Source organism: Ambystoma mexicanum, unplaced genomic scaffold (assembly GCF_040938575.1).
Source record: "Ambystoma mexicanum isolate Mex_15411 unplaced genomic scaffold, UKY_AmexF1_1 Mex_scaf48, whole genome shotgun sequence".
Taxonomy (NCBI): Eukaryota; Metazoa; Chordata; class Amphibia; order Caudata; family Ambystomatidae; genus Ambystoma; species Ambystoma mexicanum.
In genome coordinates this window covers 1,781,916-1,852,779 of record NW_027182464.1, presented here as the reverse complement: position 1 = coordinate 1,852,779, position 70,864 = coordinate 1,781,916, and the positions used below count along the sequence as shown (strand labels likewise).

The window sequence follows — 70,864 nt, the reverse complement described above, 5'->3', positions numbered from 1 at the left end:
TGCGTGTCATCCTTTAGAGCAGGGGCCGATTTAAATTTCCCATTATCATTCCAATATTAGTACATGTGTTGCAGAAGCAAGCGCAAAGGGAGAGTCAATCAAACCATTGATTAGGACCTCTGGTCAAAGGTTTGCCATACCAAATGTCCTTATTTCAGAGGGCAGAAAGTCCAAACACCATTTAGATATCGGGTGGTATGAAATGAAGAGGCAAACAACAACGAATAAGCATTCTTTGCTGCTCTATTGATCTGGCCCTAAAGGGTTTTAGTTTAATGCCAATTATATTTAAAGATATAAAGATTAATGGTCCAGGGTGCTTGCAAAATGAAAACCCCCTCCCCATCACAATGGCTGGGTCATACAAGCCTGAGAGCATCACAATAGACCCAATAGACATGAGAAAAACTCGGTACCTCTGAGTGTATGTGGGCCCATGGCTGTATCAAGGACAAGGCAAAAACAGGAGGTGGCTTAAGGAGTCAGCACCAGAGGCTGTCCGATTGAGCCCTGTAAGCAACAGATGTTGGACCATCCTATAAAGGATTCTGAGGCTGATTTCAATTTTAACTTTGCTGCTGATTTAAGGATTGCTCAACCTTCGACCCACGTCTAGTTTGCTTGGATAAGCCCTGGAAATCTTTTACAGCTTGTACTGGTGGGAGATGATGTGACTTTATCAACTGCAACGGGATATGAGGCATGTGTGCCACAAAAAGCAGGTCTAGGATTTTTTTATAAGAAAGCCGCTTTAAGAAGGGAACTTTGGGCAACCCCACTGAGAGCAAAAGTATTACACAAAAGGTAAGGGGGTCAGTGGGTCAACTGATACAATAAACTAACTCACAGTCAAATGTGCTAAGTCCAAATACTACCTGTTTCTACATTTTCCAGGCTTTTTGTCTCATTTCTTAACAGATCCATTCCTATGTACCTCTGTGCTTTCAACAGAGTTTTCATTGTAAGAGAGGGACATACAGTATACCTTAAACATTCCTGGGCAGGGAAGACTCTATGTAAAAGCAAGAGTAGCAGACAGCTTAAAAGAATCATCAGCAGGACCCTCTAGATCTTCCCCAAAAAACATAACATTATTTCTCTGCATGCATGTGCGTTGAACAGCGCAAGTAGTTTGGTTAATGTCAGTGGATAAATGTCACTTTCCCACAGCGCAGAACAAAATCACTTGTACAGGCCCCTTCTGCAAAAGCATTACCACTGTAGAAAGCAGTGAAGGTGAGGCAGTGTGCAGTCACCTCCGACACTTCCCTCCTCTGATCGGCCACGATCGGCCAAGGACCTCTCTATGAGAGCTGAGGGTGGAATTTTCTGGACCTCTGTAACTTGGGGAGACATGGCAAAAGGGATCCTCAATCAACAGCTCAGCCTTTGCTTTGTGGCCTGTCCGTATATATCTGTTCTCCAAATTACCTGCCGCTGCCCAGGTGTCAGCTGGTGAGATGGAATGACCTCCCAGGTAGGATCCTGGCAGATGATTTGCATAGGCAAACCCCCTCGCTCTCTTTCTTACCCCTGCTTACTCCACAGTAGCAAGTATCTGGGCAAAATATAGTGGTCGAGGTAGGGTAGCAGTAACTAGCAACTCTGAGAAAGTAAATCTGGGGAGCTTGGCGACTTGTGGGGAACAACTGCAGAGCTCATCTCCCAGAACTTTGTGGCACGGGGAGAAGGTCTGTGGGATTTCAGTAACTTGGAGACATGCAACCTGGTCGGGAGTGCTTCAGGTCTCCTTCCTTGCATGTTCCAAGCAACTCAACAAAGCATCAACAGGCTGCCATGCCAGCCACAGAGCCCCTTTCCACATGATTAAAAGCCTAAAATCTTTTCCATGCAAACACATAGCCACCGAAAACCATATTTTCTTTGTTTTCTCTCTCTCTGTCTCTCTCTCCTCCCTCCCTCCCTCCCTCCCTCCTTCCCATCCCCCATAACCCCCCCCTCCCTCTTCCTCTCCCTACCATTCATTTTAAGTTTTCCTGCACTGCAGCACATTGTGACAATGGTATTTCACAATGGGACTGTTTGAAAGTTACAGAAATAAAAAAAGAATTAACCAACTAAAAGCAGCCAAATCCGGAGTACACTGCTAAGCCACAATTAAAGATTAAGGCCTAGAAGCAAGTAAAGCTGTAGTTCAGAGCGATGTTTGCAAATAGCTCCTTAAAGCAGTTGACGCTGGAGTGCACAACAAGAGGAAAAGTGATAATACTCAGTTTGGTAGAATGGGATAAAAAACAAAAGCAGCGTGCCACTTCTAAAAGTACAAGTCAAGAAATTGAAGGAGATGGGGCTGTTCATTCAGTCAATAGGACTCACAAGTAAAAGTCTCCCGAGGCATTAGTGTTGAATTTGGCCCAAAATGTATTGTGTTGTCGTGTATTATGTATGAAAATACAATTTCAATCTTCATTAAAAAAAGATGTATTAAAAAATAAATACTTGCAGATTAAGAAAGTTTCTGTCCTGTCGTGTGCCAAAAATAGTGAATGCTTTACGAATGTGCGTGTCATCCTTTGAAGCAGGGGCCAATTCTATTTTCCCATTTTCATTCCAATATTAGTACATGTTTTGCTGAGGTACATAGGAATGGATCTGTTAAGAAATGAAACAAAAAGCCTGGAAAAATGTTGAAACAGGTAGGATTTGGACTTACAATAAACGGACTCACAGTCAGATGTGCTATCCCTTGACCCACTGACCCGCTTACCTTTTGTGTAATCCTTTTGCTCTCAGCAGTGTTGTCCAAAGTTCCCTACTTAAAGAGACTTTCTTATAAAAAAAGATCCTAGACATGTTTTTTATGGCCCACATGCCTCATATCCCGTTGCTCTTGATAAACTCACATCATCTCCCACCAATACAAGCTGTAAAAGATGTCAAGGGCATAGCCAAGGAAATTAGACGTGGGCCGAAGGTTGAGCAATCCTTAAATCAGCAGCAAAAATAACATTGAAATCAGCTTCAGAATCTCTTAAAGGATGGGCCAACACTGGTTGCTTGCAGGGCGCAATCGGGCTGACGCCTTAAGGCAAGCGCAAAGGGAGAGCCAACCAAACCATTGATTAGGACCTCTGGACTTTCTGCTCTTTAACATAAGGACATTTGATATGGCAAACGTTTGACCAAACACCATTTAGATGTCGGATGGTATGGAATTAAGCGGCAAACAGCAATACATCAGCATTCTTTGCTGCTTTATTGATCTGGTCCTAAAGGGTTTGGTTTAATGCCAATTATATTTAAAGATAAAAAGATTCATGCTCAACGGTGCTTGCAAATCGACACCCCTCTCCCCATCACGATGGCTGGGTGATGCAAGAGTGAGAGCATCACAGCAGACCCAGAGACATGAGAAACACTCTGTACCTCTGAGTGTATGTGGGCCCATGGCTGGATCAAGGACAAGGCAAGAATAGGAGATGGCTTAAGGTGTCAGCACCCAGGCTGCCCCATTGCGCACTGCCAGCAACAGATGTTGGACCATCCTTTAAGAGATTCTGAGGCTTATTTCAATGTTAACTTTGCTGCTGATTAAAGGATTGCTCAACCTTCGACCCGCGTCTAGTTTGCTTGGCTAAGCCCTGAAAATCTTTTACAGCTTGTATTGGTGGGAGATGATGTGAGTTTATCAAGAGCAACGGGATATGAGGCATGTGTGCCACAAAATGCAGGTCTATGATCTTTTATTTGAAAGCCACTTTGGAAAACCCTACTGAGAACAAAAGGATTACACAAAAGGAAAGGGGGTCAGGGGGGCAAGGGATAGCACATCTGAATGTGAGTCAGTTAATTGTAAGCCCAAATCCTACGCGTTTCGACATTTTTCCAGGCTTTTTGTTTCAGTTCTTAACAGATCCATTCCTATGTACCTCTGTGCTTTCAACAGAGTTTTCATTGTAATGGAGGGACATACAGTATGCCTTAAACATGCCTGGGCAGGGAAGACTATGTAAAAGCAAGAGTAGCAGACAGCTTAATAAATCATCAGCAGGACCCTCTAGACCTTCCCCAAAAAACATAACATGATTTCTATGCATGTATGTGCGTTGAACAGCGCAAGTAATTTGGTTAATGTCAGTGGATAAATGTCACTTTCCCACAGCGCAGACAAAATCACTTGTACAGGCCCCTTCTGCAAAAGCATTACCGCTGTAGAAAGCAGTGAAAAGGTGAGGCAGTGTGCAGTCCCCCCACCCCCGACCCTGATCGGCCACGATCGGCCAAGGACCTCTCTATAAGAGCTGAGGGTGGAATTTTTCTGGACCTCAGTAACTTAGGGAGACATGGCTAAAGGGATCCTCAATCAACGGCCCAGCTTTTGCTCTGTGGCCTGTCCGAATATGTCTGTTCTCCAAATTACCTGCCGCTGCCCAGGTGTCAGATGGTGAGATGGAATGACCTCCCAGGAAGCATACTGGCAGATGATTTGCATAGGCACACCCCCTCTCCCTCTCTCTTAGCCCTGCTTACTCCACAGTAGCAAGTATCTGGGGAAAATATAGTGGTCGAGGTGGGGTAGCAGTAACTAGCAACTCTGAGAAAGTAAATCTGGGACACTTGGCGACCTGTGGGGAACAACTGCAGAGCTCAGTGCCCAGAAGTTTGTGGCACAGGGAGGAGGTCTGTTGGATTTCAGTAACTTGGAGACATGCAACCTGGTCGGGAGTGCTTCAGGTCTCCTTCCTTGCATGTTCCAAGCAACTCAACAAAGCATCAACAGGCTGAGATACCAACCACAGAGCCCCTTTCCACTTGATTAAAAGGCTAAAATCTTTTCCATGCAAATACATAGCCCCCAAATACCATATTTTCTTTGTTTTCTCTCTCTCTCCTCCCTGTCTCCTTCCCTCGCTCCCTCCCACCCTCCCGCACTCTCTCTTCCCCCCAGCCCCTCTCCCTCTCCCTACCATTAATTTTAAGTTTTCATGCACTGCAGCACATTGTGGCAATGGTATTTCACAATGGGACTGTTTGAAAGTTACAGAAATCAAAAAAGAAATCAACCAACTAAAAGCAGCCAAACCCGGAGTACACTGCTCAGCCCCATTTAAAGATTAAGGCCCAGAAGCAAGTAAAGCTGTAGTTCAGAGCGATATTTGCAAATAGCACCTTAAAGCAGTTTACGCTGGAGTGCACAACAAGGGGGAAAGTGATAATACTGAGTTTGGTAGAATGGGATAAAAAAAAAACAAAAGAAGCGTGCCACTTGTAAAAGTACAAGTCAAGAAAGTGAAGGGGACGGGGCTGTTCATTCAGTCAAGAGGACTCACAAGTAAAAGGCTCCTGAGGCATTAGTGTTGAATTTGGCGCAAAATGCATTGTGTTGTCGTGTAATATGAATGAACATACAATTTCAATCTTCAATAAAGAAAGATCTATTAAAAAATCAACACTTGCAAATTAAGAAAGTTTCTGTCCAGTCATGTTCCAAAAATAGTGAATGCTTTACGAATGTGCGTGTCATCCTTTAGAGCAGGGGCCGATTTAAATTTCCCATTATCATTCCAATATTAGTACATGTGTTGCAGAAGCAAGCGCAAAGGGAGAGTCAATCAAACCATTGATTAGGACCTCTGGTCAAAGGTTTGCCATACCAAATGTCCTTATTTCAGAGGGCAGAAAGTCCAAACACCATTTAGATATCGGGTGGTATGAAATGAAGAGGCAAACAACAACGAATAAGCATTCTTTGCTGCTCTATTGATCTGGCCCTAAAGGGTTTTAGTTTAATGCCAATTATATTTAAAGATATAAAGATTAATGGTCCAGGGTGCTTGCAAAATGAAAACCCCCTCCCCATCACAATGGCTGGGTCATACAAGCCTGAGAGCATCACAATAGACCCAATAGACATGAGAAAAACTCGGTACCTCTGAGTGTATGTGGGCCCATGGCTGTATCAAGGACAAGGCAAAAACAGGAGGTGGCTTAAGGAGTCAGCACCAGAGGCTGTCCGATTGAGCCCTGTAAGCAACAGATGTTGGACCATCCTATAAAGGATTCTGAGGCTGATTTCAATTTTAACTTTGCTGCTGATTTAAGGATTGCTCAACCTTCGACCCACGTCTAGTTTGCTTGGATAAGCCCTGGAAATCTTTTACAGCTTGTACTGGTGGGAGATGATGTGACTTTATCAACTGCAACGGGATATGAGGCATGTGTGCCACAAAAAGCAGGTCTAGGATTTTTTTATAAGAAAGCCGCTTTAAGAAGGGAACTTTGGGCAACCCCACTGAGAGCAAAAGTATTACACAAAAGGTAAGGGGGTCAGTGGGTCAACTGATACAATAAACTAACTCACAGTCAAATGTGCTAAGTCCAAATACTACCTGTTTCTACATTTTCCAGGCTTTTTGTCTCATTTCTTAACAGATCCATTCCTATGTACCTCTGTGCTTTCAACAGAGTTTTCATTGTAAGAGAGGGACATACAGTATACCTTAAACATTCCTGGGCAGGGAAGACCCTATGTAAAAGCAAGAGTAGCAGACAGCTTAAAAGAATCATCAGCAGGACCCTCTAGATCTTCCCCAAAAAACATAACATTATTTCTCTGCATGCATGTGCGTTGAACAGCGCAAGTAGTTTGGTTAATGTCAGTGGATAAATGTCACTTTCCCACAGCGCAGAACAAAATCACTTGTACAGGCCCCTTCTGCAAAAGCATTACCACTGTAGAAAGCAGTGAAGGTGAGGCAGTGTGCAGTCACCTCCGACACTTCCCTCCTCTGATCGGCCACGATCGGCCAAGGACCTCTCTATGAGAGCTGAGGGTGGAATTTTCTGGACCTCTGTAACTTGGGGAGACATGGCAAAAGGGATCCTCAATCAACAGCTCAGCCTTTGCTTTGTGGCCTGTCCGTATATATCTGTTCTCCAAATTACCTGCCGCTGCCCAGGTGTCAGCTGGTGAGATGGAATGACCTCCCAGGTAGGATCCTGGCAGATGATTTGCATAGGCAAACCCCCTCGCTCTCTTTCTTACCCCTGCTTACTCCACAGTAGCAAGTATCTGGGCAAAATATAGTGGTCGAGGTAGGGTAGCAGTAACTAGCAACTCTGAGAAAGTAAATCTGGGGAGCTTGGCGACTTGTGGGGAACAACTGCAGAGCTCATCTCCCAGAACTTTGTGGCACGGGGAGAAGGTCTGTGGGATTTCAGTAACTTGGAGACATGCAACCTGGTCGGGAGTGCTTCAGGTCTCCTTCCTTGCATGTTCCAAGCAACTCAACAAAGCATCAACAGGCTGCCATGCCAGCCACAGAGCCCCTTTCCACATGATTAAAAGCCTAAAATCTTTTCCATGCAAACACATAGCCACCGAAAACCATATTTTCTTTGTTTTCTCTCTCTCTGTCTCTCTCTCCTCCCTCCCTCCCTCCCTCCCTCCCTCCTTCCCATCCCCCATAACCCCCCCCTCCCTCTTCCTCTCCCTACCATTCATTTTAAGTTTTCCTGCACTGCAGCACATTGTGACAATGGTATTTCACAATGGGACTGTTTGAAAGTTACAGAAATAAAAAAAGAATTAACCAACTAAAAGCAGCCAAATCCGGAGTACACTGCTAAGCCACAATTAAAGATTAAGGCCTAGAAGCAAGTAAAGCTGTAGTTCAGAGCGATGTTTGCAAATAGCTCCTTAAAGCAGTTGACGCTGGAGTGCACAACAAGAGGAAAAGTGATAATACTCAGTTTGGTAGAATGGGATAAAAAACAAAAGCAGCGTGCCACTTCTAAAAGTACAAGTCAAGAAATTGAAGGAGATGGGGCTGTTCATTCAGTCAATAGGACTCACAAGTAAAAGTCTCCCGAGGCATTAGTGTTGAATTTGGCCCAAAATGTATTGTGTTGTCGTGTATTATGTATGAAAATACAATTTCAATCTTCATTAAAAAAAGATGTATTAAAAAATAAATACTTGCAGATTAAGAAAGTTTCTGTCCTGTCGTGTGCCAAAAATAGTGAATGCTTTACGAATGTGCGTGTCATCCTTTGAAGCAGGGGCCAATTCTATTTTCCCATTTTCATTCCAATATTAGTACATGTTTTGCTGAGGTACATAGGAATGGATCTGTTAAGAAATGAAACAAAAAGCCTGGAAAAATGTTGAAACAGGTAGGATTTGGACTTACAATAAACGGACTCACAGTCAGATGTGCTATCCCTTGACCCACTGACCCGCTTACCTTTTGTGTAATCCTTTTGCTCTCAGCAGTGTTGTCCAAAGTTCCCTACTTAAAGAGACTTTCTTATAAAAAAAGATCCTAGACATGTTTTTTATGGCCCACATGCCTCATATCCCGTTGCTCTTGATAAACTCACATCATCTCCCACCAATACAAGCTGTAAAAGATGTCAAGGGCATAGCCAAGGAAATTAGACGTGGGCCGAAGGTTGAGCAATCCTTAAATCAGCAGCAAAAATAACATTGAAATCAGCTTCAGAATCTCTTAAAGGATGGGCCAACACTGGTTGCTTGCAGGGCGCAATCGGGCTGACGCCTTAAGGCAAGCGCAAAGGGAGAGCCAACCAAACCATTGATTAGGACCTCTGGACTTTCTGCTCTTTAACATAAGGACATTTGATATGGCAAACGTTTGACCAAACACCATTTAGATGTCGGATGGTATGGAATTAAGCGGCAAACAGCAATACATCAGCATTCTTTGCTGCTTTATTGATCTGGTCCTAAAGGGTTTGGTTTAATGCCAATTATATTTAAAGATAAAAAGATTCATGCTCAACGGTGCTTGCAAATCGACACCCCTCTCCCCATCACGATGGCTGGGTGATGCAAGAGTGAGAGCATCACAGCAGACCCAGAGACATGAGAAACACTCTGTACCTCTGAGTGCATGTGGGCCCATGGCTGGATCAAGGACAAGGCAAGAATAGGAGATGGCTTAAGGTGTCAGCACCCAGGCTGCCCCATTGCGCACTGCCAGCAACAGATGTTGGACCATCCTTTAAGAGATTCTGAGGCTTATTTCAATGTTAACTTTGCTGCTGATTAAAGGATTGCTCAACCTTCGACCCGCGTCTAGTTTGCTTGGCTAAGCCCTGAAAATCTTTTACAGCTTGTATTGGTGGGAGATGATGTGAGTTTATCAAGAGCAACGGGATATGAGGCATGTGTGCCACAAAATGCAGGTCTATGATCTTTTATTTGAAAGCCACTTTGGAAAACCCTACTGAGAACAAAAGGATTACACAAAAGGAAAGGGGGTCAGGGGGGCAAGGGATAGCACATCTGAATGTGAGTCAGTTAATTGTAAGTCCAAATCCTACGCGTTTCGACATTTTTCCAGGCTTTTTGTTTCAGTTCTTAACAGATCCATTCCTATGTACCTCTGTGCTTTCAACAGAGTTTTCATTGTAAAGGAGGGACATACAGTATGCCTTAAACATGCCTGGGCAGGGAAGACTATGTAAAAGCAAGAGTAGCAGACAGCTTAATAAATCATCAGCAGGACCCTCTAGACCTTCCCCAAAAAACATAACATGATTTCTATGCATGTATGTGCGTTGAACAGCGCAAGTAATTTGGTTAATGTCAGTGGATAAATGTCACTTTCCCACAGCGCAGACAAAATCACTTGTACAGGCCCCTTCTGCAAAAGCATTACCGCTGTAGAAAGCAGTGAAAAGGTGAGGCAGTGTGCAGTCCCCCCACCCCCGACCCTGATCGGCCACGATCGGCCAAGGACCTCTCTATAAGAGCTGAGGGTGGAATTTTTCTGGACCTCAGTAACTTAGGGAGACATGGCTAAAGGGATCCTCAATCAACGGCCCAGCTTTTGCTCTGTGGCCTGTCCGAATATGTCTGTTCTCCAAATTACCTGCCGCTGCCCAGGTGTCAGATGGTGAGATGGAATGACCTCCCAGGAAGCATACTGGCAGATGATTTGCATAGGCACACCCCCTCTCCCTCTCTCTTAGCCCTGCTTACTCCACAGTAGCAAGTATCTGGGGAAAATATAGTGGTCGAGGTGGGGTAGCAGTAACTAGCAACTCTGAGAAAGTAAATCTGGGACACTTGGCGACCTGTGGGGAACAACTGCAGAGCTCAGTGCCCAGAAGTTTGTGGCACAGGGAGGAGGTCTGTTGGATTTCAGTAACTTGGAGACATGCAACCTGGTCGGGAGTGCTTCAGGTCTCCTTCCTTGCATGTTCCAAGCAACTCAACAAAGCATCAACAGGCTGAGATACCAACCACAGAGCCCCTTTCCACTTGATTAAAAGGCTAAAATCTTTTCCATGCAAATACATAGCCCCCAAATACCATATTTTCTTTGTTTTCTCTCTCTCTCCTCCCTGTCTCCTTCCCTCGCTCCCTCCCACCCTCCCGCACTCTCTCTTCCCCCCAGCCCCTCTCCCTCTCCCTACCATTAATTTTAAGTTTTCATGCACTGCAGCACATTGTGGCAATGGTATTTCACAATGGGACTGTTTGAAAGTTACAGAAATCAAAAAAGAAATCAACCAACTAAAAGCAGCCAAACCCGGAGTACACTGCTCAGCCCCATTTAAAGATTAAGGCCCAGAAGCAAGTAAAGCTGTAGTTCAGAGCGATATTTGCAAATAGCACCTTAAAGCAGTTTACGCTGGAGTGCACAACAAGGGGGAAAGTGATAATACTGAGTTTGGTAGAATGGGATAAAAAAAAAACAAAAGAAGCGTGCCACTTGTAAAAGTACAAGTCAAGAAATTGAAGGGGACGGGGCTGTTCATTCAGTCAAGAGGACTCACAAGTAAAAGGCTCCTGAGGCATTAGTGTTGAATTTGGCGCAAAATGCATTGTGTTGTCGTGTAATATGAATGAACATACAATTTCAATCTTCAATAAAGAAAGATCTATTAAAAAATCAACACTTGCAAATTAAGAAAGTTTCTGTCCAGTCATGTTCCAAAAATAGTGAATGCTTTACGAATGTGCGTGTCATCCTTTAGAGCAGGGGCCGATTTAAATTTCCCATTATCATTCCAATATTAGTACATGTGTTGCAGAAGCAAGCGCAAAGGGAGAGTCAATCAAACCATTGATTAGGACCTCTGGTCAAAGGTTTGCCATACCAAATGTCCTTATTTCAGAGGGCAGAAAGTCCAAACACCATTTAGATATCGGGTGGTATGAAATGAAGAGGCAAACAACAACGAATAAGCATTCTTTGCTGCTCTATTGATCTGGCCCTAAAGGGTTTTAGTTTAATGCCAATTATATTTAAAGATATAAAGATTAATGGTCCAGGGTGCTTGCAAAATGAAAACCCCCTCCCCATCACAATGGCTGGGTCATACAAGCCTGAGAGCATCACAATAGACCCAATAGACATGAGAAAAACTCGGTACCTCTGAGTGTATGTGGGCCCATGGCTGTATCAAGGACAAGGCAAAAACAGGAGGTGGCTTAAGGAGTCAGCACCAGAGGCTGTCCGATTGAGCCCTGTAAGCAACAGATGTTGGACCATCCTATAAAGGATTCTGAGGCTGATTTCAATTTTAACTTTGCTGCTGATTTAAGGATTGCTCAACCTTCGACCCACGTCTAGTTTGCTTGGATAAGCCCTGGAAATCTTTTACAGCTTGTACTGGTGGGAGATGATGTGACTTTATCAACTGCAACGGGATATGAGGCATGTGTGCCACAAAAAGCAGGTCTAGGATTTTTTTATAAGAAAGCCGCTTTAAGAAGGGAACTTTGGGCAACCCCACTGAGAGCAAAAGTATTACACAAAAGGTAAGGGGGTCAGTGGGTCAACTGATACAATAAACTAACTCACAGTCAAATGTGCTAAGTCCAAATACTACCTGTTTCTACATTTTCCAGGCTTTTTGTCTCATTTCTTAACAGATCCATTCCTATGTACCTCTGTGCTTTCAACAGAGTTTTCATTGTAAGAGAGGGACATACAGTATACCTTAAACATTCCTGGGCAGGGAAGACCCTATGTAAAAGCAAGAGTAGCAGACAGCTTAAAAGAATCATCAGCAGGACCCTCTAGATCTTCCCCAAAAAACATAACATTATTTCTCTGCATGCATGTGCGTTGAACAGCGCAAGTAGTTTGGTTAATGTCAGTGGATAAATGTCACTTTCCCACAGCGCAGAACAAAATCACTTGTACAGGCCCCTTCTGCAAAAGCATTACCACTGTAGAAAGCAGTGAAGGTGAGGCAGTGTGCAGTCACCTCCGACACTTCCCTCCTCTGATCGGCCACGATCGGCCAAGGACCTCTCTATGAGAGCTGAGGGTGGAATTTTCTGGACCTCTGTAACTTGGGGAGACATGGCAAAAGGGATCCTCAATCAACAGCTCAGCCTTTGCTTTGTGGCCTGTCCGTATATATCTGTTCTCCAAATTACCTGCCGCTGCCCAGGTGTCAGCTGGTGAGATGGAATGACCTCCCAGGTAGGATCCTGGCAGATGATTTGCATAGGCAAACCCCCTCGCTCTCTTTCTTACCCCTGCTTACTCCACAGTAGCAAGTATCTGGGCAAAATATAGTGGTCGAGGTAGGGTAGCAGTAACTAGCAACTCTGAGAAAGTAAATCTGGGGAGCTTGGCGACTTGTGGGGAACAACTGCAGAGCTCATCTCCCAGAACTTTGTGGCACGGGGAGAAGGTCTGTGGGATTTCAGTAACTTGGAGACATGCAACCTGGTCGGGAGTGCTTCAGGTCTCCTTCCTTGCATGTTCCAAGCAACTCAACAAAGCATCAACAGGCTGCCATGCCAGCCACAGAGCCCCTTTCCACATGATTAAAAGCCTAAAATCTTTTCCATGCAAACACATAGCCACCGAAAACCATATTTTCTTTGTTTTCTCTCTCTCTGTCTCTCTCTCCTCCCTCCCTCCCTCCCTCCCTCCTTCCCATCCCCCATAACCCCCCCCTCCCTCTTCCTCTCCCTACCATTCATTTTAAGTTTTCCTGCACTGCAGCACATTGTGACAATGGTATTTCACAATGGGACTGTTTGAAAGTTACAGAAATAAAAAAAGAATTAACCAACTAAAAGCAGCCAAATCCGGAGTACACTGCTAAGCCACAATTAAAGATTAAGGCCTAGAAGCAAGTAAAGCTGTAGTTCAGAGCGATGTTTGCAAATAGCTCCTTAAAGCAGTTGACGCTGGAGTGCACAACAAGAGGAAAAGTGATAATACTCAGTTTGGTAGAATGGGATAAAAAACAAAAGCAGCGTGCCACTTCTAAAAGTACAAGTCAAGAAATTGAAGGAGATGGGGCTGTTCATTCAGTCAATAGGACTCACAAGTAAAAGTCTCCCGAGGCATTAGTGTTGAATTTGGCCCAAAATGTATTGTGTTGTCGTGTATTATGTATGAAAATACAATTTCAATCTTCATTAAAAAAAGATGTATTAAAAAATAAATACTTGCAGATTAAGAAAGTTTCTGTCCTGTCGTGTGCCAAAAATAGTGAATGCTTTACGAATGTGCGTGTCATCCTTTGAAGCAGGGGCCAATTCTATTTTCCCATTTTCATTCCAATATTAGTACATGTTTTGCTGAGGTACATAGGAATGGATCTGTTAAGAAATGAAACAAAAAGCCTGGAAAAATGTTGAAACAGGTAGGATTTGGACTTACAATAAACGGACTCACAGTCAGATGTGCTATCCCTTGACCCACTGACCCGCTTACCTTTTGTGTAATCCTTTTGCTCTCAGCAGTGTTGTCCAAAGTTCCCTACTTAAAGAGACTTTCTTATAAAAAAAGATCCTAGACATGTTTTTTATGGCCCACATGCCTCATATCCCGTTGCTCTTGATAAACTCACATCATCTCCCACCAATACAAGCTGTAAAAGATGTCAAGGGCATAGCCAAGGAAATTAGACGTGGGCCGAAGGTTGAGCAATCCTTAAATCAGCAGCAAAAATAACATTGAAATCAGCTTCAGAATCTCTTAAAGGATGGGCCAACACTGGTTGCTTGCAGGGCGCAATCGGGCTGACGCCTTAAGGCAAGCGCAAAGGGAGAGCCAACCAAACCATTGATTAGGACCTCTGGACTTTCTGCTCTTTAACATAAGGACATTTGATATGGCAAACGTTTGACCAAACACCATTTAGATGTCGGATGGTATGGAATTAAGCGGCAAACAGCAATACATCAGCATTCTTTGCTGCTTTATTGATCTGGTCCTAAAGGGTTTGGTTTAATGCCAATTATATTTAAAGATAAAAAGATTCATGCTCAACGGTGCTTGCAAATCGACACCCCTCTCCCCATCACGATGGCTGGGTGATGCAAGAGTGAGAGCATCACAGCAGACCCAGAGACATGAGAAACACTCTGTACCTCTGAGTGCATGTGGGCCCATGGCTGGATCAAGGACAAGGCAAGAATAGGAGATGGCTTAAGGTGTCAGCACCCAGGCTGCCCCATTGCGCACTGCCAGCAACAGATGTTGGACCATCCTTTAAGAGATTCTGAGGCTTATTTCAATGTTAACTTTGCTGCTGATTAAAGGATTGCTCAACCTTCGACCCGCGTCTAGTTTGCTTGGCTAAGCCCTGAAAATCTTTTACAGCTTGTATTGGTGGGAGATGATGTGAGTTTATCAAGAGCAACGGGATATGAGGCATGTGTGCCACAAAATGCAGGTCTATGATCTTTTATTTGAAAGCCACTTTGGAAAACCCTACTGAGAACAAAAGGATTACACAAAAGGAAAGGGGGTCAGGGGGGCAAGGGATAGCACATCTGAATGTGAGTCAGTTAATTGTAAGTCCAAATCCTACGCGTTTCGACATTTTTCCAGGCTTTTTGTTTCAGTTCTTAACAGATCCATTCCTATGTACCTCTGTGCTTTCAACAGAGTTTTCATTGTAAAGGAGGGACATACAGTATGCCTTAAACATGCCTGGGCAGGGAAGACTATGTAAAAGCAAGAGTAGCAGACAGCTTAATAAATCATCAGCAGGACCCTCTAGACCTTCCCCAAAAAACATAACATGATTTCTATGCATGTATGTGCGTTGAACAGCGCAAGTAATTTGGTTAATGTCAGTGGATAAATGTCACTTTCCCACAGCGCAGACAAAATCACTTGTACAGGCCCCTTCTGCAAAAGCATTACCGCTGTAGAAAGCAGTGAAAAGGTGAGGCAGTGTGCAGTCCCCCCACCCCCGACCCTGATCGGCCACGATCGGCCAAGGACCTCTCTATAAGAGCTGAGGGTGGAATTTTTCTGGACCTCAGTAACTTAGGGAGACATGGCTAAAGGGATCCTCAATCAACGGCCCAGCTTTTGCTCTGTGGCCTGTCCGAATATGTCTGTTCTCCAAATTACCTGCCGCTGCCCAGGTGTCAGATGGTGAGATGGAATGACCTCCCAGGAAGCATACTGGCAGATGATTTGCATAGGCACACCCCCTCTCCCTCTCTCTTAGCCCTGCTTACTCCACAGTAGCAAGTATCTGGGGAAAATATAGTGGTCGAGGTGGGGTAGCAGTAACTAGCAACTCTGAGAAAGTAAATCTGGGACACTTGGCGACCTGTGGGGAACAACTGCAGAGCTCAGTGCCCAGAAGTTTGTGGCACAGGGAGGAGGTCTGTTGGATTTCAGTAACTTGGAGACATGCAACCTGGTCGGGAGTGCTTCAGGTCTCCTTCCTTGCATGTTCCAAGCAACTCAACAAAGCATCAACAGGCTGAGATACCAACCACAGAGCCCCTTTCCACTTGATTAAAAGGCTAAAATCTTTTCCATGCAAATACATAGCCCCCAAATACCATATTTTCTTTGTTTTCTCTCTCTCTCTTCCCTGTCTCCTTCCCTCGCTCCCTCCCACCCTCCCGCACTCTCTCTTCCCCCCAGCCCCTCTCCCTCTCCCTACCATTAATTTTAAGTTTTCATGCACTGCAGCACATTGTGGCAATGGTATTTCACAATGGGACTGTTTGAAAGTTACAGAAATCAAAAAAGAAATCAACCAACTAAAAGCAGCCAAACCCGGAGTACACTGCTCAGCCCCATTTAAAGATTAAGGCCCAGAAGCAAGTAAAGCTGTAGTTCAGAGCGATATTTGCAAATAGCACCTTAAAGCAGTTTACGCTGGAGTGCACAACAAGGGGGAAAGTGATAATACTGAGTTTGGTAGAATGGGATAAAAAAAAAACAAAAGAAGCGTGCCACTTGTAAAAGTACAAGTCAAGAAATTGAAGGGGACGGGGCTGTTCATTCAGTCAAGAGGACTCACAAGTAAAAGGCTCCTGAGGCATTAGTGTTGAATTTGGCGCAAAATGCATTGTGTTGTCGTGTAATATGAATGAACATACAATTTCAATCTTCAATAAAGAAAGATCTATTAAAAAATCAACACTTGCAAATTAAGAAAGTTTCTGTCCAGTCATGTTCCAAAAATAGTGAATGCTTTACGAATGTGCGTGTCATCCTTTAGAGCAGGGGCCGATTTAAATTTCCCATTATCATTCCAATATTAGTACATGTGTTGCAGAAGCAAGCGCAAAGGGAGAGTCAATCAAACCATTGATTAGGACCTCTGGTCAAAGGTTTGCCATACCAAATGTCCTTATTTCAGAGGGCAGAAAGTCCAAACACCATTTAGATATCGGGTGGTATGAAATGAAGAGGCAAACAACAACGAATAAGCATTCTTTGCTGCTGTATTGATCTGGCCCTAAAGGGTTTTAGTTTAATGCCAATTATATTTAAAGATATAAAGATTAATGGTCCAGGGTGCTTGCAAAATGAAAACCCCCTCCCCATCACAATGGCTGGGTCATACAAGCCTGAGAGCATCACAATAGACCCAATAGACATGAGAAAAACTCGGTACCTCTGAGTGTATGTGGGCCCATGGCTGTATCAAGGACAAGGCAAAAACAGGAGGTGGCTTAAGGAGTCAGCATCAGAGGCTGTCCGATTGAGCCCTGTAAGCAACAGATGTTGGACCATCCTATAAAGGATTCTGAGGCTGATTTCAATTTTAACTTTGCTGCTGATTTAAGGATTGCTCAACCTTCGACCCACGTTTAGTTTGCTTGGATAAGCCCTGGAAATCTTTTACAGCTTGTACTGGTGGGAGATGATGTGACTTTATCAACTGCAACGGGATATGAGGCATGTGTGCCACAAAAAGCAGGTCTAGGATTTTTTTATAAGAAAGCCGCTTTAAGAAGGGAACTTTGGGCAACCCCACTGAGAGCAAAAGTATTACACAAAAGGTAAGGGGGTCAGTGGGTCAACTGATACAATAAACTAACTCACAGTCAAATGTGCTAAGTCCAAATACTACCTGTTTCTACATTTTCCAGGCTTTTTGTCTCATTTCTTAACAGATCCATTCCTATGTACCTCTGTGCTTTCAACAGAGTTTTCATTGTAAGAGAGGGACATACAGTATACCTTAAACATTCCTGGGCAGGGAAGACTCTATGTAAAAGCAAGAGTAGCAGACAGCTTAAAAGAATCATCAGCAGGACCCTCTAGATCTTCCCCAAAAAACATAACATTATTTCTCTGCATGCATGTGCGTTGAACAGCGCAAGTAGTTTGGTTAATGTCAGTGGATAAATGTCACTTTCCCACAGCGCAGAACAAAATCACTTGTACAGGCCCCTTCTGCAAAAGCATTACCACTGTAGAAAGCAGTGAAGGTGAGGCAGTGTGCAGTCACCTCCGACACTTCCCTCCTCTGATCGGCCACGATCGGCCAAGGACCTCTCTATGAGAGCTGAGGGTGGAATTTTCTGGACCTCTGTAACTTGGGGAGACATGGCAAAAGGGATCCTCAATCAACAGCTCAGCCTTTGCTTTGTGGCCTGTCCGTATATATCTGTTCTCCAAATTACCTGCCGCTGCCCAGGTGTCAGCTGGTGAGATGGAATGACCTCCCAGGTAGGATCCTGGCAGATGATTTGCATAGGCAAACCCCCTCGCTCTCTTTCTTACCCCTGCTTACTCCACAGTAGCAAGTATCTGGGCAAAATATAGTGGTCGAGGTAGGGTAGCAGTAACTAGCAACTCTGAGAAAGTAAATCTGGGGAGCTTGGCGACTTGTGGGGAACAACTGCAGAGCTCATCTCCCAGAACTTTGTGGCACGGGGAGAAGGTCTGTGGGATTTCAGTAACTTGGAGACATGCAACCTGGTCGGGAGTGCTTCAGGTCTCCTTCCTTGCATGTTCCAAGCAACTCAACAAAGCATCAACAGGCTGCCATGCCAGCCACAGAGCCCCTTTCCACATGATTAAAAGCCTAAAATCTTTTCCATGCAAACACATAGCCACCGAAAACCATATTTTCTTTGTTTTCTCTCTCTCTGTCTCTCTCTCCTCCCTCCCTCCCTCCCTCCCTCCTTCCCATCCCCCATAACCCCCCCCTCCCTCTTCCTCTCCCTACCATTCATTTTAAGTTTTCCTGCACTGCAGCACATTGTGACAATGGTATTTCACAATGGGACTGTTTGAAAGTTACAGAAATAAAAAAAGAATTAACCAACTAAAAGCAGCCAAATCCGGAGTACACTGCTAAGCCACAATTAAAGATTAAGGCCTAGAAGCAAGTAAAGCTGTAGTTCAGAGCGATGTTTGCAAATAGCTCCTTAAAGCAGTTGACGCTGGAGTGCACAACAAGAGGAAAAGTGATAATACTCAGTTTGGTAGAATGGGATAAAAAACAAAAGCAGCGTGCCACTTCTAAAAGTACAAGTCAAGAAATTGAAGGAGATGGGGCTGTTCATTCAGTCAATAGGACTCACAAGTAAAAGTCTCCCGAGGCATTAGTGTTGAATTTGGCCCAAAATGTATTGTGTTGTCGTGTATTATGTATGAAAATACAATTTCAATCTTCATTAAAAAAAGATGTATTAAAAAATAAATACTTGCAGATTAAGAAAGTTTCTGTCCTGTCGTGTGCCAAAAATAGTGAATGCTTTACGAATGTGCGTGTCATCCTTTGAAGCAGGGGCCAATTCTATTTTCCCATTTTCATTCCAATATTAGTACATGTTTTGCTGAGGTACATAGGAATGGATCTGTTAAGAAATGAAACAAAAAGCCTGGAAAAATGTTGAAACAGGTAGGATTTGGACTTGCAATAAACGGACTCACAGTCAGATGTGCTATCCCTTGACCCACTGACCCGCTTACCTTTTGTGTAATCCTTTTGCTCTCAGCAGTGTTGTCCAAAGTTCCCTACTTAAAGAGACTTTCTTATAAAAAAAGATCCTAGACATGTTTTTTATGGCCCACATGCCTCATATCCCGTTGCTCTTGATAAACTCACATCATCTCCCACCAATACAAGCTGTAAAAGATGTCAAGGGCATAGCCAAGGAAATTAGACGTGGGCCGAAGGTTGAGCAATCCTTAAATCAGCAGCAAAAATAACATTGAAATCAGCTTCAGAATCTCTTAAAGGATGGGCCAACACTGGTTGCTTGCAGGGCGCAATCGGGCTGACGCCTTAAGGCAAGCGCAAAGGGAGAGCCAACCAAACCATTGATTAGGACCTCTGGACTTTCTGCTCTTTAACATAAGGACATTTGATATGGCAAACGTTTGACCAAACACCATTTAGATGTCGGATGGTATGGAATTAAGCGGCAAACAGCAATACATCAGCATTCTTTGCTGCTTTATTGATCTGGTCCTAAAGGGTTTGGTTTAATGCCAATTATATTTAAAGATAAAAAGATTCATGCTCAACGGTGCTTGCAAATCGACACCCCTCTCCCCATCACGATGGCTGGGTGATGCAAGAGTGAGAGCATCACAGCAGACCCAGAGACATGAGAAACACTCTGTACCTCTGAGTGCATGTGGGCCCATGGCTGGATCAAGGACAAGGCAAGAATAGGAGATGGCTTAAGGTGTCAGCACCCAGGCTGCCCCATTGCGCACTGCCAGCAACAGATGTTGGACCATCCTTTAAGAGATTCTGAGGCTTATTTCAATGTTAACTTTGCTGCTGATTAAAGGATTGCTCAACCTTCGACCCGCGTCTAGTTTGCTTGGCTAAGCCCTGAAAATCTTTTACAGCTTGTATTGGTGGGAGATGATGTGAGTTTATCAAGAGCAACGGGATATGAGGCATGTGTGCCACAAAATGCAGGTCTATGATCTTTTATTTGAAAGCCACTTTGGAAAACCCTACTGAGAACAAAAGGATTACACAAAAGGAAAGGGGGTCAGGGGGGCAAGGGATAGCACATCTGAATGTGAGTCATTTAATTGTAAGTCCAAATCCTACGCGTTTCGACATTTTTCCAGGCTTTTTGTTTCAGTTCTTAACAGATCCACTCCTATGTACCTCTGTGCTTTCAACAGAGTTTTCATTGTAATGGAGGGACATACAGTATGCCTTAAACATGCCTGGGCAGGGAAGACTATGTAAAAGCAAGAGTAGCAGACAGCTTAATAAATCATCAGCAGGACCCTCTAGACCTTCCCCAAAAAACATAACATGATTTCTATGCATGTATGTGCGTTGAACAGCACAAGTAATTTGGTTAATGTCAGTGGATAAATGTCACTTTCCCACAGCGCAGACAAAATCACTTGTACAGGCCCCTTCTGCAAAAGCATTACCGCTGTAGAAAGCAGTGAAAAGGTGAGGCAGTGTGCAGTCCCCCCACCCCCGACCCTGATCGGCCACGATCGGCCAAGGACCTCTCTATAAGAGCTGAGGGTGGAATTTTTCTGGACCTCAGTAACTTAGGGAGACATGGCTAAAGGGATCCTCAATCAACGGCCCAGCTTTTGCTCTGTGGCCTGTCCGAATATGTCTGTTCTCCAAATTACCTGCCGCTGCCCAGGTGTCAGATGGTGAGATGGAATGACCTCCCAGGAAGCATACTGGCAGATGATTTGCATAGGCACACCCCCTCTCCCTCTCTCTTAGCCCTGCTTACTCCACAGTAGCAAGTATCTGGGGAAAATATAGTGGTCGAGGTGGGGTAGCAGTAACTAGCAACTCTGAGAAAGTAAATCTGGGACACTTGGCGACCTGTGGGGAACAACTGCAGAGCTCAGTGCCCAGAAGTTTGTGGCACAGGGAGGAGGTCTGTTGGATTTCAGTAACTTGGAGACATGCAACCTGGTCGGGAGTGCTTCAGGTCTCCTTCCTTGCATGTTCCAAGCAACTCAACAAAGCATCAACAGGCTGAGATACCAACCACAGAGCCCCTTTCCACTTGATTAAAAGGCTAAAATCTTTTCCATGCAAATACATAGCCCCCAAATACCATATTTTCTTTGTTTTCTCTCTCTCTCTTCCCTGTCTCCTTCCCTCGCTCCCTCCCACCCTCCCGCACTCTCTCTTCCCCCCAGCCCCTCTCCCTCTCCCTACCATTAATTTTAAGTTTTCATGCACTGCAGCACATTGTGGCAATGGTATTTCACAATGGGACTGTTTGAAAGTTACAGAAATCAAAAAAGAAATCAACCAACTAAAAGCAGCCAAACCCGGAGTACACTGCTCAGCCCCATTTAAAGATTAAGGCCCAGAAGCAAGTAAAGCTGTAGTTCAGAGCGATATTTGCAAATAGCACCTTAAAGCAGTTTACGCTGGAGTGCACAACAAGGGGGAAAGTGATAATACTGAGTTTGGTAGAATGGGATAAAAAAAAAACAAAAGAAGCGTGCCACTTGTAAAAGTACAAGTCAAGAAATTGAAGGGGACGGGGCTGTTCATTCAGTCAAGAGGACTCACAAGTAAAAGGCTCCTGAGGCATTAGTGTTGAATTTGGCGCAAAATGCATTGTGTTGTCGTGTAATATGAATGAACATACAATTTCAATCTTCAATAAAGAAAGATCTATTAAAAAATCAACACTTGCAAATTAAGAAAGTTTCTGTCCAGTCATGTTCCAAAAATAGTGAATGCTTTACGAATGTGCGTGTCATCCTTTAGAGCAGGGGCCGATTTAAATTTCCCATTATCATTCCAATATTAGTACATGTGTTGCAGAAGCAAGCGCAAAGGGAGAGTCAATCAAACCATTGATTAGGACCTCTGGTCAAAGGTTTGCCATACCAAATGTCCTTATTTCAGAGGGCAGAAAGTCCAAACACCATTTAGATATCGGGTGGTATGAAATGAAGAGGCAAACAACAACGAATAAGCATTCTTTGCTGCTGTATTGATCTGGCCCTAAAGGGTTTTAGTTTAATGCCAATTATATTTAAAGATATAAAGATTAATGGTCCAGGGTGCTTGCAAAATGAAAACCCCCTCCCCATCACAATGGCTGGGTCATACAAGCCTGAGAGCATCACAATAGACCCAATAGACATGAGAAAAACTCGGTACCTCTGAGTGTATGTGGGCCCATGGCTGTATCAAGGACAAGGCAAAAACAGGAGGTGGCTTAAGGAGTCAGCACCAGAGGCTGTCCGATTGAGCCCTGTAAGCAACAGATGTTGGACCATCCTATAAAGGATTCTGAGGCTGATTTCAATTTTAACTTTGCTGCTGATTTAAGGATTGCTCAACCTTCGACCCACGTCTAGTTTGCTTGGATAAGCCCTGGAAATCTTTTACAGCTTGTACTGGTGGGAGATGATGTGACTTTATCAACTGCAACGGGATATGAGGCATGTGTGCCACAAAAAGCAGGTCTAGGATTTTTTTATAAGAAAGCCGCTTTAAGAAGGGAACTTTGGGCAACCCCACTGAGAGCAAAAGTATTACACAAAAGGTAAGGGGGTCAGTGGGTCAACTGATACAATAAACTAACTCACAGTCAAATGTGCTAAGTCCAAATACTACCTGTTTCTACATTTTCCAGGCTTTTTGTCTCATTTCTTAACAGATCCATTCCTATGTACCTCTGTGCTTTCAACAGAGTTTTCATTGTAAGAGAGGGACATACAGTATACCTTAAACATTCCTGGGCAGGGAAGACTCTATGTAAAAGCAAGAGTAGCAGACAGCTTAAAAGAATCATCAGCAGGACCCTCTAGATCTTCCCCAAAAAACATAACATTATTTCTCTGCATGCATGTGCGTTGAACAGCGCAAGTAGTTTGGTTAATGTCAGTGGATAAATGTCACTTTCCCACAGCGCAGAACAAAATCACTTGTACAGGCCCCTTCTGCAAAAGCATTACCACTGTAGAAAGCAGTGAAGGTGAGGCAGTGTGCAGTCACCTCCGACACTTCCCTCCTCTGATCGGCCACGATCGGCCAAGGACCTCTCTATGAGAGCTGAGGGTGGAATTTTCTGGACCTCTGTAACTTGGGGAGACATGGCAAAAGGGATCCTCAATCAACAGCTCAGCCTTTGCTTTGTGGCCTGTCCGTATATATCTGTTCTCCAAATTACCTGCCGCTGCCCAGGTGTCAGCTGGTGAGATGGAATGACCTCCCAGGTAGGATCCTGGCAGATGATTTGCATAGGCAAACCCCCTCGCTCTCTTTCTTACCCCTGCTTACTCCACAGTAGCAAGTATCTGGGCAAAATATAGTGGTCGAGGTAGGGTAGCAGTAACTAGCAACTCTGAGAAAGTAAATCTGGGGAGCTTGGCGACTTGTGGGGAACAACTGCAGAGCTCATCTCCCAGAACTTTGTGGCACGGGGAGAAGGTCTGTGGGATTTCAGTAACTTGGAGACATGCAACCTGGTCGGGAGTGCTTCAGGTCTCCTTCCTTGCATGTTCCAAGCAACTCAACAAAGCATCAACAGGCTGCCATGCCAGCCACAGAGCCCCTTTCCACATGATTAAAAGCCTAAAATCTTTTCCATGCAAACACATAGCCACCGAAAACCATATTTTCTTTGTTTTCTCTCTCTCTGTCTCTCTCTCCTCCCTCCCTCCCTCCCTCCCTCCTTCCCATCCCCCATAACCCCCCCCTCCCTCTTCCTCTCCCTACCATTCATTTTAAGTTTTCCTGCACTGCAGCACATTGTGACAATGGTATTTCACAATGGGACTGTTTGAAAGTTACAGAAATAAAAAAAGAATTAACCAACTAAAAGCAGCCAAATCCGGAGTACACTGCTAAGCCACAATTAAAGATTAAGGCCTAGAAGCAAGTAAAGCTGTAGTTCAGAGCGATGTTTGCAAATAGCTCCTTAAAGCAGTTGACGCTGGAGTGCACAACAAGAGGAAAAGTGATAATACTCAGTTTGGTAGAATGGGATAAAAAACAAAAGCAGCGTGCCACTTCTAAAAGTACAAGTCAAGAAATTGAAGGAGATGGGGCTGTTCATTCAGTCAATAGGACTCACAAGTAAAAGTCTCCCGAGGCATTAGTGTTGAATTTGGCCCAAAATGTATTGTGTTGTCGTGTATTATGTATGAAAATACAATTTCAATCTTCATTAAAAAAAGATGTATTAAAAAATAAATACTTGCAGATTAAGAAAGTTTCTGTCCTGTCGTGTGCCAAAAATAGTGAATGCTTTACGAATGTGCGTGTCATCCTTTGAAGCAGGGGCCAATTCTATTTTCCCATTTTCATTCCAATATTAGTACATGTTTTGCTGAGGTACATAGGAATGGATCTGTTAAGAAATGAAACAAAAAGCCTGGAAAAATGTTGAAACAGGTAGGATTTGGACTTGCAATAAACGGACTCACAGTCAGATGTGCTATCCCTTGACCCACTGACCCGCTTACCTTTTGTGTAATCCTTTTGCTCTCAGCAGTGTTGTCCAAAGTTCCCTACTTAAAGAGACTTTCTTATAAAAAAAGATCCTAGACATGTTTTTTATGGCCCACATGCCTCATATCCCGTTGCTCTTGATAAACTCACATCATCTCCCACCAATACAAGCTGTAAAAGATGTCAAGGGCATAGCCAAGGAAATTAGACGTGGGCCGAAGGTTGAGCAATCCTTAAATCAGCAGCAAAAATAACATTGAAATCAGCTTCAGAATCTCTTAAAGGATGGGCCAACACTGGTTGCTTGCAGGGCGCAATCGGGCTGACGCCTTAAGGCAAGCGCAAAGGGAGAGCCAACCAAACCATTGATTAGGACCTCTGGACTTTCTGCTCTTTAACATAAGGACATTTGATATGGCAAACGTTTGACCAAACACCATTTAGATGTCGGATGGTATGGAATTAAGCGGCAAACAGCAATACATCAGCATTCTTTGCTGCTTTATTGATCTGGTCCTAAAGGGTTTGGTTTAATGCCAATTATATTTAAAGATAAAAAGATTCATGCTCAACGGTGCTTGCAAATCGACACCCCTCTCCCCATCACGATGGCTGGGTGATGCAAGAGTGAGAGCATCACAGCAGACCCAGAGACATGAGAAACACTCTGTACCTCTGAGTGCATGTGGGCCCATGGCTGGATCAAGGACAAGGCAAGAATAGGAGATGGCTTAAGGTGTCAGCACCCAGGCTGCCCCATTGCGCACTGCCAGCAACAGATGTTGGACCATCCTTTAAGAGATTCTGAGGCTTATTTCAATGTTAACTTTGCTGCTGATTAAAGGATTGCTCAACCTTCGACCCGCGTCTAGTTTGCTTGGCTAAGCCCTGAAAATCTTTTACAGCTTGTATTGGTGGGAGATGATGTGAGTTTATCAAGAGCAACGGGATATGAGGCATGTGTGCCACAAAATGCAGGTCTATGATCTTTTATTTGAAAGCCACTTTGGAAAACCCTACTGAGAACAAAAGGATTACACAAAAGGAAAGGGGGTCAGGGGGGCAAGGGATAGCACATCTGAATGTGAGTCATTTAATTGTAAGTCCAAATCCTACGCGTTTCGACATTTTTCCAGGCTTTTTGTTTCAGTTCTTAACAGATCCACTCCTATGTACCTCTGTGCTTTCAACAGAGTTTTCATTGTAATGGAGGGACATACAGTATGCCTTAAACATGCCTGGGCAGGGAAGACTATGTAAAAGCAAGAGTAGCAGACAGCTTAATAAATCATCAGCAGGACCCTCTAGACCTTCCCCAAAAAACATAACATGATTTCTATGCATGTATGTGCGTTGAACAGCGCAAGTAATTTGGTTAATGTCAGTGGATAAATGTCACTTTCCCACAGCGCAGACAAAATCACTTGTACAGGCCCCTTCTGCAAAAGCATTACCGCTGTAGAAAGCAGTGAAAAGGTGAGGCAGTGTGCAGTCCCCCCACCCCCGACCCTGATCGGCCACGATCGGCCAAGGACCTCTCTATAAGAGCTGAGGGTGGAATTTTTCTGGACCTCAGTAACTTAGGGAGACATGGCTAAAGGGATCCTCAATCAACGGCCCAGCTTTTGCTCTGTGGCCTGTCCGAATATGTCTGTTCTCCAAATTACCTGCCGCTGCCCAGGTGTCAGATGGTGAGATGGAATGACCTCCCAGGAAGCATACTGGCAGATGATTTGCATAGGCACACCCCCTCTCCCTCTCTCTTAGCCCTGCTTACTCCACAGTAGCAAGTATCTGGGGAAAATATAGTGGTCGAGGTGGGGTAGCAGTAACTAGCAACTCTGAGAAAGTAAATCTGGGACACTTGGCGACCTGTGGGGAACAACTGCAGAGCTCAGTGCCCAGAAGTTTGTGGCACAGGGAGGAGGTCTGTTGGATTTCAGTAACTTGGAGACATGCAACCTGGTCGGGAGTGCTTCAGGTCTCCTTCCTTGCATGTTCCAAGCAACTCAACAAAGCATCAACAGGCTGAGATACCAACCACAGAGCCCCTTTCCACTTGATTAAAAGGCTAAAATCTTTTCCATGCAAATACATAGCCCCCAAATACCATATTTTCTTTGTTTTCTCTCTCTCTCTTCCCTGTCTCCTTCCCTCGCTCCCTCCCACCCTCCCGCACTCTCTCTTCCCCCCAGCCCCTCTCCCTCTCCCTACCATTAATTTTAAGTTTTCATGCACTGCAGCACATTGTGGCAATGGTATTTCACAATGGGACTGTTTGAAAGTTACAGAAATCAAAAAAGAAATCAACCAACTAAAAGCAGCCAAACCCGGAGTACACTGCTCAGCCCCATTTAAAGATTAAGGCCCAGAAGCAAGTAAAGCTGTAGTTCAGAGCGATATTTGCAAATAGCACCTTAAAGCAGTTTACGCTGGAGTGCACAACAAGGGGGAAAGTGATAATACTGAGTTTGGTAGAATGGGATAAAAAAAAAACAAAAGAAGCGTGCCACTTGTAAAAGTACAAGTCAAGAAATTGAAGGGGACGGGGCTGTTCATTCAGTCAAGAGGACTCACAAGTAAAAGGCTCCTGAGGCATTAGTGTTGAATTTGGCGCAAAATGCATTGTGTTGTCGTGTAATATGAATGAACATACAATTTCAATCTTCAATAAAGAAAGATCTATTAAAAAATCAACACTTGCAAATTAAGAAAGTTTCTGTCCAGTCATGTTCCAAAAATAGTGAATGCTTTACGAATGTGCGTGTCATCCTTTAGAGCAGGGGCCGATTTAAATTTCCCATTATCATTCCAATATTAGTACATGTGTTGCAGAAGCAAGCGCAAAGGGAGAGTCAATCAAACCATTGATTAGGACCTCTGGTCAAAGGTTTGCCATACCAAATGTCCTTATTTCAGAGGGCAGAAAGTCCAAACACCATTTAGATATCGGGTGGTATGAAATGAAGAGGCAAACAACAACGAATAAGCATTCTTTGCTGCTGTATTGATCTGGCCCTAAAGGGTTTTAGTTTAATGCCAATTATATTTAAAGATATAAAGATTAATGGTCCAGGGTGCTTGCAAAATGAAAACCCCCTCCCCATCACAATGGCTGGGTCATACAAGCCTGAGAGCATCACAATAGACCCAATAGACATGAGAAAAACTCGGTACCTCTGAGTGTATGTGGGCCCATGGCTGTATCAAGGACAAGGCAAAAACAGGAGGTGGCTTAAGGAGTCAGCACCAGAGGCTGTCCGATTGAGCCCTGTAAGCAACAGATGTTGGACCATCCTATAAAGGATTCTGAGGCTGATTTCAATTTTAACTTTGCTGCTGATTTAAGGATTGCTCAACCTTCGACCCACGTCTAGTTTGCTTGGATAAGCCCTGGAAATCTTTTACAGCTTGTACTGGTGGGAGATGATGTGACTTTATCAACTGCAACGGGATATGAGGCATGTGTGCCACAAAAAGCAGGTCTAGGATTTTTTTATAAGAAAGCCGCTTTAAGAAGGGAACTTTGGGCAACCCCACTGAGAGCAAAAGTATTACACAAAAGGTAAGGGGGTCAGTGGGTCAACTGATACAATAAACTAACTCACAGTCAAATGTGCTAAGTCCAAATACTACCTGTTTCTACATTTTCCAGGCTTTTTGTCTCATTTCTTAACAGATCCATTCCTATGTACCTCTGTGCTTTCAACAGAGTTTTCATTGTAAGAGAGGGACATACAGTATACCTTAAACATTCCTGGGCAGGGAAGACTCTATGTAAAAGCAAGAGTAGCAGACAGCTTAAAAGAATCATCAGCAGGACCCTCTAGATCTTCCCCAAAAAACATAACATTATTTCTCTGCATGCATGTGCGTTGAACAGCGCAAGTAGTTTGGTTAATGTCAGTGGATAAATGTCACTTTCCCACAGCGCAGAACAAAATCACTTGTACAGGCCCCTTCTGCAAAAGCATTACCACTGTAGAAAGCAGTGAAGGTGAGGCAGTGTGCAGTCACCTCCGACACTTCCCTCCTCTGATCGGCCACGATCGGCCAAGGACCTCTCTATGAGAGCTGAGGGTGGAATTTTCTGGACCTCTGTAACTTGGGGAGACATGGCAAAAGGGATCCTCAATCAACAGCTCAGCCTTTGCTTTGTGGCCTGTCCGTATATATCTGTTCTCCAAATTACCTGCCGCTGCCCAGGTGTCAGCTGGTGAGATGGAATGACCTCCCAGGTAGGATCCTGGCAGATGATTTGCATAGGCAAATCCCCTCGCTCTCTTTCTTACCCCTGCTTACTCCACAGTAGCAAGTATCTGGGCAAAATATAGTGGTCGAGGTAGGGTAGCAGTAACTAGCAACTCTGAGAAAGTAAATCTGGGGAGCTTGGCGACTTGTGGGGAACAACTGCAGAGCTCATCTCCCAGAACTTTGTGGCACGGGGAGAAGGTCTGTGGGATTTCAGTAACTTGGAGACATGCAACCTGGTCGGGAGTGCTTCAGGTCTCCTTCCTTGCATGTTCCAAGCAACTCAACAAAGCATCAACAGGCTGCCATGCCAGCCACAGAGCCCCTTTCCACATGATTAAAAGCCTAAAATCTTTTCCATGCAAACACATAGCCACCGAAAACCATATTTTCTTTGTTTTCTCTCTCTCTGTCTCTCTCTCCTCCCTCCCTCCCCCATAACCCCCCCCTCCCTACCATTCATTTTAAGTTTTCCTGCACTGCAGCACATTGTGACAATGGTATTTCACAATGGGACTGTTTGAAAGTTACAGAAATAAAAAAAGAATTAACCAACTAAAAGCAGCCAAATCCGGAGTACACTGCTAAGCCACAATTAAAGATTAAGGCCTAGAAGCAAGTAAAGCTGTAGTTCAGAGCGATGTTTGCAAATAGCTCCTTAAAGCAGTTGACGCTGGAGTGCACAACAAGAGGAAAAGTGATAATACTCAGTTTGGTAGAATGGGATAAAAAACAAAAGCAGCGTGCCACTTCTAAAAGTACAAGTCAAGAAATTGAAGGAGATGGGGCTGTTCATTCAGTCAATAGGACTCACAAGTAAAAGTCTCCCGAGGCATTAGTGTTGAATTTGGCCCAAAATGTATTGTGTTGTCGTGTATTATGTATGAAAATACAATTTCAATCTTCATTAAAAAAAGATGTATTAAAAAATAAATACTTGCAGATTAAGAAAGTTTCTGTCCTGTCGTGTGCCAAAAATAGTGAATGCTTTACGAATGTGCGTGTCATCCTTTGAAGCAGGGGCCAATTCTATTTTCCCATTTTCATTCCAATATTAGTACATGTTTTGCTGAGGTACATAGGAATGGATCTGTTAAGAAATGAAACAAAAAGCCTGGAAAAATGTTGAAACAGGTAGGATTTGGACTTACAATAAACGGACTCACAGTCAGATGTGCTATCCCTTGACCCACTGACCCGCTTACCTTTTGTGTAATCCTTTTGCTCTCAGCAGTGTTGTCCAAAGTTCCCTACTTAAAGAGACTTTCTTATAAAAAAAGATCCTAGACATGTTTTTTATGGCCCACATGCCTCATATCCCGTTGCTCTTGATAAACTCACATCATCTCCCACCAATACAAGCTGTAAAAGATGTCAAGGGCATAGCCAAGGAAATTAGACGTGGGCCGAAGGTTGAGCAATCCTTAAATCAGCAGCAAAAATAACATTGAAATCAGCTTCAGAATCTCTTAAAGGATGGGCCAACACTGGTTGCTTGCAGGGCGCAATCGGGCTGACGCCTTAAGGCAAGCGCAAAGGGAGAGCCAACCAAACCATTGATTAGGACCTCTGGACTTTCTGCTCTTTAACATAAGGACATTTGATATGGCAAACGTTTGACCAAACACCATTTAGATGTCGGATGGTATGGAATTAAGCGGCAAACAGCAATACATCAGCATTCTTTGCTGCTTTATTGATCTGGTCCTAAAGGGTTTGGTTTAATGCCAATTATATTTAAAGATAAAAAGATTCATGCTCAACGGTGCTTGCAAATCGACACCCCTCTCCCCATCACGATGGCTGGGTGATGCAAGAGTGAGAGCATCACAGCAGACCCAGAGACATGAGAAACACTCTGTACCTCTGAGTGTATGTGGGCCCATGGCTGGATCAAGGACAAGGCAAGAATAGGAGATGGCTTAAGGTGTCAGCACCCAGGCTGCCCCATTGCGCACTGCCAGCAACAGATGTTGGACCATCCTTTAAGAGATTCTGAGGCTTATTTCAATGTTAACTTTGCTGCTGATTAAAGGATTGCTCAACCTTCGACCCGCGTCTAGTTTGCTTGGCTAAGCCCTGAAAATCTTTTACAGCTTGTATTGGTGGGAGATGATGTGAGTTTATCAAGAGCAACGGGATATGAGGCATGTGTGCCACAAAATGCAGGTCTATGATCTTTTATTTGAAAGCCACTTTGGAAAACCCTACTGAGAACAAAAGGATTACACAAAAGGAAAGGGGGTCAGGGGGGCAAGGGATAGCACATCTGAATGTGAGTCAGTTAATTGTAAGCCCAAATCCTACGCGTTTCGACATTTTTCCAGGCTTTTTGTTTCAGTTCTTAACAGATCCATTCCTATGTACCTCTGTGCTTTCAACAGAGTTTTCATTGTAATGGAGGGACATACAGTATGCCTTAAACATGCCTGGGCAGGGAAGACTATGTAAAAGCAAGAGTAGCAGACAGCTTAATAAATCATCAGCAGGACCCTCTAGACCTTCCCCAAAAAACATAACATGATTTCTATGCATGTATGTGCGTTGAACAGCACAAGTAATTTGGTTAATGTCAGTGGATAAATGTCACTTTCCCACAGCGCAGACAAAATCACTTGTACAGGCCCCTTCTGCAAAAGCATTACCGCTGTAGAAAGCAGTGAAAAGGTGAGGCAGTGTGCAGTCCCCCCACCCCCGACCCTGATCGGCCACGATCGGCCAAGGACCTCTCTATAAGAGCTGAGGGTGGAATTTTTCTGGACCTCAGTAACTTAGGGAGACATGGCTAAAGGGATCCTCAATCAACGGCCCAGCTTTTGCTCTGTGGCCTGTCCGAATATGTCTGTTCTCCAAATTACCTGCCGCTGCCCAGGTGTCAGATGGTGAGATGGAATGACCTCCCAGGAAGCATACTGGCAGATGATTTGCATAGGCACACCCCCTCTCCCTCTCTCTTAGCCCTGCTTACTCCACAGTAGCAAGTATCTGGGGAAAATATAGTGGTCGAGGTGGGGTAGCAGTAACTAGCAACTCTGAGAAAGTAAATCTGGGACACTTGGCGACCTGTGGGGAACAACTGCAGAGCTCAGTGCCCAGAAGTTTGTGGCACAGGGAGGAGGTCTGTTGGATTTCAGTAACTTGGAGACATGCAACCTGGTCGGGAGTGCTTCAGGTCTCCTTCCTTGCATGTTCCAAGCAACTCAACAAAGCATCAACAGGCTGAGATACCAACCACAGAGCCCCTTTCCACTTGATTAAAAGGCTAAAATCTTTTCCATGCAAATACATAGCCCCCAAATACCATATTTTCTTTGTTTTCTCTCTCTCTCTTCCCTGTCTCCTTCCCTCGCTCCCTCCCACCCTCCCGCACTCTCTCTTCCCCCCAGCCCCTCTCCCTCTCCCTACCATTAATTTTAAGTTTTCATGCACTGCAGCACATTGTGGCAATGGTATTTCACAATGGGACTGTTTGAAAGTTACAGAAATCAAAAAAGAAATCAACCAACTAAAAGCAGCCAAACCCGGAGTACACTGCTCAGCCCCATTTAAAGATTAAGGCCCAGAAGCAAGTAAAGCTGTAGTTCAGAGCGATATTTGCAAATAGCACCTTAAAGCAGTTTACGCTGGAGTGCACAACAAGGGGGAAAGTGATAATACTGAGTTTGGTAGAATGGGATAAAAAAAAAACAAAAGAAGCGTGCCACTTGTAAAAGTACAAGTCAAGAAATTGAAGGGGACGGGGCTGTTCATTCAGTCAAGAGGACTCACAAGTAAAAGGCTCCTGAGGCATTAGTGTTGAATTTGGCGCAAAATGCATTGTGTTGTCGTGTAATATGAATGAACATACAATTTCAATCTTCAATAAAGAAAGATCTATTAAAAAATCAACACTTGCAAATTAAGAAAGTTTCTGTCCAGTCATGTTCCAAAAATAGTGAATGCTTTACGAATGTGCGTGTCATCCTTTAGAGCAGGGGCCGATTTAAATTTCCCATTATCATTCCAATATTAGTACATGTGTTGCAGAAGCAAGCGCAAAGGGAGAGTCAATCAAACCATTGATTAGGACCTCTGGTCAAAGGTTTGCCATACCAAATGTCCTTATTTCAGAGGGCAGAAAGTCCAAACACCATTTAGATATCGGGTGGTATGAAATGAAGAGGCAAACAACAACGAATAAGCATTCTTTGCTGCTGTATTGATCTGGCCCTAAAGGGTTTTAGTTTAATGCCAATTATATTTAAAGATATAAAGATTAATGGTCCAGGGTGCTTGCAAAATGAAAACCCCCTCCCCATCACAATGGCTGGGTCATACAAGCCTGAGAGCATCACAATAGACCCAATAGACATGAGAAAAACTCGGTACCTCTGAGTGTATGTGGGCCCATGGCTGTATCAAGGACAAGGCAAAAACAGGAGGTGGCTTAAGGAGTCAGCACCAGAGGCTGTCCGATTGAGCCCTGTAAGCAACAGATGTTGGACCATCCTATAAAGGATTCTGAGGCTGATTTCAATTTTAACTTTGCTGCTGATTTAAGGATTGCTCAACCTTCGACCCACGTCTAGTTTGCTTGGATAAGCCCTGGAAATCTTTTACAGCTTGTACTGGTGGGAGATGATGTGACTTTATCAACTGCAACGGGATATGAGGCATGTGTGCCACAAAAAGCAGGTCTAGGATTTTTTTATAAGAAAGCCGCTTTAAGAAGGGAACTTTGGGCAACCCCACTGAGAGCAAAAGTATTACACAAAAGGTAAGGGGGTCAGTGGGTCAACTGATACAATAAACTAACTCACAGTCAAATGTGCTAAGTCCAAATACTACCTGTTTCTACATTTTCCAGGCTTTTTGTCTCATTTCTTAACAGATCCATTCCTATGTACCTCTGTGCTTTCAACAGAGTTTTCATTGTAAGAGAGGGACATACAGTATACCTTAAACATTCCTGGGCAGGGAAGACTCTATGTAAAAGCAAGAGTAGCAGACAGCTTAAAAGAATCATCAGCAGGACCCTCTAGATCTTCCCCAAAAAACATAACATTATTTCTCTGCATGCATGTGCGTTGAACAGCGCAAGTAGTTTGGTTAATGTCAGTGGATAAATGTCACTTTCCCACAGCGCAGAACAAAATCACTTGTACAGGCCCCTTCTGCAAAAGCATTACCACTGTAGAAAGCAGTGAAGGTGAGGCAGTGTGCAGTCACCTCCGACACTTCCCTCCTCTGATCGGCCACGATCGGCCAAGGACCTCTCTATGAGAGCTGAGGGTGGAATTTTCTGGACCTCTGTAACTTGGGGAGACATGGCAAAAGGGATCCTCAATCAACAGCTCAGCCTTTGCTTTGTGGCCTGTCCGTATATATCTGTTCTCCAAATTACCTGCCGCTGCCCAGGTGTCAGCTGGTGAGATGGAATGACCTCCCAGGTAGGATCCTGGCAGATGATTTGCATAGGCAAATCCCCTCGCTCTCTTTCTTACCCCTGCTTACTCCACAGTAGCAAGTATCTGGGCAAAATATAGTGGTCGAGGTAGGGTAGCAGTAACTAGCAACTCTGAGAAAGTAAATCTGGGGAGCTTGGCGACTTGTGGGGAACAACTGCAGAGCTCATCTCCCAGAACTTTGTGGCACGGGGAGAAGGTCTGTGGGATTTCAGTAACTTGGAGACATGCAACCTGGTCGGGAGTGCTTCAGGTCTCCTTCCTTGCATGTTCCAAGCAACTCAACAAAGCATCAACAGGCTGCCATGCCAGCCACAGAGCCCCTTTCCACATGATTAAAAGCCTAAAATCTTTTCCATGCAAACACATAGCCACCGAAAACCATATTTTCTTTGTTTTCTCTCTCTCTGTCTCTCTCTCCTCCCTCCCTCCCCCATAACCCCCCCCTCCCTACCATTCATTTTAAGTTTTCCTGCACTGCAGCACATTGTGACAATGGTATTTCACAATGGGACTGTTTGAAAGTTACAGAAATAAAAAAAGAATTAACCAACTAAAAGCAGCCAAATCCGGAGTACACTGCTAAGCCACAATTAAAGATTAAGGCCTAGAAGCAAGTAAAGCTGTAGTTCAGAGCGATGTTTGCAAATAGCTCCTTAAAGCAGTTGACGCTGGAGTGCACAACAAGAGGAAAAGTGATAATACTCAGTTTGGTAGAATGGGATAAAAAACAAAAGCAGCGTGCCACTTCTAAAAGTACAAGTCAAGAAATTGAAGGAGATGGGGCTGTTCATTCAGTCAATAGGACTCACAAGTAAAAGTCTCCCGAGGCATTAGTGTTGAATTTGGCCCAAAATGTATTGTGTTGTCGTGTATTATGTATGAAAATACAATTTCAATCTTCATTAAAAAAAGATGTATTAAAAAATAAATACTTGCAGATTAAGAAAGTTTCTGTCCTGTCGTGTGCCAAAAATAGTGAATGCTTTACGAATGTGCGTGTCATCCTTTGAAGCAGGGGCCAATTCTATTTTCCCATTTTCATTCCAATATTAGTACATGTTTTGCTGAGGTACATAGGAATGGATCTGTTAAGAAATGAAACAAAAAGCCTGGAAAAATGTTGAAACAGGTAGGATTTGGACTTACAATAAACGGACTCACAGTCAGATGTGCTATCCCTTGACCCACTGACCCGCTTACCTTTTGTGTAATCCTTTTGCTCTCAGCAGTGTTGTCCAAAGTTCCCTACTTAAAGAGACTTTCTTATAAAAAAAGATCCTAGACATGTTTTTTATGGCCCACATGCCTCATATCCCGTTGCTCTTGATAAACTCACATCATCTCCCACCAATACAAGCTGTAAAAGATGTCAAGGGCATAGCCAAGGAAATTAGACGTGGGCCGAAGGTTGAGCAATCCTTAAATCAGCAGCAAAAATAACATTGAAATCAGCTTCAGAATCTCTTAAAGGATGGGCCAACACTGGTTGCTTGCAGGGCGCAATCGGGCTGACGCCTTAAGGCAAGCGCAAAGGGAGAGCCAACCAAACCATTGATTAGGACCTCTGGACTTTCTGCTCTTTAACATAAGGACATTTGATATGGCAAACGTTTGACCAAACACCATTTAGATGTCGGATGGTATGGAATTAAGCGGCAAACAGCAATACATCAGCATTCTTTGCTGCTTTATTGATCTGGTCCTAAAGGGTTTGGTTTAATGCCAATTATATTTAAAGATAAAAAGATTCATGCTCAACGGTGCTTGCAAATCGACACCCCTCTCCCCATCACGATGGCTGGGTGATGCAAGAGTGAGAGCATCACAGCAGACCCAGAGACATGAGAAACACTCTGTACCTCTGAGTGTATGTGGGCCCATGGCTGGATCAAGGACAAGGCAAGAATAGGAGATGGCTTAAGGTGTCAGCACCCAGGCTGCCCCATTGCGCACTGCCAGCAACAGATGTTGGACCATCCTTTAAGAGATTCTGAGGCTTATTTCAATGTTAACTTTGCTGCTGATTAAAGGATTGCTCAACCTTCGACCCGCGTCTAGTTTGCTTGGCTAAGCCCTGAAAATCTTTTACAGCTTGTATTGGTGGGAGATGATGTGAGTTTATCAAGAGCAACGGGATATGAGGCATGTGTGCCACAAAATGCAGGTCTATGATCTTTTATTTGAAAGCCACTTTGGAAAACCCTACTGAGAACAAAAGGATTACACAAAAGGAAAGGGGGTCAGGGGGGCAAGGGATAGCACATCTGAATGTGAGTCAGTTAATTGTAAGCCCAAATCCTACGCGTTTCGACATTTTTCCAGGCTTTTTGTTTCAGTTCTTAACAGATCCATTCCTATGTACCTCTGTGCTTTCAACAGAGTTTTCATTGTAATGGAGGGACATACAGTATGCCTTAAACATGCCTGGGCAGGGAAGACTATGTAAAAGCAAGAGTAGCAGACAGCTTAATAAATCATCAGCAGGACCCTCTAGACCTTCCCCAAAAAACATAACATGATTTCTATGCATGTATGTGCGTTGAACAGCGCAAGTAATTTGGTTAATGTCAGTGGATAAATGTCACTTTCCCACAGCGCAGACAAAATCACTTGTACAGGCCCCTTCTGCAAAAGCATTACCGCTGTAGAAAGCAGTGAAAAGGTGAGGCAGTGTGCAGTCCCCCCACCCCCGACCCTGATCGGCCACGATCGGCCAAGGACCTCTCTATAAGAGCTGAGGGTGGAATTTTTCTGGACCTCAGTAACTTAGGGAGACATGGCTAAAGGGATCCTCAATCAACGGCCCAGCTTTTGCTCTGTGGCCTGTCCGAATATGTCTGTTCTCCAAATTACCTGCCGCTGCCCAGGTGTCAGATGGTGAGATGGAATGACCTCCCAGGAAGCATACTGGCAGATGATTTGCATAGGCACACCCCCTCTCCCTCTCTCTTAGCCCTGCTTACTCCACAGTAGCAAGTATCTGGGGAAAATATAGTGGTCGAGGTGGGGTAGCAGTAACTAGCAACTCTGAGAAAGTAAATCTGGGACACTTGGCGACCTGTGGGGAACAACTGCAGAGCTCAGTGCCCAGAAGTTTGTGGCACAGGGAGGAGGTCTGTTGGATTTCAGTAACTTGGAGACATGCAACCTGGTCGGGAGTGCTTCAGGTCTCCTTCCTTGCATGTTCCAAGCAACTCAACAAAGCATCAACAGGCTGAGATACCAACCACAGAGCCCCTTTCCACTTGATTAAAAGGCTAAAATCTTTTCCATGCAAATACATAGCCCCCAAATACCATATTTTCTTTGTTTTCTCTCTCTCTCCTCCCTGTCTCCTTCCCTCGCTCCCTCCCACCCTCCCGCACTCTCTCTTCCCCCCAGCCCCTCTCCCTCTCCCTACCATTAATTTTAAGTTTTCATGCACTGCAGCACATTGTGGCAATGGTATTTCACAATGGGACTGTTTGAAAGTTACAGAAATCAAAAAAGAAATCAACCAACTAAAAGCAGCCAAACCCGGAGTACACTGCTCAGCCCCATTTAAAGATTAAGGCCCAGAAGCAAGTAAAGCTGTAGTTCAGAGCGATATTTGCAAATAGCACCTTAAAGCAGTTTACGCTGGAGTGCACAACAAGGGGGAAAGTGATAATACTGAGTTTGGTAGAATGGGATAAAAAAAAAACAAAAGAAGCGTGCCACTTGTAAAAGTACAAGTCAAGAAATTGAAGGGGACGGGGCTGTTCATTCAGTCAAGAGGACTCACAAGTAAAAGGCTCCTGAGGCATTAGTGTTGAATTTGGCGCAAAATGCATTGTGTTGTCGTGTAATATGAATGAACATACAATTTCAATCTTCAATAAAGAAAGATCTATTAAAAAATCAACACTTGCAAATTAAGAAAGTTTCTGTCCAGTCATGTTCCAAAAATAGTGAATGCTTTACGAATGTGCGTGTCATCCTTTAGAGCAGGGGCCGATTTAAATTTCCCATTATCATTCCAATATTAGTACATGTGTTGCAGAAGCAAGCGCAAAGGGAGAGTCAATCAAACCATTGATTAGGACCTCTGGTCAAAGGTTTGCCATACCAAATGTCCTTATTTCAGAGGGCAGAAAGTCCAAACACCATTTAGATATCGGGTGGTATGAAATGAAGAGGCAAACAACAACGAATAAGCATTCTTTGCTGCTGTATTGATCTGGCCCTAAAGGGTTTTAGTTTAATGCCAATTATATTTAAAGATATAAAGATTAATGGTCCAGGGTGCTTGCAAAATGAAAACCCCCTCCCCATCACAATGGCTGGGTCATACAAGCCTGAGAGCATCACAATAGACCCAATAGACATGAGAAAAACTCGGTACCTCTGAGTGTATGTGGGCCCATGGCTGTATCAAGGACAAGGCAAAAACAGGAGGTGGCTTAAGGAGTCAGCACCAGAGGCTGTCCGATTGAGCCCTGTAAGCAACAGATGTTGGACCATCCTATAAAGGATTCTGAGGCTGATTTCAATTTTAACTTTGCTGCTGATTTAAGGATTGCTCAACCTTCGACCCACGTCTAGTTTGCTTGGATAAGCCCTGGAAATCTTTTACAGCTTGTACTGGTGGGAGATGATGTGACTTTATCAACTGCAACGGGATATGAGGCATGTGTGCCACAAAAAGCAGGTCTAGGATTTTTTTATAAGAAAGCCGCTTTAAGAAGGGAACTTTGGGCAACCCCACTGAGAGCAAAAGTATTACACAAAAGGTAAGGGGGTCAGTGGGTCAACTGATACAATAAACTAACTCACAGTCAAATGTGCTAAGTCCAAATACTACCTGTTTCTACATTTTCCAGGCTTTTTGTCTCATTTCTTAACAGATCCATTCCTATGTACCTCTGTGCTTTCAACAGAGTTTTCATTGTAAGAGAGGGACATACAGTATACCTTAAACATTCCTGGGCAGGGAAGACTCTATGTAAAAGCAAGAGTAGCAGACAGCTTAAAAGAATCATCAGCAGGACCCTCTAGATCTTCCCCAAAAAACATAACATTATTTCTCTGCATGCATGTGCGTTGAACAGCGCAAGTAGTTTGGTTAATGTCAGTGGATAAATGTCACTTTCCCACAGCGCAGAACAAAATCACTTGTACAGGCCCCTTCTGCAAAAGCATTACCACTGTAGAAAGCAGTGAAGGTGAGGCAGTGTGCAGTCACCTCCGACACTTCCCTCCTCTGATCGGCCACGATCGGCCAAGGACCTCTCTATGAGAGCTGAGGGTGGAATTTTCTGGACCTCTGTAACTTGGGGAGACATGGCAAAAGGGATCCTCAATCAACAGCTCAGCCTTTGCTTTGTGGCCTGTCCGTATATATCTGTTCTCCAAATTACCTGCCGCTGCCCAGGTGTCAGCTGGTGAGATGGAATGACCTCCCAGGTAGGATCCTGGCAGATGATTTGCATAGGCAAACCCCCTCGCTCTCTTTCTTACCCCTGCTTACTCCACAGTAGCAAGTATCTGGGCAAAATATAGTGGTCGAGGTAGGGTAGCAGTAACTAGCAACTCTGAGAAAGTAAATCTGGGGAGCTTGGCGACTTGTGGGGAACAACTGCAGAGCTCATCTCCCAGAACTTTGTGGCACGGGGAGAAGGTCTGTGGGATTTCAGTAACTTGGAGACATGCAACCTGGTCGGGAGTGCTTCAGGTCTCCTTCCTTGCATGTTCCAAGCAACTCAACAAAGCATCAACAGGCTGCCATGCCAGCCACAGAGCCCCTTTCCACATGATTAAAAGCCTAAAATCTTTTCCATGCAAACACATAGCCACCGAAAACCATATTTTCTTTGTTTTCTCTCTCTCTGTCTCTCTCTCCTCCCTCCCTCCCCCATAACCCCCCCCTCCCTACCATTCATTTTAAGTTTTCCTGCACTGCAGCACATTGTGACAATGGTATTTCACAATGGGACTGTTTGAAAGTTACAGAAATAAAAAAAGAATTAACCAACTAAAAGCAGCCAAATCCGGAGTACACTGCTAAGCCACAATTAAAGATTAAGGCCTAGAAGCAAGTAAAGCTGTAGTTCAGAGCGATGTTTGCAAATAGCTCCTTAAAGCAGTTGACGCTGGAGTGCACAACAAGAGGAAAAGTGATAATACTCAGTTTGGTAGAATGGGATAAAAAACAAAAGCAGCGTGCCACTTCTAAAAGTACAAGTCAAGAAATTGAAGGAGATGGGGCTGTTCATTCAGTCAATAGGACTCACAAGTAAAAGTCTCCCGAGGCATTAGTGTTGAATTTGGCCCAAAATGTATTGTGTTGTCGTGTATTATGTATGAAAATACAATTTCAATCTTCATTAAAAAAAGATGTATTAAAAAATAAATACTTGCAGATTAAGAAAGTTTCTGTCCTGTCGTGTGCCAAAAATAGTGAATGCTTTACGAATGTGCGTGTCATCCTTTGAAGCAGGGGCCAATTCTATTTTCCCATTTTCATTCCAATATTAGTACATGTTTTGCTGAGGTACATAGGAATGGATCTGTTAAGAAATGAAACAAAAAGCCTGGAAAAATGTTGAAACAGGTAGGATTTGGACTTACAATAAACGGACTCACAGTCAGATGTGCTATCCCTTGACCCACTGACCCGCTTACCTTTTGTGTAATCCTTTTGCTCTCAGCAGTGTTGTCCAAAGTTCCCTACTTAAAGAGACTTTCTTATAAAAAAAGATCCTAGACATGTTTTTTATGGCCCACATGCCTCATATCCCGTTGCTCTTGATAAACTCACATCATCTCCCACCAATACAAGCTGTAAAAGATGTCAAGGGCATAGCCAAGGAAATTAGACGTGGGCCGAAGGTTGAGCAATCCTTAAATCAGCAGCAAAAATAACATTGAAATCAGCTTCAGAATCTCTTAAAGGATGGGCCAACACTGGTTGCTTGCAGGGCGCAATCGGGCTGACGCCTTAAGGCAAGCGCAAAGGGAGAGCCAACCAAACCATTGATTAGGACCTCTGGACTTTCTGCTCTTTAACATAAGGACATTTGATATGGCAAACGTTTGACCAAACACCATTTAGATGTCGGATGGTATGGAATTAAGCGGCAAACAGCAATACATCAGCATTCTTTGCTGCTTTATTGATCTGGTCCTAAAGGGTTTGGTTTAATGCCAATTATATTTAAAGATAAAAAGATTCATGCTCAACGGTGCTTGCAAATCGACACCCCTCTCCCCATCACGATGGCTGGGTGATGCAAGAGTGAGAGCATCACAGCAGACCCAGAGACATGAGAAACACTCTGTACCTCTGAGTGCATGTGGGCCCATGGCTGGATCAAGGACAAGGCAAGAATAGGAGATGGCTTAAGGTGTCAGCACCCAGGCTGCCCCATTGCGCACTGCCAGCAACAGATGTTGGACCATCCTTTAAGAGATTCTGAGGCTTATTTCAATGTTAACTTTGCTGCTGATTAAAGGATTGCTCAACCTTCGACCCGCGTCTAGTTTGCTTGGCTAAGCCCTGAAAATCTTTTACAGCTTGTATTGGTGGGAGATGATGTGAGTTTATCAAGAGCAACGGGATATGAGGCATGTGTGCCACAAAATGCAGGTCTATGATCTTTTATTTGAAAGCCACTTTGGAAAACCCTACTGAGAACAAAAGGATTACACAAAAGGAAAGGGGGTCAGGGGGGCAAGGGATAGCACATCTGAATGTGAGTCAGTTAATTGTAAGTCCAAATCCTACGCGTTTCGACATTTTTCCAGGCTTTTTGTTTCAGTTCTTAACAGATCCATTCCTATGTACCTCTGTGCTTTCAACAGAGTTTTCATTGTAAAGGAGGGACATACAGTATGCCTTAAACATGCCTGGGCAGGGAAGACTATGTAAAAGCAAGAGTAGCAGACAGCTTAATAAATCATCAGCAGGACCCTCTAGACCTTCCCCAAAAAACATAACATGATTTCTATGCATGTATGTGCGTTGAACAGCGCAAGTAATTTGGTTAATGTCAGTGGATAAATGTCACTTTCCCACAGCGCAGACAAAATCACTTGTACAGGCCCCTTCTGCAAAAGCATTACCGCTGTAGAAAGCAGTGAAAAGGTGAGGCAGTGTGCAGTCCCCCCACCCCCGACCCTGATCGGCCACGATCGGCCAAGGACCTCTCTATAAGAGCTGAGGGTGGAATTTTTCTGGACCTCAGTAACTTAGGGAGACATGGCTAAAGGGATCCTCAATCAACGGCCCAGCTTTTGCTCTGTGGCCTGTCCGAATATGTCTGTTCTCCAAATTACCTGCCGCTGCCCAGGTGTCAGATGGTGAGATGGAATGACCTCCCAGGAAGCATACTGGCAGATGATTTGCATAGGCACACCCCCTCTCCCTCTCTCTTAGCCCTGCTTACTCCACAGTAGCAAGTATCTGGGGAAAATATAGTGGTCGAGGTGGGGTAGCAGTAACTAGCAACTCTGAGAAAGTAAATCTGGGACACTTAGCGACCTGTGGGGAACAACTGCAGAGCTCAGTGCCCAGAAGTTTGTGGCACAGGGAGGAGGTCTGTTGGATTTCAGTAACTTGGAGACATGCAACCTGGTCGGGAGTGCTTCAGGTCTCCTTCCTTGCATGTTCCAAGCAACTCAACAAAGCATCAACAGGCTGAGATACCAACCACAGAGCCCCTTTCCACTTGATTAAAAGGCTAAAATCTTTTCCATGCAAATACATAGCCCCCAAATACCATATTTTCTTTGTTTTCTCTCTCTCTCCTCCCTGTCTCCTTCCCTCGCTCCCTCCCACCCTCCCGCACTCTCTCTTCCCCCCAGCCCCTCTCCCTCTCCCTACCATTAATTTTAAGTTTTCATGCACTGCAGCACATTGTGGCAATGGTATTTCACAATGGGACTGTTTGAAAGTTACAGAAATCAAAAAAGAAATCAACCAACTAAAAGCAGCCAAACCCGGAGTACACTGCTCAGCCCCATTTAAAGATTAAGGCCCAGAAGCAAGTAAAGCTGTAGTTCAGAGCGATATTTGCAAATAGCACCTTAAAGCAGTTTACGCTGGAGTGCACAACAAGGGGGAAAGTGATAATACTGAGTTTGGTAGAATGGGATAAAAAAAAAACAAAAGAAGCGTGCCACTTGTAAAAGTACAAGTCAAGAAATTGAAGGGGACGGGGCTGTTCATTCAGTCAAGAGGACTCACAAGTAAAAGGCTCCTGAGGCATTAGTGTTGAATTTGGCGCAAAATGCATTGTGTTGTCGTGTAATATGAATGAACATACAATTTCAATCTTCAATAAAGAAAGATCTATTAAAAAATCAACACTTGCAAATTAAGAAAGTTTCTGTCCAGTCATGTTCCAAAAATAGTGAATGCTTTACGAATGTGCGTGTCATCCTTTAGAGCAGGGGCCGATTTAAATTTCCCATTATCATTCCAATATTAGTACATGTGTTGCAGAAGCAAGCGCAAAGGGAGAGTCAATCAAACCATTGATTAGGACCTCTGGTCAAAGGTTTGCCATACCAAATGTCCTTATTTCAGAGGGCAGAAAGTCCAAACACCATTTAGATATCGGGTGGTATGAAATGAAGAGGCAAACAACAACGAATAAGCATTCTTTGCTGCTGTATTGATCTGGCCCTAAAGGGTTTTAGTTTAATGCCAATTATATTTAAAGATATAAAGATTAATGGTCCAGGGTGCTTGCAAAATGAAAACCCCCTCCCCATCACAATGGCTGGGTCATACAAGCCTGAGAGCATCACAATAGACCCAATAGACATGAGAAAAACTCGGTACCTCTGAGTGTATGTGGGCCCATGGCTGTATCAAGGACAAGGCAAAAACAGGAGGTGGCTTAAGGAGTCAGCACCAGAGGCTGTCCGATTGAGCCCTGTAAGCAACAGATGTTGGACCATCCTATAAAGGATTCTGAGGCTGATTTCAATTTTAACTTTGCTGCTGATTTAAGGATTGCTCAACCTTCGACCCACGTCTAGTTTGCTTGGATAAGCCCTGGAAATCTTTTACAGCTTGTACTGGTGGGAGATGATGTGACTTTATCAACTGCAACGGGATATGAGGCATGTGTGCCACAAAAAGCAGGTCTAGGATTTTTTTATAAGAAAGCCGCTTTAAGAAGGGAACTTTGGGCAACCCCACTGAGAGCAAAAGTATTACACAAAAGGTAAGGGGGTCAGTGGGTCAACTGATACAATAAACTAACTCACAGTCAAATGTGCTAAGTCCAAATACTACCTGTTTCTACATTTTCCAGGCTTTTTGTCTCATTTCTTAACAGATCCATTCCTATGTACCTCTGTGCTTTCAACAGAGTTTTCATTGTAAGAGAGGGACATACAGTATACCTTAAACATTCCTGGGCAGGGAAGACTCTATGTAAAAGCAAGAGTAGCAGACAGCTTAAAAGAATCATCAGCAGGACCCTCTAGATCTTCCCCAAAAAACATAACATTATTTCTCTGCATGCATGTGCGTTGAACAGCGCAAGTAGTTTGGTTAATGTCAGTGGATAAATGTCACTTTCCCACAGCGCAGAACAAAATCACTTGTACAGGCCCCTTCTGCAAAAGCATTACCACTGTAGAAAGCAGTGAAGGTGAGGCAGTGTGCAGTCACCTCCGACACTTCCCTCCTCTGATCGGCCACGATCGGCCAAGGACCTCTCTATGAGAGCTGAGGGTGGAATTTTCTGGACCTCTGTAACTTGGGGAGACATGGCAAAAGGGATCCTCAATCAACAGCTCAGCCTTTGCTTTGTGGCCTGTCCGTATATATCTGTTCTCCAAATTACCTGCCGCTGCCCAGGTGTCAGCTGGTGAGATGGAATGACCTCCCAGGTAGGATCCTGGCAGATGATTTGCATAGGCAAACCCCCTCGCTCTCTTTCTTACCCCTGCTTACTCCACAGTAGCAAGTATCTGGGCAAAATATAGTGGTCGAGGTAGGGTAGCAGTAACTAGCAACTCTGAGAAAGTAAATCTGGGGAGCTTGGCGACTTGTGGGGAACAACTGCAGAGCTCATCTCCCAGAACTTTGTGGCACGGGGAGAAGGTCTGTGGGATTTCAGTAACTTGGAGACATGCAACCTGGTCGGGAGTGCTTCAGGTCTCCTTCCTTGCATGTTCCAAGCAACTCAACAAAGCATCAACAGGCTGCCATGCCAGCCACAGAGCCCCTTTCCACATGATTAAAAGCCTAAAATCTTTTCCATGCAAACACATAGCCACCGAAAACCATATTTTCTTTGTTTTCTCTCTCTCTGTCTCTCTCTCCTCCCTCCCTCCCTCCCTCCCTCCCTCCTTCCCATCCCCCATAACCCCCCCCTCCCTCTTCCTCTCCCTACCATTCATTTTAAGTTTTCCTGCACTGCAGCACATTGTGACAATGGTATTTCACAATGGGACTGTTTGAAAGTTACAGAAATAAAAAAAGAATTAACCAACTAAAAGCAGCCAAATCCGGAGTACACTGCTAAGCCACAATTAAAGATTAAGGCCTAGAAGCAAGTAAAGCTGTAGTTCAGAGCGATGTTTGCAAATAGCTCCTTAAAGCAGTTGACGCTGGAGTGCACAACAAGAGGAAAAGTGATAATACTCAGTTTGGTAGAATGGGATAAAAAACAAAAGCAGCGTGCCACTTCTAAAAGTACAAGTCAAGAAATTGAAGGAGATGGGGCTGTTCATTCAGTCAATAGGACTCACAAGTAAAAGTCTCCCGAGGCATTAGTGTTGAATTTGGCCCAAAATGTATTGTGTTGTCGTGTATTATGTATGAAAATACAATTTCAATCTTCATTAAAAAAAGATGTATTAAAAAATAAATACTTGCAGATTAAGAAAGTTTCTGTCCTGTCGTGTGCCAAAAATAGTGAATGCTTTACGAATGTGCGTGTCATCCTTTGAAGCAGGGGCCAATTCTATTTTCCCATTTTCATTCCAATATTAGTACATGTTTTGCTGAGGTACATAGGAATGGATCTGTTAAGAAATGAAACAAAAAGCCTGGAAAAATGTTGAAACAGGTAGGATTTGGACTTGCAATAAACGGACTCACAGTCAGATGTGCTATCCCTTGACCCACTGACCCGCTTACCTTTTGTGTAATCCTTTTGCTCTCAGCAGTGTTGTCCAAAGTTCCCTACTTAAAGAGACTTTCTTATAAAAAAAGATCCTAGACATGTTTTTTATGGCCCACATGCCTCATATCCCGTTGCTCTTGATAAACTCACATCATCTCCCACCAATACAAGCTGTAAAAGATGTCAAGGGCATAGCCAAGGAAATTAGACGTGGGCCGAAGGTTGAGCAATCCTTAAATCAGCAGCAAAAATAACATTGAAATCAGCTTCAGAATCTCTTAAAGGATGGGCCAACACTGGTTGCTTGCAGGGCGCAATCGGGCTGACGCCTTAAGGCAAGCGCAAAGGGAGAGCCAACCAAACCATTGATTAGGACCTCTGGACTTTCTGCTCTTTAACATAAGGACATTTGATATGGCAAACGTTTGACCAAACACCATTTAGATGTCGGATGGTATGGAATTAAGCGGCAAACAGCAATACATCAGCATTCTTTGCTGCTTTATTGATCTGGTCCTAAAGGGTTTGGTTTAATGCCAATTATATTTAAAGATAAAAAGATTCATGCTCAACGGTGCTTGCAAATCGACACCCCTCTCCCCATCACGATGGCTGGGTGATGCAAGAGTGAGAGCATCACAGCAGACCCAGAGACATGAGAAACACTCTGTACCTCTGAGTGCATGTGGGCCCATGGCTGGATCAAGGACAAGGCAAGAATAGGAGATGGCTTAAGGTGTCAGCACCCAGGCTGCCCCATTGCGCACTGCCAGCAACAGATGTTGGACCATCCTTTAAGAGATTCTGAGGCTTATTTCAATGTTAACTTTGCTGCTGATTAAAGGATTGCTCAACCTTCGACCCGCGTCTAGTTTGCTTGGCTAAGCCCTGAAAATCTTTTACAGCTTGTATTGGTGGGAGATGATGTGAGTTTATCAAGAGCAACGGGATATGAGGCATGTGTGCCACAAAATGCAGGTCTATGATCTTTTATTTGAAAGCCACTTTGGAAAACCCTACTGAGAACAAAAGGATTACACAAAAGGAAAGGGGGTCAGGGGAGCAAGGGATAGCACATCTGAATGTGAGTCATTTAATTGTAAGTCCAAATCCTACGCGTTTCGACATTTTTCCAGGCTTTTTGTTTCAGTTCTTAACAGATCCACTCCTATGTACCTCTGTGCTTTCAACAGAGTTTTCATTGTAATGGAGGGACATACAGTATGCCTTAAACATGCCTGGGCAGGGAAGACTATGTAAAAGCAAGAGTAGCAGACAGCTTAATAAATCATCAGCAGGACCCTCTAGACCTTCCCCAAAAAACATAACATGATTTCTATGCATGTATGTGCGTTGAACAGCGCAAGTAATTTGGTTAATGTCAGTGGATAAATGTCACTTTCCCACAGCGCAGACAAAATCACTTGTACAGGCCCCTTCTGCAAAAGCATTACCGCTGTAGAAAGCAGTGAAAAGGTGAGGCAGTGTGCAGTCCCCCCACCCCCGACCCTGATCGGCCACGATCGGCCAAGGACCTCTCTATAAGAGCTGAGGGTGGAATTTTTCTGGACCTCAGTAACTTAGGGAGACATGGCTAAAGGGATCCTCAATCAACGGCCCAGCTTTTGCTCTGTGGCCTGTCCGAATATGTCTGTTCTCCAAATTACCTGCCGCTGCCCAGGTGTCAGATGGTGAGATGGAATGACCTCCCAGGAAGCATACTGGCAGATGATTTGCATAGGCACACCCCCTCTCCCTCTCTCTTAGCCCTGCTTACTCCACAGTAGCAAGTATCTGGGGAAAATATAGTGGTCGAGGTGGGGTAGCAGTAACTAGCAACTCTGAGAAAGTAAATCTGGGACACTTGGCGACCTGTGGGGAACAACTGCAGAGCTCAGTGCCCAGAAGTTTGTGGCACAGGGAGGAGGTCTGTTGGATTTCAGTAACTTGGAGACATGCAACCTGGTCGGGAGTGCTTCAGGTCTCCTTCCTTGCATGTTCCAAGCAACTCAACAAAGCATCAACAGGCTGAGATACCAACCACAGAGCCCCTTTCCACTTGATTAAAAGGCTAAAATCTTTTCCATGCAAATACATAGCCCCCAAATACCATATTTTCTTTGTTTTCTCTCTCTCTCCTCCCTGTCTCCTTCCCTCGCTCCCTCCCACCCTCCCGCACTCTCTCTTCCCCCCAGCCCCTCTCCCTCTCCCTACCATTAATTTTAAGTTTTCATGCACTGCAGCACATTGTGGCAATGGTATTTCACAATGGGACTGTTTGAAAGTTACAGAAATCAAAAAAGAAATCAACCAACTAAAAGCAGCCAAACCCGGAGTACACTGCTCAGCCCCATTTAAAGATTAAGGCCCAGAAGCAAGTAAAGCTGTAGTTCAGAGCGATATTTGCAAATAGCACCTTAAAGCAGTTTACGCTGGAGTGCACAACAAGGGGGAAAGTGATAATACTGAGTTTGGTAGAATGGGATAAAAAAAAAACAAAAGAAGCGTGCCACTTGTAAAAGTACAAGTCAAGAAATTGAAGGGGACGGGGCTGTTCATTCAGTCAAGAGGACTCACAAGTAAAAGGCTCCTGAGGCATTAGTGTTGAATTTGGCGCAAAATGCATTGTGTTGTCGTGTAATATGAATGAACATACAATTTCAATCTTCAATAAAGAAAGATCTATTAAAAAATCAACACTTGCAAATTAAGAAAGTTTCTGTCCAGTCATGTTCCAAAAATAGTGAATGCTTTACGAATGTGCGTGTCATCCTTTAGAGCAGGGGCCGATTTAAATTTCCCATTATCATTCCAATATTAGTACATGTGTTGCAGAAGCAAGCGCAAAGGGAGAGTCAATCAAACCATTGATTAGGACCTCTGGTCAAAGGTTTGCCATACCAAATGTCCTTATTTCAGAGGGCAGAAAGTCCAAACACCATTTAGATATCGGGTGGTATGAAATGAAGAGGCAAACAACAACGAATAAGCATTCTTTGCTGCTGTATTGATCTGGCCCTAAAGGGTTTTAGTTTAATGCCAATTATATTTAAAGATATAAAGATTAATGGTCCAGGGTGCTTGCAAAATGAAAACCCCCTCCCCATCACAATGGCTGGGTCATACAAGCCTGAGAGCATCACAATAGACCCAATAGACATGAGAAAAACTCGGTACCTCTGAGTGTATGTGGGCCCATGGCTGTATCAAGGACAAGGCAAAAACAGGAGGTGGCTTAAGGAGTCAGCACCAGAGGCTGTCCGATTGAGCCCTGTAAGCAACAGATGTTGGACCATCCTATAAAGGATTCTGAGGCTGATTTCAATTTTAACTTTGCTGCTGATTTAAGGATTGCTCAACCTTCGACCCACGTCTAGTTTGCTTGGATAAGCCCTGGAAATCTTTTACAGCTTGTACTGGTGGGAGATGATGTGACTTTATCAACTGCAACGGGATATGAGGCATGTGTGCCACAAAAAGCAGGTCTAGGATTTTTTTATAAGAAAGCCGCTTTAAGAAGGGAACTTTGGGCAACCCCACTGAGAGCAAAAGTATTACACAAAAGGTAAGGGGGTCAGTGGGTCAACTGATACAATAAACTAACTCACAGTCAAATGTGCTAAGTCCAAATACTACCTGTTTCTACATTTTCCAGGCTTTTTGTCTCATTTCTTAACAGATCCATTCCTATGTACCTCTGTGCTTTCAACAGAGTTTTCATTGTAAGAGAGGGACATACAGTATACCTTAAACATTCCTGGGCAGGGAAGACTCTATGTAAAAGCAAGAGTAGCAGACAGCTTAAAAGAATCATCAGCAGGACCCTCTAGATCTTCCCCAAAAAACATAACATTATTTCTCTGCATGCATGTGCGTTGAACAGCGCAAGTAGTTTGGTTAATGTCAGTGGATAAATGTCACTTTCCCACAGCGCAGAACAAAATCACTTGTACAGGCCCCTTCTGCAAAAGCATTACCACTGTAGAAAGCAGTGAAGGTGAGGCAGTGTGCAGTCACCTCCGACACTTCCCTCCTCTGATCGGCCACGATCGGCCAAGGACCTCTCTATGAGAGCTGAGGGTGGAATTTTCTGGACCTCTGTAACTTGGGGAGACATGGCAAAAGGGATCCTCAATCAACAGCTCAGCCTTTGCTTTGTGGCCTGTCCGTATATATCTGTTCTCCAAATTACCTGCCGCTGCCCAGGTGTCAGCTGGTGAGATGGAATGACCTCCCAGGTAGGATCCTGGCAGATGATTTGCATAGGCAAACCCCCTCGCTCTCTTTCTTACCCCTGCTTACTCCACAGTAGCAAGTATCTGGGCAAAATATAGTGGTCGAGGTAGGGTAGCAGTAACTAGCAACTCTGAGAAAGTAAATCTGGGGAGCTTGGCGACTTGTGGGGAACAACTGCAGAGCTCATCTCCCAGAACTTTGTGGCACGGGGAGAAGGTCTGTGGGATTTCAGTAACTTGGAGACATGCAACCTGGTCGGGAGTGCTTCAGGTCTCCTTCCTTGCATGTTCCAAGCAACTCAACAAAGCATCAACAGGCTGCCATGCCAGCCACAGAGCCCCTTTCCACATGATTAAAAGCCTAAAATCTTTTCCATGCAAACACATAGCCACCGAAAACCATATTTTCTTTGTTTTCTCTCTCTCTGTCTCTCTCTCCTCCCTCCCTCCCTCCCTCCTTCCCATCCCCCATAACCCCCCCCTCCCTCTTCCTCTCCCTACCATTCATTTTAAGTTTTCCTGCACTGCAGCACATTGTGACAATGGTATTTCACAATGGGACTGTTTGAAAGTTACAGAAATAAAAAAAGAATTAACCAACTAAAAGCAGCCAAATCCGGAGTACACTGCTAAGCCACAATTAAAGATTAAGGCCTAGAAGCAAGTAAAGCTGTAGTTCAGAGCGATGTTTGCAAATAGCTCCTTAAAGCAGTTGACGCTGGAGTGCACAACAAGAGGAAAAGTGATAATACTCAGTTTGGTAGAATGGGATAAAAAACAAAAGCAGCGTGCCACTTCTAAAAGTACAAGTCAAGAAATTGAAGGAGATGGGGCTGTTCATTCAGTCAATAGGACTCACAAGTAAAAGTCTCCCGAGGCATTAGTGTTGAATTTGGCCCAAAATGTATTGTGTTGTCGTGTATTATGTATGAAAATACAATTTCAATCTTCATTAAAAAAAGATGTATTAAAAAATAAATACTTGCAGATTAAGAAAGTTTCTGTCCTGTCGTGTGCCAAAAATAGTGAATGCTTTACGAATGTGCGTGTCATCCTTTGAAGCAGGGGCCAATTCTATTTTCCCATTTTCATTCCAATATTAGTACATGTTTTGCTGAGGTACATAGGAATGGATCTGTTAAGAAATGAAACAAAAAGCCTGGAAAAATGTTGAAACAGGTAGGATTTGGACTTGCAATAAACGGACTCACAGTCAGATGTGCTATCCCTTGACCCACTGACCCGCTTACCTTTTGTGTAATCCTTTTGCTCTCAGCAGTGTTGTCCAAAGTTCCCTACTTAAAGAGACTTTCTTATAAAAAAAGATCCTAGACATGTTTTTTATGGCCCACATGCCTCATATCCCGTTGCTCTTGATAAACTCACATCATCTCCCACCAATACAAGCTGTAAAAGATGTCAAGGGCATAGCCAAGGAAATTAGACGTGGGCCGAAGGTTGAGCAATCCTTAAATCAGCAGCAAAAATAACATTGAAATCAGCTTCAGAATCTCTTAAAGGATGGGCCAACACTGGTTGCTTGCAGGGCGCAATCGGGCTGACGCCTTAAGGCAAGCGCAAAGGGAGAGCCAACCAAACCATTGATTAGGACCTCTGGACTTTCTGCTCTTTAACATAAGGACATTTGATATGGCAAACGTTTGACCAAACACCATTTAGATGTCGGATGGTATGGAATTAAGCGGCAAACAGCAATACATCAGCATTCTTTGCTGCTTTATTGATCTGGTCCTAAAGGGTTTGGTTTAATGCCAATTATATTTAAAGATAAAAAGATTCATGCTCAACGGTGCTTGCAAATCGACACCCCTCTCCCCATCACGATGGCTGGGTGATGCAAGAGTGAGAGCATCACAGCAGACCCAGAGACATGAGAAACACTCTGTACCTCTGAGTGCATGTGGGCCCATGGCTGGATCAAGGACAAGGCAAGAATAGGAGATGGCTTAAGGTGTCAGCACCCAGGCTGCCCCATTGCGCACTGCCAGCAACAGATGTTGGACCATCCTTTAAGAGATTCTGAGGCTTATTTCAATGTTAACTTTGCTGCTGATTAAAGGATTGCTCAACCTTCGACCCGCGTCTAGTTTGCTTGGCTAAGCCCTGAAAATCTTTTACAGCTTGTATTGGTGGGAGATGATGTGAGTTTATCAAGAGCAACGGGATATGAGGCATGTGTGCCACAAAATGCAGGTCTATGATCTTTTATTTGAAAGCCACTTTGGAAAACCCTACTGAGAACAAAAGGATTACACAAAAGGAAAGGGGGTCAGGGGGGCAAGGGATAGCACATCTGAATGTGAGTCATTTAATTGTAAGTCCAAATCCTACGCGTTTCGACATTTTTCCAGGCTTTTTGTTTCAGTTCTTAACAGATCCACTCCTATGTACCTCTGTGCTTTCAACAGAGTTTTCATTGTAATGGAGGGACATACAGTATGCCTTAAACATGCCTGGGCAGGGAAGACTATGTAAAAGCAAGAGTAGCAGACAGCTTAATAAATCATCAGCAGGACCCTCTAGACCTTCCCCAAAAAACATAACATGATTTCTATGCATGTATGTGCGTTGAACAGCGCAAGTAATTTGGTTAATGTCAGTGGATAAATGTCACTTTCCCACAGCGCAGACAAAATCACTTGTACAGGCCCCTTCTGCAAAAGCATTACCGCTGTAGAAAGCAGTGAAAAGGTGAGGCAGTGTGCAGTCCCCCCACCCCCGACCCTGATCGGCCACGATCGGCCAAGGACCTCTCTATAAGAGCTGAGGGTGGAATTTTTCTGGACCTCAGTAACTTAGGGAGACATGGCTAAAGGGATCCTCAATCAACGGCCCAGCTTTTGCTCTGTGGCCTGTCCGAATATGTCTGTTCTCCAAATTACCTGCCGCTGCCCAGGTGTCAGATGGTGAGATGGAATGACCTCCCAGGAAGCATACTGGCAGATGATTTGCATAGGCACACCCCCTCTCCCTCTCTCTTAGCCCTGCTTACTCCACAGTAGCAAGTATCTGGGGAAAATATAGTGGTCGAGGTGGGGTAGCAGTAACTAGCAACTCTGAGAAAGTAAATCTGGGACACTTGGCGACCTGTGGGGAACAACTGCAGAGCTCAGTGCCCAGAAGTTTGTGGCACAGGGAGGAGGTCTGTTGGATTTCAGTAACTTGGAGACATGCAACCTGGTCGGGAGTGCTTCAGGTCTCCTTCCTTGCATGTTCCAAGCAACTCAACAAAGCATCAACAGGCTGAGATACCAACCACAGAGCCCCTTTCCACTTGATTAAAAGGCTAAAATCTTTTCCATGCAAATACATAGCCCCCAAATACCATATTTTCTTTGTTTTCTCTCTCTCTCCTCCCTGTCTCCTTCCCTCGCTCCCTCCCACCCTCCCGCACTCTCTCTTCCCCCCAGCCCCTCTCCCTCTCCCTACCATTAATTTTAAGTTTTCATGCACTGCAGCACATTGTGGCAATGGTATTTCACAATGGGACTGTTTGAAAGTTACAGAAATCAAAAAAGAAATCAACCAACTAAAAGCAGCCAAACCCGGAGTACACTGCTCAGCCCCATTTAAAGATTAAGGCCCAGAAGCAAGTAAAGCTGTAGTTCAGAGCGATATTTGCAAATAGCACCTTAAAGCAGTTTACGCTGGAGTGCACAACAAGGGGGAAAGTGATAATACTGAGTTTGGTAGAATGGGATAAAAAAAAACAAAAGAAGCGTGCCACTTGTAAAAGTACAAGTCAAGAAATTGAAGGGGACGGGGCTGTTCATTCAGTCAAGAGGACTCACAAGTAAAAGGCTCCTGAGGCATTAGTGTTGAATTTGGCGCAAAATGCATTGTGTTGTCGTGTAATATGAATGAACATACAATTTAAATCTTCAATAAAGAAAGATCTATTAAAAAATCAACACTTGCAAATTAAGAAAGTTTCTGTCCAGTCATGTTCCAAAAATAGTGAATGCTTTACGAATGTGCGTGTCATCCTTTAGAGCAGGGGCCGATTTAAATTTCCCATTATCATTCCAATATTAGTACATGTGTTGCAGAAGCAAGCGCAAAGGGAGAGTCAATCAAACCATTGATTAGGACCTCTGGTCAAAGGTTTGCCATACCAAATGTCCTTATTTCAGAGGGCAGAAAGTCCAAACACCATTTAGATATCGGGTGGTATGAAATGAAGAGGCAAACAACAACGAATAAGCATTCTTTGCTGCTGTATTGATCTGGCCCTAAAGGGTTTTAGTTTAATGCCAATTATATTTAAAGATATAAAGATTAATGGTCCAGGGTGCTTGCAAAATGAAAACCCCCTCCCCATCACAATGGCTGGGTCATACAAGCCTGAGAGCATCACAATAGACCCATAGACATGAGAAAAACTCGGTACCTCTGAGTGTATGTGGGCCCATGGCTGTATCAAGGACAAGGCAAAAACAGGAGGTGGCTTAAGGAGTCAGCACCAGAGGCTGTCCGATTGAGCCCTGTAAGCAACAGATGTTGGACCATCCTATTAAGGATTCTGAGGCTGATTTCAATTTTAACTTTGCTGCTGATTTAAGGATTGCTCAACCTTCGACCCACGTCTAGTTTGCTTGGATAAGCCCTGGAAATCTTTTACAGCTTGTACTGGTGGGAGATGATGTTACTTTATCAACTGCAACGGGATATGAGGCATGTGTGCCACAAAAAGCAGGTCTAGGATTTTTTTATAAGAAAGCCGCTTTAAGAAGGGAACTTTGGGCAACCCCACTGAGAGCAAAAGTATTACACAAAAGGTAAGGGGGTCAGTGGGTCAACTGATACAATAAACTAACTCACAGTCAAATGTGCTAAGTCCAAATACTACCTGTTTCTACATTTTCCAGGCTTTTTGTCTCATTTCTTAACAGATCCATTCCTATGTACCTCTGTGCTTTCAACAGAGTTTTCATTGTAAGGGAGGGACATACAGTATACCTTAAACATTCCTGGGCAGGGAAGACTCTATGTAAAAGCAAGAGTAGCAGACAGCTTAAAAGAATCATCAGCAGGACCCTCTAGATCTTCCCCAAAAAACATAACATTATTTCTCTGCATGCATGTGCGTTGAACAGCGCAAGTAGTTTGGTTAATGTCAGTGGATAAATGTCACTTTCCCACAGCGCAGAACAAAATCACTTGTACAGGCCCCTTCTGCAAAAGCATTACCACTGTAGAAAGCAGTGAAGGTGAGGCAGTGTGCAGTCACCTCCGACACTTCCCTCCTCTGATCGGCCACGATCGGCCAAGGACCTCTCTATGAGAGCTGAGGGTGGAATTTTCTGGACCTCTGTAACTTGGGGAGACATGGCAAAAGGGATCCTCAATCAACAGCTCAGCCTTTGCTTTGTGGCCTGTCCGTATATATCTGTTCTCCAAATTACCTGCCGCTGCCCAGGTGTCAGCTGGTGAGATGGAATGACCTCCCAGGTAGGATCCTGGCAGATGATTTGCATAGGCAAACCCCCTCGCTCTCTTTCTTACCCCTGCTTACTCCACAGTAGCAAGTATCTGGGCAAAATATAGTGGTCGAGGTAGGGTAGCAGTAACTAGCAACTCTGAGAAAGTAAATCTGGGGAGCTTGGCGACTTGTGGGGAACAACTGCAGAGCTCATCTCCCAGAACTTTGTGGCACGGGGAGAAGGTCTGTGGGATTTCAGTAACTTGGAGACATGCAACCTGGTCGGGAGTGCTTCAGGTCTCCTTCCTTGCATGTTCTAAGCAACTCAACAAAGCATCAACAGGCTGCCATGCCAGCCACAGAGCCCCTTTCCACATGATTAAAAGCCTAAAATCTTTTCCATGCAAACACATAGCCACCGAAAACCATATTTTCTTTGTTTTCTCTCTCTCTGTCTCTCTCTCCTCCCTCCCTCCCTCCCTCCTTCCCATCCCCCATAACCCCCCCCTCCCTCTTCCTCTCCCTACCATTCATTTTAAGTTTTCCTGCACTGCAGCACATTGTGACAATGGTATTTCACAATGGGACTGTTTGAAAGTTACAGAAATAAAAAAAGAATTAACCAACTAAAAGCAGCCAAATCCGGAGTACACTGCTAAGCCACAATTAAAGATTAAGGCCTAGAAGCAAGTAAAGCTGTAGTTCAGAGCGATGTTTGCAAATAGCTCCTTAAAGCAGTTGACGCTGGAGTGCACAACAAGAGGAAAAGTGATAATACTCAGTTTGGTAGAATGGGATAAAAAACAAAAGCAGCGTGCCACTTCTAAAAGTACAAGTCAAGAAATTGAAGGAGATGGGGCTGTTCATTCAGTCAATAGGACTCACAAGTAAAAGTCTCCCGAGGCATTAGTGTTGAATTTGGCCCAAAATGTATTGTGTTGTCGTGTATTATGTATGAAAATACAATTTCAATCTTCATTAAAAAAAGATGTATTAAAAAATAAATACTTGCAGATTAAGAAAGTTTCTGTCCTGTCGTGTGCCAAAAATAGTGAATGCTTTACGAATGTGCGTGTCATCCTTTGAAGCAGGGGCCAATTCTATTTTCCCATTTTCATTCCAATATTAGTACATGTTTTGCTGAGGTACATAGGAATGGATCTGTTAAGAAATGAAACAAAAAGCCTGGAAAAATGTTGAAACAGGTAGGATTTGGACTTGCAATAAACGGACTCACAGTCAGATGTGCTATCCCTTGACCCACTGACCCGCTTACCTTTTGTGTAATCCTTTTGCTCTCAGCAGTGTTGTCCAAAGTTCCCTACTTAAAGAGACTTTCTTATAAAAAAAGATCCTAGACATGTTTTTTATGGCCCACATGCCTCATATCCCGTTGCTCTTGATAAACTCACATCATCTCCCACCAATACAAGCTGTAAAAGATGTCAAGGGCATAGCCAAGGAAATTAGACGTGGGCCGAAGGTTGAGCAATCCTTAAATCAGCAGCAAAAATAACATTGAAATCAGCTTCAGAATCTCTTAAAGGATGGGCCAACACTGGTTGCTTGCAGGGCGCAATCGGGCTGACGCCTTAAGGCAAGCGCAAAGGGAGAGCCAACCAAACCATTGATTAGGACCTCTGGACTTTCTGCTCTTTAACATAAGGACATTTGATATGGCAAACGTTTGACCAAACACCATTTAGATGTCGGATGGTATGGAATTAAGCGGCAAACAGCAATACATCAGCATTCTTTGCTGCTTTATTGATCTGGTCCTAAAGGGTTTGGTTTAATGCCAATTATATTTAAAGATAAAAAGATTCATGCTCAACGGTGCTTGCAAATCGACACCCCTCTCCCCATCACGATGGCTGGGTGATGCAAGAGTGAGAGCATCACAGCAGACCCAGAGACATGAGAAACACTCTGTACCTCTGAGTGCATGTGGGCCCATGGCTGGATCAAGGACAAGGCAAGAATAGGAGATGGCTTAAGGTGTCAGCACCCAGGCTGCCCCATTGCGCACTGCCAGCAACAGATGTTGGACCATCCTTTAAGAGATTCTGAGGCTTATTTCAATGTTAACTTTGCTGCTGATTAAAGGATTGCTCAACCTTCGACCCGCGTCTAGTTTGCTTGGCTAAGCCCTGAAAATCTTTTACAGCTTGTATTGGTGGGAGATGATGTGAGTTTATCAAGAGCAACGGGATATGAGGCATGTGTGCCACAAAATGCAGGTCTATGATCTTTTATTTGAAAGCCACTTTGGAAAACCCTACTGAGAACAAAAGGATTACACAAAAGGAAAGGGGGTCAGGGGGGCAAGGGATAGCACATCTGAATGTGAGTCATTTAATTGTAAGTCCAAATCCTACGCGTTTCGACATTTTTCCAGGCTTTTTGTTTCAGTTCTTAACAGATCCACTCCTATGTACCTCTGTGCTTTCAACAGAGTTTTCATTGTAATGGAGGGACATACAGTATGCCTTAAACATGCCTGGGCAGGGAAGACTATGTAAAAGCAAGAGTAGCAGACAGCTTAATAAATCATCAGCAGGACCCTCTAGACCTTCCCCAAAAAACATAACATGATTTCTATGCATGTATGTGCGTTGAACAGCACAAGTAATTTGGTTAATGTCAGTGGATAAATGTCACTTTCCCACAGCGCAGACAAAATCACTTGTACAGGCCCCTTCTGCAAAAGCATTACCGCTGTAGAAAGCAGTGAAAAGGTGAGGCAGTGTGCAGTCCCCCCACCCCCGACCCTGATCGGCCACGATCGGCCAAGGACCTCTCTATAAGAGCTGAGGGTGGAATTTTTCTGGACCTCAGTAACTTAGGGAGACATGGCTAAAGGGATCCTCAATCAACAGTCCAGCTTTTGCTCTGTGGCCTGTCCGAATATGTCTGTTCTCCAAATTACCTGCCGCTGCCCAGGTGTCAGATGGTGAGATGGAATGACCTCCCAGGAAGCATACTGGCAGATGATTTGCATAGGCACACCCCCTCTCCCTCTCTCTTAGCCCTGCTTACTCCACAGTAGCAAGTATCTGGGGAAAATATAGTGGTCGAGGTGGGGTAGCAGTAACTAGCAACTCTGAGAAAGTAAATCTGGGACACTTGGCGACCTGTGGGGAACAACTGCAGAGCTCAGTGCCCAGAAGTTTGTGGCACAGGGAGGAGGTCTGTTGGATTTCAGTAACTTGGAGACATGCAACCTGGTCGGGAGTGCTTCAGGTCTCCTTCCTTGCATGTTCCAAGCAACTCAACAAAGCATCAACAGGCTGAGATACCAACCACAGAGCCCCTTTCCACTTGATTAAAAGGCTAAAATCTTTTCCATGCAAATACATAGCCCCCAAATACCATATTTTCTTTGTTTTCTCTCTCTCTCCTCCCTGTCTCCTTCCCTCGCTCCCTCCCACCCTCCCGCACTCTCTCTTCCCCCCAGCCCCTCTCCCTCTCCCTACCATTAATTTTAAGTTTTCATGCACTGCAGCACATTGTGGCAATGGTATTTCACAATGGGACTGTTTGAAAGTTACAGAAATCAAAAAAGAAATCAACCAACTAAAAGCAGCCAAACCCGGAGTACACTGCTCAGCCCCATTTAAAGATTAAGGCCCAGAAGCAAGTAAAGCTGTAGTTCAGAGCGATATTTGCAAATAGCACCTTAAAGCAGTTTACGCTGGAGTGCACAACAAGGGGGAAAGTGATAATACTGAGTTTGGTAGAATGGGATAAAAAAAAACAAAAGAAGCGTGCCACTTGTAAAAGTACAAGTCAAGAAATTGAAGGGGACGGGGCTGTTCATTCAGTCAAGAGGACTCACAAGTAAAAGGCTCCTGAGGCATTAGTGTTGAATTTGGCGCAAAATGCATTGTGTTGTCGTGTAATATGAATGAACATACAATTTCAATCTTCAATAAAGAAAGATCTATTAAAAAATCAACACTTGCAAATTAAGAAAGTTTCTGTCCAGTCATGTTCCAAAAATAGTGAATGCTTTACGAATGTGCGTGTCATCCTTTAGAGCAGGGGCCGATTTAAATTTCCCATTATCATTCCAATATTAGTACATGTGTTGCAGAAGCAAGCGCAAAGGGAGAGTCAATCAAACCATTGATTAGGACCTCTGGTCAAAGGTTTGCCATACCAAATGTCCTTATTTCAGAGGGCAGAAAGTCCAAACACCATTTAGATATCGGGTGGTATGAAATGAAGAGGCAAACAACAACGAATAAGCATTCTTTGCTGCTGTATTGATCTGGCCCTAAAGGGTTTTAGTTTAATGCCAATTATATTTAAAGATATAAAGATTAATGGTCCAGGGTGCTTGCAAAATGAAAACCCCCTCCCCATCACAATGGCTGGGTCATACAAGCCTGAGAGCATCACAATAGACCCAATAGACATGAGAAAAACTCGGTACCTCTGAGTGTATGTGGGCCCATGGCTGTATCAAGGACAAGGCAAAAACAGGAGGTGGCTTAAGGAGTCAGCACCAGAGGCTGTCCGATTGAGCCCTGTAAGCAACAGATGTTGGACCATCCTATAAAGGATTCTGAGGCTGATTTCAATTTTAACTTTGCTGCTGATTTAAGGATTGCTCAACCTTCGACCCACGTCTAGTTTGCTTGGATAAGCCCTGGAAATCTTTTACAGCTTGTACTGGTGGGAGATGATGTGACTTTATCAACTGCAACGGGATATGAGGCATGTGTGCCACAAAAAGCAGGTCTAGGATTTTTTTATAAGAAAGCCGCTTTAAGAAGGGAACTTTGGGCAACCCCACTGAGAGCAAAAGTATTACACAAAAGGTAAGGGGGTCAGTGGGTCAACTGATACAATAAACTAACTCACAGTCAAATGTGCTAAGTCCAAATACTACCTGTTTCTACATTTTCCAGGCTTTTTGTCTCATTTCTTAACAGATCCATTCCTATGTACCTCTGTGCTTTCAACAGAGTTTTCATTGTAAGGGAGGGACATACAGTATACCTTAAACATTCCTGGGCAGGGAAGACTCTATGTAAAAGCAAGAGTAGCAGACAGCTTAAAAGAATCATCAGCAGGACCCTCTAGATCTTCCCCAAAAAACATAACATTATTTCTCTGCATGCATGTGCGTTGAACAGCGCAAGTAGTTTGGTTAATGTCAGTGGATAAATGTCACTTTCCCACAGCGCAGAACAAAATCACTTGTACAGGCCCCTTCTGCAAAAGCATTACCACTGTAGAAAGCAGTGAAGGCGAGGCAGTGTGCAGTCACCTCCGACACTTCCCTCCTCTGATCGGCCACGATCGGCCAAGGACCTCTCTATGAGAGCTGAGGGTGGAATTTTCTGGACCTCTGTAACTTGGGGAGACATGGCAAAAGGGATCCTCAATCAACAGCTCAGCCTTTGCTTTGTGGCCTGTCCGTATATATCTGTTCTCCAAATTACCTGCCGCTGCCCAGGTGTCAGCTGGTGAGATGGAATGACCTCCCAGGTAGGATCCTGGCAGATGATTTGCATAGGCAAACCCCCTCGCTCTCTTTCTTACCCCTGCTTACTCCACAGTAGCAAGTATCTGGGCAAAATATAGTGGTCGAGGTAGGGTAGCAGTAACTAGCAACTCTGAGAAAGTAAATCTGGGGAGCTTGGCGACTTGTGGGGAACAACTGCAGAGCTCATCTCCCAGAACTTTGTGGCACGGGGAGAAGGTCTGTGGGATTTCAGTAACTTGGAGACATGCAACCTGGTCGGGAGTGCTTCAGGTCTCCTTCCTTGCATGTTCCAAGCAACTCAACAAAGCATCAACAGGCTGCCATGCCAGCCACAGAGCCCCTTTCCACATGATTAAAAGCCTAAAATCTTTTCCATGCAAACACATAGCCACCGAAAACCATATTTTCTTTGTTTTCTCTCTCTCTGTCTCTCTCTCCTCCCTCCCTCCCTCCCTCCTTCCCATCCCCCATAACCCCCCCCTCCCTCTTCCTCTCCCTACCATTCATTTTAAGTTTTCCTGCACTGCAGCACATTGTGACAATGGTATTTCACAATCGGACTGTTTGAAAGTTACAGAAATAAAAAAAGAATTAACCAACTAAAAGCAGCCAAATCCGGAGTACACTGCTAAGCCACAATTAAAGATTAAGGCCTAGAAGCAAGTAAAGCTGTAGTTCAGAGCGATGTTTGCAAATAGCTCCTTAAAGCAGTTGACGCTGGAGTGCACAACAAGAGGAAAAGTGATAATACTCAGTTTGGTAGAATGGGATAAAAAACAAAAGCAGCGTGCCACTTCTAAAAGTACAAGTCAAGAAATTGAAGGAGATGGGGCTGTTCATTCAGTCAATAGGACTCACAAGTAAAAGTCTCCCGAGGCATTAGTGTTGAATTTGGCCCAAAATGTATTGTGTTGTCGTGTATTATGTATGAAAATACAATTTCAATCTTCATTAAAAAAAGATGTATTAAAAAATAAATACTTGCAGATTAAGAAAGTTTCTGTCCTGTCGTGTGCCAAAAATAGTGAATGCTTTACGAATGTGCGTGTCATCCTTTGAAGCAGGGGCCAATTCTATTTTCCCATTTTCATTCCAATATTAGTACATGTTTTGCTGAGGTACATAGGAATGGATCTGTTAAGAAATGAAACAAAAAGCCTGGAAAAATGTTGAAACAGGTAGGATTTGGACTTACAATAAACAGACTCACAGTCAGATGTGCTATCCCTTGACCCACTGACCCGCTTACCTTTTGTGTAATCCTTTTGCTCTCAGCAGTGTTGTCCAAAGTTCCCTACTTAAAGAGACTTTCTTATAAAAAAAGATCCTAGACATGTTTTTTATGGCCCACATGCCTCATATCCCGTTGCTCTTGATAAACTCACATCATCTCCCACCAATACAAGCTGTAAAAGATGTCAAGGGCATAGCCAAGGAAATTAGACGTGGGCCGAAGGTTGAGCAATCCTTAAATCAGCAGCAAAAATAACATTGAAATCAGCTTCAGAATCTCTTAAAGGATGGGCCAACACTGGTTGCTTGCAGGGCGCAATCGGGCTGACGCCTTAAGGCAAGCGCAAAGGGAGAGCCAACCAAACCATTGATTAGGACCTCTGGACTTTCTGCTCTTTAACATAAGGACATTTGATATGGCAAACGTTTGACCAAACACCATTTAGATGTCGGATGGTATGGAATTAAGCGGCAAACAGCAATACATCAGCATTCTTTGCTGCTTTATTGATCTGGTCCTAAAGGGTTTGGTTTAATGCCAATTATATTTAAAGATAAAAAGATTCATGCTCAACGGTGCTTGCAAATCGACACCCCTCTCCCCATCACGATGGCTGGGTGATGCAAGAGTGAGAGCATCACAGCAGACCCAGAGACATGAGAAACACTCTGTACCTCTGAGTGCATGTGGGCCCATGGCTGGATCAAGGACAAGGCAAGAATAGGAGATGGCTTAAGGTGTCAGCACCCAGGCTGCCCCATTGCGCACTGCCAGCAACAGATGTTGGACCATCCTTTAAGAGATTCTGAGGCTTATTTCAATGTTAACTTTGCTGCTGATTAAAGGATTGCTCAACCTTCGACCCGCGTCTAGTTTGCTTGGCTAAGCCCTGAAAATCTTTTACAGCTTGTATTGGTGGGAGATGATGTGAGTTTATCAAGAGCAACGGGATATGAGGCATGTGTGCCACAAAATGCAGGTCTATGATCTTTTATTTGAAAGCCACTTTGGAAAACCCTACTGAGAACAAAAGGATTACACAAAAGGAAAGGGGGTCAGGGGGGCAAGGGATAGCACATCTGAATGTGAGTCATTTAATTGTAAGTCCAAATCCTACGCGTTTCGACATTTTTCCAGGCTTTTTGTTTCAGTTCTTAACAGATCCACTCCTATGTACCTCTGTGCTTTCAACAGAGTTTTCATTGTAATGGAGGGACATACAGTATGCCTTAAACATGCCTGGGCAGGGAAGACTATGTAAAAGCAAGAGTAGCAGACAGCTTAATAAATCATCAGCAGGACCCTCTAGACCTTCCCCAAAAAACATAACATGATTTCTATGCATGTATGTGCGTTGAACAGCACAAGTAATTTGGTTAATGTCAGTGGATAAATGTCACTTTCCCACAGCGCAGACAAAATCACTTGTACAGGCCCCTTCTGCAAAAGCATTACCGCTGTAGAAAGCAGTGAAAAGGTGAGGCAGTGTGCAGTCCCCCCACCCCCGACCCTGATCGGCCACGATCGGCCAAGGACCTCTCTATAAGAGCTGAGGGTGGAATTTTTCTGGACCTCAGTAACTTAGGGAGACATGGCTAAAGGGATCCTCAATCAACGGCCCAGCTTTTGCTCTGTGGCCTGTCCGAATATGTCTGTTCTCCAAATTACCTGCCGCTGCCCAGGTGTCAGATGGTGAGATGGAATGACCTCCCAGGAAGCATACTGGCAGATGATTTGCATAGGCACACCCCCTCTCCCTCTCTCTTAGCCCTGCTTACTCCACAGTAGCAAGTATCTGGGGAAAATATAGTGGTCGAGGTGGGGTAGCAGTAACTAGCAACTCTGAGAAAGTAAATCTGGGACACTTGGCGACCTGTGGGGAACAACTGCAGAGCTCAGTGCCCAGAAGTTTGTGGCACAGGGAGGAGGTCTGTTGGATTTCAGTAACTTGGAGACATGCAACCTGGTCGGGAGTGCTTCAGGTCTCCTTCCTTGCATGTTCCAAGCAACTCAACAAAGCATCAACAGGCTGAGATACCAACCACAGAGCCCCTTTCCACTTGATTAAAAGGCTAAAATCTTTTCCATGCAAATACATAGCCCCCAAATACCATATTTTCTTTGTTTTCTCTCTCTCTCCTCCCTGTCTCCCTCCCACCCTCCCGCACTCTCTCTTCCCCCCAGCCCCTCTCCCTCTCCCTACCATTAATTTTAAGTTTTCATGCACTGCAGCACATTGTGGCAATGGTATTTCACAATGGGACTGTTTGAAAGTTACAGAAATCAAAAAAGAAATCAACCAACTAAAAGCAGCCAAACCCGGAGTACACTGCTCAGCCCCATTTAAAGATTAAGGCCCAGAAGCAAGTAAAGCTGTAGTTCAGAGCGATATTTGCAAATAGCACCTTAAAGCAGTTTACGCTGGAGTGCACAACAAGGGGGAAAGTGATAATACTGAGTTTGGTAGAATGGGATAAAAAAAAACAAAAGAAGCGTGCCACTTGTAAAAGTACAAGTCAAGAAATTGAAGGGGACGGGGCTGTTCATTCAGTCAAGAGGACTCACAAGTAAAAGGCTCCTGAGGCATTAGTGTTGAATTTGGCGCAAAATGCATTGTGTTGTCGTGTAATATGAATGAACATACAATTTCAATCTTCAATAAAGAAAGATCTATTAAAAAATCAACACTTGCAAATTAAGAAAGTTTCTGTCCAGTCATGTTCCAAAAATAGTGAATGCTTTACGAATGTGCGTGTCATCCTTTAGAGCAGGGGCCGATTTAAATTTCCCATTATCATTCCAATATTAGTACATGTGTTGCAGAAGCAAGCGCAAAGGGAGAGTCAATCAAACCATTGATTAGGACCTCTGGTCAAAGGTTTGCCATACCAAATGTCCTTATTTCAGAGGGCAGAAAGTCCAAACACCATTTAGATATCGGGTGGTATGAAATGAAGAGGCAAACAACAACGAATAAGCATTCTTTGCTGCTGTATTGATCTGGCCCTAAAGGGTTTTAGTTTAATGCCAATTATATTTAAAGATATAAAGATTAATGGTCCAGGGTGCTTGCAAAATGAAAACCCCCTCCCCATCACAATGGCTGGGTCATACAAGCCTGAGAGCATCACAATAGACCCAATAGACATGAGAAAAACTCGGTACCTCTGAGTGTATGTGGGCCCATGGCTGTATCAAGGACAAGGCAAAAACAGGAGGTGGCTTAAGGAGTCAGCACCAGAGGCTGTCCGATTGAGCCCTGTAAGCAACAGATGTTGGACCATCCTATAAAGGATTCTGAGGCTGATTTCAATTTTAACTTTGCTGCTGATTTAAGGATTGCTCAACCTTCGACCCACGTCTAGTTTGCTTGGATAAGCCCTGGAAATCTTTTACAGCTTGTACTGGTGGGAGATGATGTGACTTTATCAACTGCAACGGGATATGAGGCATGTGTGCCACAAAAAGCAGGTCTAGGATTTTTTTATAAGAAAGCCGCTTTAAGAAGGGAACTTTGGGCAACCCCACTGAGAGCAAAAGTATTACACAAAAGGTAAGGGGGTCAGTGGGTCAACTGATACAATAAACTAACTCACAGTCAAATGTGCTAAGTCCAAATACTACCTGTTTCTACATTTTCCAGGCTTTTTGTCTCATTTCTTAACAGATCCATTCCTATGTACCTCTGTGCTTTCAACAGAGTTTTCATTGTAAGGGAGGGACATACAGTATACCTTAAACATTCCTGGGCAGGGAAGACTCTATGTAAAAGCAAGAGTAGCAGACAGCTTAAAAGAATCATCAGCAGGACCCTCTAGATCTTCCCCAAAAAACATAACATTATTTCTCTGCATGCATGTGCGTTGAACAGCGCAAGTAGTTTGGTTAATGTCAGTGGATAAATGTCACTTTCCCACAGCGCAGAACAAAATCACTTGTACAGGCCCCTTCTGCAAAAGCATTACCACTGTAGAAAGCAGTGAAGGCGAGGCAGTGTGCAGTCACCTCCGACACTTCCCTCCTCTGATCGGCCACGATCGGCCAAGGACCTCTCTATGAGAGCTGAGGGTGGAATTTTCTGGACCTCTGTAACTTGGGGAGACATGGCAAAAGGGATCCTCAATCAACAGCTCAGCCTTTGCTTTGTGGCCTGTCCGTATATATCTGTTCTCCAAATTACCTGCCGCTGCCCAGGTGTCAGCTGGTGAGATGGAATGACCTCCCAGGTAGGATCCTGGCAGATGATTTGCATAGGCAAACCCCCTCGCTCTCTTTCTTACCCCTGCTTACTCCACAGTAGCAAGTATCTGGGCAAAATATAGTGGTCGAGGTAGGGTAGCAGTAACTAGCAACTCTGAGAAAGTAAATCTGGGGAGCTTGGCGACTTGTGGGGAACAACTGCAGAGCTCATCTCCCAGAACTTTGTGGCACGGGGAGAAGGTCTGTGGGATTTCAGTAACTTGGAGACATGCAACCTGGTCGGGAGTGCTTCAGGTCTCCTTCCTTGCATGTTCCAAGCAACTCAACAAAGCATCAACAGGCTGCCATGCCAGCCACAGAGCCCCTTTCCACATGATTAAAAGCCTAAAATCTTTTCCATGCAAACACATAGCCACCGAAAACCATATTTTCTTTGTTTTCTCTCTCTCTGTCTCTCTCTCCTCCCTCCCTCCCTCCCTCCTTCCCATCCCCCATAACCCCCCCCTCCCTCTTCCTCTCCCTACCATTCATTTTAAGTTTTCCTGCACTGCAGCACATTGTGACAATGGTATTTCACAATCGGACTGTTTGAAAGTTACAGAAATAAAAAAAGAATTAACCAACTAAAAGCAGCCAAATCCGGAGTACACTGCTAAGCCACAATTAAAGATTAAGGCCTAGAAGCAAGTAAAGCTGTAGTTCAGAGCGATGTTTGCAAATAGCTCCTTAAAGCAGTTGACGCTGGAGTGCACAACAAGAGGAAAAGTGATAATACTCAGTTTGGTAGAATGGGATAAAAAACAAAAGCAGCGTGCCACTTCTAAAAGTACAAGTCAAGAAATTGAAGGAGATGGGGCTGTTCATTCAGTCAATAGGACTCACAAGTAAAAGTCTCCCGAGGCATTAGTGTTGAATTTGGCCCAAAATGTATTGTGTTGTCGTGTATTATGTATGAAAATACAATTTCAATCTTCATTAAAAAAAGATGTATTAAAAAATAAATACTTGCAGATTAAGAAAGTTTCTGTCCTGTCGTGTGCCAAAAATAGTGAATGCTTTACGAATGTGCGTGTCATCCTTTGAAGCAGGGGCCAATTCTATTTTCCCATTTTCATTCCAATATTAGTACATGTTTTGCTGAGGTACATAGGAATGGATCTGTTAAGAAATGAAACAAAAAGCCTGGAAAAATGTTGAAACAGGTAGGATTTGGACTTACAATAAACAGACTCACAGTCAGATGTGCTATCCCTTGACCCACTGACCCGCTTACCTTTTGTGTAATCCTTTTGCTCTCAGCAGTGTTGTCCAAAGTTCCCTACTTAAAGAGACTTTCTTATAAAAAAAGATCCTAGACATGTTTTTTATGGCCCACATGCCTCATATCCCGTTGCTCTTGATAAACTCACATCATCTCCCACCAATACAAGCTGTAAAAGATGTCAAGGGCATAGCCAAGGAAATTAGACGTGGGCCGAAGGTTGAGCAATCCTTAAATCAGCAGCAAAAATAACATTGAAATCAGCTTCAGAATCTCTTAAAGGATGGGCCAACACTGGTTGCTTGCAGGGCGCAATCGGGCTGACGCCTTAAGGCAAGCGCAAAGGGAGAGCCAACCAAACCATTGATTAGGACCTCTGGACTTTCTGCTCTTTAACATAAGGACATTTGATATGGCAAACGTTTGACCAAACACCATTTAGATGTCGGATGGTATGGAATTAAGCGGCAAACAGCAATACATCAGCATTCTTTGCTGCTTTATTGATCTGGTCCTAAAGGGTTTGGTTTAATGCCAATTATATTTAAAGATAAAAAGATTCATGCTCAACGGTGCTTGCAAATCGACACCCCTCTCCCCATCACGATGGCTGGGTGATGCAAGAGTGAGAGCATCACAGCAGACCCAGAGACATGAGAAACACTCTGTACCTCTGAGTGCATGTGGGCCCATGGCTGGATCAAGGACAAGGCAAGAATAGGAGATGGCTTAAGGTGTCAGCACCCAGGCTGCCCCATTGCGCACTGCCAGCAACAGATGTTGGACCATCCTTTAAGAGATTCTGAGGCTTATTTCAATGTTAACTTTGCTGCTGATTAAAGGATTGCTCAACCTTCGACCCGCGTCTAGTTTGCTTGGCTAAGCCCTGAAAATCTTTTACAGCTTGTATTGGTGGGAGATGATGTGAGTTTATCAAGAGCAACGGGATATGAGGCATGTGTGCCACAAAATGCAGGTCTATGATCTTTTATTTGAAAGCCACTTTGGAAAACCCTACTGAGAACAAAAGGATTACACAAAAGGAAAGGGGGTCAGGGGGGCAAGGGATAGCACATCTGAATGTGAGTCATTTAATTGTAAGTCCAAATCCTACGCGTTTCGACATTTTTCCAGGCTTTTTGTTTCAGTTCTTAACAGATCCACTCCTATGTACCTCTGTGCTTTCAACAGAGTTTTCATTGTAATGGAGGGACATACAGTATGCCTTAAACATGCCTGGGCAGGGAAGACTATGTAAAAGCAAGAGTAGCAGACAGCTTAATAAATCATCAGCAGGACCCTCTAGACCTTCCCCAAAAAACATAACATGATTTCTATGCATGTATGTGCGTTGAACAGCACAAGTAATTTGGTTAATGTCAGTGGATAAATGTCACTTTCCCACAGCGCAGACAAAATCACTTGTACAGGCCCCTTCTGCAAAAGCATTACCGCTGTAGAAAGCAGTGAAAAGGTGAGGCAGTGTGCAGTCCCCCCACCCCCGACCCTGATCGGCCACGATCGGCCAAGGACCTCTCTATAAGAGCTGAGGGTGGAATTTTTCTGGACCTCAGTAACTTAGGGAGACATGGCTAAAGGGATCCTCAATCAACGGCCCAGCTTTTGCTCTGTGGCCTGTCCGAATATGTCTGTTCTCCAAATTACCTGCCGCTGCCCAGGTGTCAGATGGTGAGATGGAATGACCTCCCAGGAAGCATACTGGCAGATGATTTGCATAGGCACACCCCCTCTCCCTCTCTCTTAGCCCTGCTTACTCCACAGTAGCAAGTATCTGGGGAAAATATAGTGGTCGAGGTGGGGTAGCAGTAACTAGCAACTCTGAGAAAGTAAATCTGGGACACTTGGCGACCTGTGGGGAACAACTGCAGAGCTCAGTGCCCAGAAGTTTGTGGCACAGGGAGGAGGTCTGTTGGATTTCAGTAACTTGGAGACATGCAACCTGGTCGGGAGTGCTTCAGGTCTCCTTCCTTGCATGTTCCAAGCAACTCAACAAAGCATCAACAGGCTGAGATACCAACCACAGAGCCCCTTTCCACTTGATTAAAAGGCTAAAATCTTTTCCATGCAAATACATAGCCCCCAAATACCATATTTTCTTTGTTTTCTCTCTCTCTCCTCCCTGTCTCCTACCCTCGCAAAGCACTCTCTCTTCCCCCCAGCCCCTCTCCCTCTCCCTACCATTAATTTTAAGTTTTCATGCACTGCAGCACATTGTGGCAATGGTATTTCACAATGGGACTGTTTGAAAGTTACAGAAATCAAAAAAGAAATCAACCAACTAAAAGCAGCCAAACCCGGAGTACACTGCTCAGCCCCATTTAAAGATTAAGGCCCAGAAGCAAGTAAAGCTGTAGTTCAGAGCGATATTTGCAAATAGCACCTTAAAGCAGTTTACGCTGGAGTGCACAACAAGGGGGAAAGTGATAATACTGAGTTTGGTAGAATGGGATAAAAAAAAACAAAAGAAGCGTGCCACTTGTAAAAGTACAAGTCAAGAAATTGAAGGGGACGGGGCTGTTCATTCAGTCAAGAGGACTCACAAGTAAAAGG

The 70,864-nt window shown here is 44.1% G+C and overlaps 13 non-coding genes across 13 annotated transcripts in view; all 13 read right to left on the bottom strand.

Moving 5' to 3' along the window:
• Positions 1-82, bottom strand: part of LOC138560787 (U6 spliceosomal RNA) — a 107-nt gene extending 25 nt beyond the window's left edge. The window contains exon 1 of the small nuclear RNA XR_011299252.1: positions 1-82. This exon is cut by the window's left edge and continues 25 nt beyond it. This is a non-coding gene — a small nuclear RNA (U6 spliceosomal RNA).
• Positions 83-5,450: 5,368 nt separating this feature from the next.
• Positions 5,451-5,557, bottom strand: LOC138560786 (U6 spliceosomal RNA). The gene has a single exon (XR_011299251.1). It is a non-coding gene; the product is annotated as a U6 spliceosomal RNA (small nuclear RNA).
• Positions 5,558-10,929: 5,372 nt separating this feature from the next.
• Positions 10,930-11,036, bottom strand: LOC138560785 (U6 spliceosomal RNA). The gene has a single exon (XR_011299250.1). It is a non-coding gene; the product is annotated as a U6 spliceosomal RNA (small nuclear RNA).
• Positions 11,037-16,404: 5,368 nt separating this feature from the next.
• On the bottom strand, positions 16,405-16,511 carry LOC138560783 (U6 spliceosomal RNA). Its single transcript, XR_011299248.1, has one exon. It is a non-coding gene; the product is annotated as a U6 spliceosomal RNA (small nuclear RNA).
• Positions 16,512-21,879: 5,368 nt separating this feature from the next.
• LOC138560782 (U6 spliceosomal RNA) lies at positions 21,880-21,986 on the bottom strand. The gene has a single exon (XR_011299247.1). It is a non-coding gene; the product is annotated as a U6 spliceosomal RNA (small nuclear RNA).
• Positions 21,987-27,354: 5,368 nt separating this feature from the next.
• Positions 27,355-27,461, bottom strand: LOC138560781 (U6 spliceosomal RNA). The gene has a single exon (XR_011299246.1). It is a non-coding gene; the product is annotated as a U6 spliceosomal RNA (small nuclear RNA).
• Positions 27,462-32,796: 5,335 nt separating this feature from the next.
• On the bottom strand, positions 32,797-32,903 carry LOC138560780 (U6 spliceosomal RNA). Its single transcript, XR_011299245.1, has one exon. It is a non-coding gene; the product is annotated as a U6 spliceosomal RNA (small nuclear RNA).
• Positions 32,904-38,238: 5,335 nt separating this feature from the next.
• LOC138560778 (U6 spliceosomal RNA) lies at positions 38,239-38,345 on the bottom strand. The gene has a single exon (XR_011299244.1). It is a non-coding gene; the product is annotated as a U6 spliceosomal RNA (small nuclear RNA).
• Positions 38,346-43,680: 5,335 nt separating this feature from the next.
• Positions 43,681-43,787, bottom strand: LOC138560777 (U6 spliceosomal RNA). Its single transcript, XR_011299243.1, has one exon. It is a non-coding gene; the product is annotated as a U6 spliceosomal RNA (small nuclear RNA).
• Positions 43,788-49,159: 5,372 nt separating this feature from the next.
• On the bottom strand, positions 49,160-49,266 carry LOC138560776 (U6 spliceosomal RNA). Its single transcript, XR_011299242.1, has one exon. It is a non-coding gene; the product is annotated as a U6 spliceosomal RNA (small nuclear RNA).
• Positions 49,267-54,629: 5,363 nt separating this feature from the next.
• On the bottom strand, positions 54,630-54,736 carry LOC138560775 (U6 spliceosomal RNA). Its single transcript, XR_011299241.1, has one exon. It is a non-coding gene; the product is annotated as a U6 spliceosomal RNA (small nuclear RNA).
• A 5,362-nt stretch (positions 54,737-60,098) lies between these two features.
• On the bottom strand, positions 60,099-60,205 carry LOC138560774 (U6 spliceosomal RNA). The gene has a single exon (XR_011299240.1). It is a non-coding gene; the product is annotated as a U6 spliceosomal RNA (small nuclear RNA).
• Positions 60,206-65,556: 5,351 nt separating this feature from the next.
• LOC138560773 (U6 spliceosomal RNA) lies at positions 65,557-65,663 on the bottom strand. Its single transcript, XR_011299239.1, has one exon. It is a non-coding gene; the product is annotated as a U6 spliceosomal RNA (small nuclear RNA).
• Between the last annotated feature and the right edge of the window lie 5,201 nt (positions 65,664-70,864).